The sequence below is a fragment of the Salmo salar genome, chromosome 28 (genome assembly GCF_965601325.2).
Source record: "Salmo salar chromosome 28, fSalSal1, whole genome shotgun sequence".
Lineage (NCBI taxonomy): Eukaryota > Metazoa > Chordata > Actinopteri > Salmoniformes > Salmonidae > Salmo > Salmo salar.
Window position 1 is genome coordinate 15,125,063 of NC_138318.1, and position 72,089 is coordinate 15,197,151.

At 42.2% G+C, this 72,089-nt stretch overlaps 2 protein-coding genes across 2 annotated transcripts; one reads left to right on the plus strand and one right to left on the minus strand.

The window, feature by feature from the left end:
• The first annotated feature begins 16,216 nt into the window (after window positions 1–16,216).
• gsg1l2b (gsg1-like 2b) lies at window positions 16,217–29,271 on the plus strand. Its single transcript, XM_014179557.3, has 5 exons — window positions 16,217–16,791; window positions 18,410–18,457; window positions 21,782–21,934; window positions 25,711–25,822; window positions 26,095–29,271. The coding sequence occupies exons 1-5, from the start codon at window positions 16,488–16,490 to the stop codon at window positions 26,435–26,437; spliced, it is 960 nt and encodes a 319-aa protein (XP_014035032.1). The 5' UTR covers window positions 16,217–16,487; the 3' UTR covers window positions 26,438–29,271.
• An 872-nt stretch (window positions 29,272–30,143) lies between these two features.
• hs3st3l (heparan sulfate (glucosamine) 3-O-sulfotransferase 3-like) lies at window positions 30,144–49,339 on the minus strand. The gene is made up of 3 exons (XM_014179558.3): window positions 48,363–49,339; window positions 39,431–39,660; window positions 30,144–39,206 (listed from the first exon to the last, which is right to left on the minus strand). Exons 1-3 carry the CDS (start codon window positions 48,818–48,820, stop codon window positions 38,818–38,820), a joined length of 1,077 nt encoding a protein of 358 aa, XP_014035033.1. The 5' UTR covers window positions 48,821–49,339; the 3' UTR covers window positions 30,144–38,817.
• Between the last annotated feature and the right edge of the window lie 22,750 nt (window positions 49,340–72,089).

Here is a 72,089-nt window from a genome sequence, read left to right on the forward strand (position 1 = left end):
TTACATTCCCCTGATTGTAGTCTAGGACAAATATCACCAATTCTTCTGGCCCCATTTCTCCAGGTCCATATTTGACATGGTTCTAGGGTCACAACTTGAGACTCCCCTTCCTCCAGAGTGATAACTATACCCCCTCTAGCCCTAACTATAACCCCCTTCATTATCCATATTACCCAGAACACCCATAACCCCCTCATTATTCTAGCCTGTCGCTAAATCCTGCTGTACTTGGTCTAGAGTTCTCTCTGGGACAGTATCTTTTGCACAGTGTGTTCTATGATACCACACGTCCTTCTTACGTGTGTTCACCCTTAGTGAGTGGCTTGATACCTCCTTCACCTGGAACGGTCCTTCCCACCTTGGTTCCGTCCACTTCCTGGAGTGCACCTTTACTCTCACCCAATCTCCCACCAGGATGTCTCTGTTCTCATCTGTGGTTCCAACGGCAAGAGTGCGGATCTCCACCACCTGTTTGGACAGTCTTTCGACAAGAGAAGTTAGCGCCTGCATGTAGTCTGTGTACTTGACTTTAGCAATGTCTAATCTAGGCAAACTCAAATTGTCTGCCGGCGGTCCTGGCATCCTACGTCCTGTCAACAGTTCGTGGGGTGTGAGATGTGTGTCTGAACCAGGTGAGTTTCTCATTGACATGAGGGCCAGAGGTAGCGCATCTATCCATTTCAACTTTGTCCCTGCTATAATCTTAGCCATTTTTTGTTTCAGAGATTGATTAGCCCTCTCTACCAAACCTTGCGATTGTGGGTGATACACTGACCCAAACTTGTGGGTGATCCCTAACGCCTGTTCTACTTCCCTCAGGTGCTCATTCTTGAAGTGGGTACCGTTGTCAGAACGGATCATTCGCGGGACTCCGAATCTTGGTATGAGGTCTCTTCTTAACCATTTGATGACTGCTTTAGCGTCTTCCCTTGCCGTAGGGATGGCTTCCACCCATCTGGTGAATCTGTCAACCATTACTAACAAGTATCTTTTTCCTTCCACTCGATTATCTTGCCTCATGTCTGTGAAATCGATACAAATGTCCTGAAATGGCGCATCAGGTATGGGAAAACTGCCTATCACTGCTCCCAGTGATATTTTGTTGTTGTAACTTCTGCAAACTTCACAGCTTTCCGATATTTCCCTAGCCATGTCCATCATGTTTGGGTGGTACCATGCCTTCTCGATTGCTTTTCCTACACTCTTCCAACCTCCATGCGCCTTCCCATGTTCCTCTCTAATAATTGACCTAAGGAGTTTGGCAGGCGCCACTGTTTTTCCTGTGTTAGCCCTCCATATTCCTTTATGATCCCTTCTTGCTCCATGTCTGCTCCACACATTCTGTTCATATACATCCGCCGCCTCCTGCAACTGTCTTACTGTATCTTCCGTTAGGTCCTCCTGGCTCTGGGTTGCCTGTTGCACCATCTGCTGAGCAGTGTAGCCTCCCGCTACCTTAGCTGCCAGGTCTGCTTGGTCATTTCCTTCTCTCACCCTTGTGCTCTCCTTGCTGTGTCCTCTACACTTCATAATTGCTACCCGTCCGGGCAACTTAATAGCCTCTATTAACTTCTGGACCTCCTGTTTGTGCTTAACCGGTTCATTTGAGCTGGTCAAAAACCCTCTTCTCATCCACTGTGGACCATCAATGTGGGCTATGCCATGGGCATATGCAGAGTCTGTGTAAATATTCACTTCTTTTCCCTGGCAGAGTTCCAGCGCTCTCCTTAGTGCTCTTAACTCAGCCAGCTGTGCCGAGGCTTCCGCTGCTCCCAGTTTCTCTGCTTCCAGCACTGTATAGTCACCGTTCTTGTCCTGTCTTACCACAGCATAGGCTGCTATATTTCCTTCTCCCGGGTCTTTTGACCTGTAGCAGCATCCATCCGTGAATAAACTCTCTTTTGCCCCTTCTAACGGGGTGTTTTCCAGATCCATTCGAATTTTTATTTGTTTTGCCGCTCTGACTTCGCAAACATGCGGTTCACCTTCACCCATTCCGTCAGTCATGTTGGTGTTCGTAGTGACATAGGTGATGTGTTTTGCTGTTATGGCTTTGGTGATATTAGATTTTCTTTTGCTGGAAAGAGTAAATAGTTTTGATCCAATGAACGCTGTTACCCCATGGTCAGTGTTGATTTCCAGTGGATGTCGCATCACGATGTGTGCAGTTTTTCCAATTGCTTTAGCCAGGGCAGCCAAATGCCTGGCACAGTCAGTTTGTCCTGTTTCCATGTTATCCAACTTCGCACTATAGTAGTGCAGTACTCTCCTCTCCCCCTTTTGTTTCTGATACAGGACTGAATGGACATACCCATCCTGTTCAGAAACATCTAAAGAAAACGGGACCGTATAGTCTGGCAGGGACAAAGCTTCAACTTGGGCCAGGGCCTGTTTCAGTTGGATGAATGCCGTTTCTGCTTCCGTAGTCCATTTCAGAACACCCGTGAGGTTCCTGTTACCTGCTTCTCTTAGAATGCTCCTTAGTGGTTCCACTTTTATACAGTACTCTGGAACATGCGTCCTACTATATCCCGTCAGACCCAGAAAAGACAACAGATGTTGAACGGTGGTAGGTTTAGGTGTGTTCCAGAATAGACATCCGTTGAGCCATTGAAACAGCCTGCCCTTTTCCAGATATCACCCTACCCAGAAACTGAACGGTTCTCCTGCAGCACTGCACTTTCTCCCTCTTGACTTTATATCCCTTTCTTGCCACAAGAGCTAGCAACGCTGCCGTTGCTTGTAAACAGGACTCTGCCGTAGGAGCCGCAAGTAGTAGGTCATCTACATATTGCAACAGCGTGACACCGTCTGGGAGGACTAGCTCCTCCAGGTGTTCCCTGAGGATGGAATTGAAGATTCCCGGAGAATCGCGGTAACCTTGTGGAATTCGAGAATAGGTGTACTGCTGCCCCCTGTAGGTGAACGCAAAAAGTGGCTGAGAGTCTTTATGCAAGGGTATGCAAAAAAATGCATTTGCCAAATCAACAACGGTAAACCAGTCTTGGTTAGGTGAAATATTCTGTAGTGCCAGATACGGGTCAGGAACTGGCCGAACATCTGGTAGGGTTACCTCGTTTATCGGTCTGAAGTCCTGCACCATCCTCCATTTACCCGTATCCCCTTTATTTACAGGCAAAATTGGCGTGTTCCATTGTGAGACAGTAGGGTAGATAACTGCATTTGTTACCAGTCCTTCCAGCGTAGGCTCAATACCCCTTTCCTTTTCTTCACTTAACGGATATTGAGACCTCCATACCGGAACCGTCAATCTGGTATCTTCTTTAACGGTGATAACTACAGGCTCGACATCCACCAGTCCCACATCCTCAGCACTGGTCGACCACAGGCTTCCAGGCAGATTGGCAAACATATTTGGGGTGTCGGGGTGGTCTGTCATCTCCCTCCCATGGTGCCTAGACCTTCTCACCACTTCAGGTTGTGATACATCATCCACATTTAGTTTCACTCTCCAGACTTTAACACCATCCATAGCAGCTCCCTCCATTCTGGGAATTGCTGTCTTTTCCCATTTCAGGTAGCTAGCCTTCCGTATCGCAGGTCCAAGCGACCTAGCCTCGTATCCAAACCCGACCATTAGGGTGACATGTGGGATTGATCCAGCCTGTGAACCTTCAGTGAGAGCAAACCAATTATCTTTAAGATCCACATCACCGTCCATTACCATACAGCTTGTAGCCACACCTTCCTTGAGTATGTACATGTGGTTGCTAAGCACCACTGGTCTTCTGTCCTCCATGTCAGTTTCCCATGCTTCGTCATATATTTCATCAAGCTCACTGGTATAATTCATGGTCACATGGGGTGGGTCTTCAGGTGGATAGTAGGCATTGAGCGTTTGTATCCATGGCTTCCATTGTTGGAATTCCCTACAGACCCTCGGTGAGTCCGGGTCTGGGCTGAGAAGCTTCAGCCAGTATACATAGGCCTGATCCTCCTCTTCATCCTCTTCGCATCTACCCATGTATAACATTCGTGTAGTTTGCTCAGCAAGGGTCTGTCCAAGTAATTCCATCGGAGGGTGGTTGCAAGCAAACCATCGGAGCTACAGTAGATGCTCCATCCTAATTTTGAAAGGAGATCTCTCCCCATCAGTCCAACTGAACACTCAGGGTTATGTAAAAATTGATGTGTGACTTCAAGGTTATCCCATACTACTTCTAGTGGCACCGTAAAATGCTTTCTCATTATAGCCCCGGAAACCCCGGAGAAAGCCTGTGTTTTGTTGGTAAGTTGATATGCTGCTTGCACAGAAGACCACCTGCATCCGGTGTCAATCAGCATATTCTGCACCTTTCCTCCTATCAGGCACTTCACCACCGGCTCCACATTCGGGGGAAAGGTGTAGATTCTAGTGGAGGGGAGTTTGAGAGTTTCCGGGCAGCTTCATTGTTCAGCATTATATTCTCCAGCCCATGCCATGTTGGGGACTAGTGTTTGGTTAGGTACGGGCTGATATGGCCCCTGGTCTTGTGCTGGCGATTGCTGGTACTGTTGTACCTGACCACCACGTCCTCGAGGAGCCCACTGTCCTCGTCCCCTAGGTTGGCTCACATATCCTCCTCCCCTAGTCTGGTATGGTTGTCTTGGCTGGTTGCAATTTCTAACCATGTGTCCGAATGCTCCACAGTTGAAGCACCCTTCGTTCCAATACCCGGATGTGTATGGTTGGTCTGGTTGGTTTAGAAAAGGCATGTACGCTGTTTGTTGATACCCAGGTCCTGAATATACTTGGGGAGCGGGGTTTGGACCAGTATAACCCATATTTACGGGTGGTGGCAGGGGTTGATACGGAGCGACAGGTGCCCGTTCCAGTGCCATCAGACCTGCCATAGCCTGAACTACCGCAGCTACTGTTGCCGCATCTGGAGTGGGTGTTAGAGGCCCAGTCACAGGTGTACTGGTCACAACCATTTGCTTACCGGGCTTCTCCTCTATCAGTTGTTTCTTCAGCACCTTCCTTTGTAGCTGTTTAATTTCATCTTCTTCCTTCCTTTTACCTTCTCGCCATCTCTCCACATGATGTTGGGCTATATCTGTGAATTCCAATACACTCTTTTCAGTGATGCCTACCACTTTCTCACATTCAACTCTCACGTGTTCTGGAAGCCCGTCCAGACAGCTAGCCAAAAATAAATATTTTGTCGTTTCCTTTCCTGGTTCCTCGTTCCAGGCCTTTCTCCACAGGCTCTTGGCCTTTTTCATATACACTGGCACACTTTCATCCACATCCAGTGTCAGAGTTTTCATCAATTGAGGTCTTGGTTGGGTCGGGTATTTGCATCTTATGGTCTCCCATACCTGTCCACGGTGCTGATCAAATCGAGTTGATGAAGCCACCTTTCCTCTCACTCCCCCTGTTCTAAAGATGTCCCGGCATTCTTGGTCGCCCATACATCTGTTCATCACTGTTGCCATGTCTCCTATTGTCAGTTCATCTGCAGCAGTTAAGCTTTCAAAAGCTTTGATCCATCTATCTCCAGATTCCTCCAGGGCAGGGAGAGCATCCACCAGGGCTTTAACGTCTCTATGGGCCCAGGGCTTATAAACAGCACCACCCCCTGGCGTGTCTCTCATCGGGTATTGGCCCCTGGATTCCTTTACCCGAGCTCTTGCCCGTGTGTGCATAGCAGGAGCATCGCAAAGCTCCCATACATGTCCTTGAAATGTTCCACATATTATCTTGGGCTCTTCCCCCATTGCCTCCTCACCTTCTTCCCCCATGTTTATATAGTGCCTGCTGGGAGGTGTGACAGGTCTGTGTATCGGTGATGGAGTGCTCGCTCTTCTTCTTCATTTCTTTTTCTCGCTCTGATCTCGCACAGTTTGTTCGAATTCCTGCAACTGTATCGCCCCTCGTTTTACTTCCTCTTCCATCTTTTTCACCTCCATTATCCTTTCTTCACGCTCCCTGTTCTCCACTTCTCTGTTCTCCTGCTCCATCGAGCTCCACTCCGAGTTCACCAGGCCCCCTCTTTCACTGTCACCGGTTAGCCTCATACCGTTTTCCTCTTCCTGCATTCTGGACATGTTAGTAACCCCTTCTCGTATTGTTCTAGCTGCTTCTAGCATTACCCTTACCTCCTGTCTCCGATCGCCCAGATCACTCACTTTCACCCACTTCTCCCCCTCTTCCTCATCTGACCTCTTGTGATATTGGACCTGTCCCGTAATATCCAGTGTTGGTGCCATCAGCTTTGGCGCTTCGTACGGGGGTGGGGCCGTAGGTAAAACTGGGTATAATCTGTGTTTTTCTTTCTTATTCTGCTTCTCCTCGTTACTTTGTTTTTCTTCCCATATTTTCTTACGTTTTTCCAACATCGCCAGTCCTATTCTCTCCTTTAGTCTGGCTTTCTCCATTGTTTCCTTGATTTTACCTTTTCTGGGTTCTCCTTCTTTCTTCCATTCCACCTCTGCCTTATGGGTTTTTCGTTTCAATGTTCCCAGTATTCGCCCTGGCTCGCCTCCTGTGGGAACCCCATCGGGGGATAGTACCAAACCATCCTCTACCCATTCCTTATAAAGTTTCTCTCCCCGTCTCTTCCATTCTTTCCCGTCGTTTCCTCCGTTGCTCTCGAGTGTGGATTTTAGAGCCTTTAATATTCTCTCCGCTTCTACACTGGAAGTCATGTTTTTGTTTTACTGTATTATCCCCGTGTATATTTTACGACCAATTTAATAATCAGTCCGTTATGTGAAGTATGTTAACCTATTTATTTAAACCCAATCGTTCCACTTTATTCAGTTAAAATCGACGTCTATTACAACCTAAATATTTAAAACCGGTCTTATTCAATATAAACAACCATTCAGCATTAAACTAAATAATAATCTAATACTATATTTAACCCCAATGTCCAAAACCGTGTTTCCTCACGTCAAACGGCAACCATCCAATAAAATGATAGTCTAAATTATTCCACCCTAATTAATTAAATCTGTGTTATACAATGTCAGACAGCAACCGTCACATCGAAAAATTATCTAAATTAGTCCAATCCATTTGTTTAAATTCAGATTATACAGCGTTCCTCATCAAACATCAAATCATTTAAACTCAGTGTTGTACAGTGTCCGTCAATAAAACATCAAATACAATCAAAATCAGTGTTATACAGTGTCCGTCAATAAAACATCAAATACAATCAACATCCAAGTCATTCCATCCCTATTAATTAATCTCGGTGTTTTACCGTGTCAATCACTAAACACAAAATTAATTGATAAATCAACCCGCTACTATGTTCGTACATTAGACAAACAACAAATATCAAATAAATTGAGAAATCAAGCCGTTCTTCACCGTTTAACATTTAAACATTAAAACAGCAAATGAATTGATAAACCAACCCGTTCTATCCCCCCTTATTCAAACATGGTGCTCATGCACCGTCAAACATTGAACATTTGAAACACCAATAAATTGATAAATCCCTAGCAGTGCCCACGCTTACCCATCAATGAAAACATATACTCTACAACCATAACCACACCCTTAGTATCTCAAAATCAGTATTATCTCTCCGTTAGCATCAACATTACCCCACCATTCAAAACATGTACGTTGCATTCCTCGGCACGCCCGCAGTACATTCCTTGCAAATAGGACGATAATTGTGGCTATCTAAAACATTCCTCCAGTCCTTTTATTACTTATTCGTTAATAATTTCAAACAGTAAAATCTCCCCTTTTATTCCACACCGAAATTCTGCATATTATATTATCCTTAAACTTCTATTATGCTATCCTTCCCTTGCCTTTAAATTCCTAATTTATTAGCCCCCTTTTATCCCGCCTACAATCCCACTACCATTCCCAAGAATTACTCTACCGAACCCAGTCGTATCCTTTATGTTACGAACCTTGCCGGGCACCCAGTATTCTTATCTAAAATTTCACGATCTTTGTCGTGGTAATTCCTCGAACCTAACCGCAGTGCTATATTTACGAATCATTGCCGATACCAATTACAAACCAAATTATTCCCTATATCATCGAACCTAATCGTAACCTCCCTTACGAATCTCGCCGATACCATTAAACCCTATATCATCGAACCTAATCGTAACCTCCCTTACGAATCTCACCGATACCATTAAACCCTATATCATCGAACCTAATCGTAACCTCCCTTACGAATCTCGCCGATACCATTAAACCCTATATCATCGAACCTAATCGTAACCTCCCTTACGAATCTCGCCGATACCATTAAACCCTATATCATCGAACCTAATCGTAACCTCCCTTACGAATCTCGCCGATTGATTTCAGTATTTTCCCTGAACCTAACCGCACCTTTCATATTTTACGGCTCTCGCCAGATGAATAATACTCCAGGGTACCATTGTAATAACCACACATTTACCACAGGTTTGCATGTCACAATAGTGACTTTTTCAAATTTCTTATCTACTCATTATAATTCATAAATTTGTTCACTTACATCGAACAGGTACTTCACAAAATTAATTTGGTTAAAGCCAATATGCAGATCTTTAGTTATTATAACAATAGGTGTCTGCTTACCTGGTTTTAGTTGTCCGGACACTTTGAAAAGTACACCGTTTCCCCGAAAGCGAAGTCCAATTGGCTGATCAATACTCAGCGAAAACGTTCTATATACCAGAACGTCGGGGTCACCATGTTAATGTTGCGACAGTTCTTTTCTGGTAACAGAACAAAATAGTCAGCACATAGTAACTTCTGATTTAGCTGTACTTTAACCTCTATGGGCTAGGTGGGACGCTAGCGTGCCACCCGTGGTGCACTCCATCAACAGCAGGTGCATTTCAAGAGCGGCAAATTTGAATCCAAATAAATGTCAAAATTCAAATTTTTCAAACATACAACTATTTTACACCCTTTGAAAGATAAACATCTCCTTAATCTAACCACGTTTTACGATTTCAAAAAGGTTTTACGGCGAAAGCATAAATTTAGAGTATGTTAGGACAGTACATTTACAAGAGTTGTGTGTAATGTTTTGTCAAGTTTGACAGGTTCACCAAAACCATAAAACCAGCTAAAATGATGCACTAACCTTTTACAATCTCCATCAGATGACACTCCTAGGACATTATGTTAGACAATGCATGCATTTTTAGTTCTATCAAGTTCATATTTATATCCAAAAACAGCGTTTTACTATGGCATTGATGTTGAGGAAACCGTTTCCCTCCAATAACCGGCAGTCAAGTCAGCGTCACAAATTAAATAATTAAAATTAGAAAACATTGGTAAAATATTATATTGTCATTTAAAGAATTATAGATTTACATCTCTTGAACGCAATCAACTTGCCAGATTTAAAAATAACCTTACTGGGAAATCACACTTTGCAATAATCTGAGCACTGCGCCCAGAAAAATACGCGTTGCGATACAGACTAGACGTCATGTTGGGGAGATCTAAAATCGAAAATACTATGTAAATAATCCATTACCTTTGATTCTCTTCATCAGATGTCACTTCCAGGTATCACAGGTCCATAACGAATGTAGTTTTGTTCAAAAAAGCTCATCATTTATGTCCAAAAATCTCCGTCTTGTTAGCACATGATCTAAGCCAGCCGGACTTCTCGTCATGAACGAGGGGAAAAAATATATTTACGTTCGTTCAAACATGTCAAACGTTGTATAGCATAAATCATTAGGGCCTTTTTTAACCAGAACATGAATAATATTCAAGGTGGACGAATGCATACTCTTTTATAACGTATTGGAACGAGGGTACCCAACATGAACTCGCGCGCCAGGTGTCTAATGGGACATCATCGTTCCATGGCTCTTGTTCGGTCAGATCTCCCTCCAGAAGACTCAAAACACTTTGTAAAGGCTGGTGACATCTAGTGGAAGCAATAGGAAGTGCCAAAATATTCCTCAGCCCCTGTGTTTTTCAATGGGATAGGTTTAAAGTCAATACAACACATCAGGTATCCACTTCCTGTCAGAAAATGTCTCAGGGTTTTGCCTGCCAAATGAGTTCTGTTATACTCACAGACACCATTCAAACAGTTTTAGAAAATTTAGGGTGTTTTCTATCCATATGTAATAAGTATATGCATATTCTAGTTACTGGGTAGGAGTGGTAACCAGATTAAATCGGGTATGTTTTTTTATCCAGCCGTGTCAATACTGCCCCCTAGCCCTAACAGGTTTTAATCAATGCAAACACGTGCGTGGTATATGTGTGGTTCGTATATATACGGTCTCGCTCTTTTGCCTCGCAGGGTAAAACAGAGAAGAGAACGACACATCCTATTGTTCTCGCTTTTATACTCTGACAGAGATAGTTCCTGCTCAATGCTGGCCTGTCAGAGGGAGGAGGAGCGTGGTTTAAACTTGCTCCTCCTATCGTTGGCGTGCAGGCTGGTCTCAGCCTAGTGACGCACTTCCTGTCGCCGGTTGTAGTTCTTCTTGTCTTCAACAGTTGATTTATCCGTAGTTCATATACTTAATATTGTAGCATAGCGTCCCCAGTATATTATATAATTTATGCATACAAATAGCCAGTTCAACCCTAACAAGATCTTATAGGCTACTTTGAAGCAAGGTAAAGACATGCCTCATAATATATATTAAAACGTTATGGTTTCAAACAATTAAGTATGTTTTCAAGATGCATATCCTACTGCCCACAGCTCATTGCAAAGTGGCATGTGATGTGCTGATGAAGCCTGCCTTCTGTTGCCATTTGAGATGCTGCAGCAGCAGCAGCTCTCACTGTGTCTGACCGATCTTCCGCTGAAAGGCTCTGTATGTATATACTGTATGGGTGTGATAAACAAGATACATAATGAATATACTGTAGCCTACACACGAGTCAATTTAATTCCAGTAAATTATGTAAATTAACCTATAGACCGATAAGCATGACCAGTAAAATATATTTATATCGACTGGTTTTACCGTCAATGAATAAGCTAAAAAGCATTGTTTCGCAATGGTTTTTGCAATTTTCTTCTTCTCCTGGACAATTGGCAGGTGCCAATTTGATTTATCAGCTTTTCTATATTTTTATAAGCCAAAAGTTAACGGAAACCCTGGTACAGAGTGACCTTGGATGGGGTTTTCTCTTTAGACAGACAGTGATTCAAACAGCCATCCAGCTCTATATATTCCATTGCTGCATATTGAGAATGCCAGTCAAACAGAGCCGAGCGATGTGCTCTCTGTGTGCTAGGATCAGATACAGTCATGACTAGGGCTGTTACGGAGACCGTATTAACGCCACACCGGAGGTCACGAGTCATGACAGCGGTCAAATTCCACGTGACCATTTAGTCACAGTAATCAGGCTTCTCCAAGCTCTGATAATGCTGATGGTAATTAGTAGCCTACCAAACTCCCTCTGATTACTCTGACAACAGTGCAAATGTAATCGAAAATATAAACACTTCATGAGAGCCCATGAGCTGATGTTGCACATCCTTTCTATAGGCTATGCATTTGCGTGACAAAACTGAGTGATCGCCTCTATTAAAAAGAGGAGGATCCCATCAACTTTCTATAGGTTAGGCCTACTGTCACACCCTTATCTGTTTCACCTGTCCTTGTGATTGTCTCCACCCCCCTCCGGGTGTCGCCCATCTTCTCCATTATCCCCTGTGTATTTATACTGGTGTTCTCTGCTTGTCTGTTGCCAGTTTGTCTTGTCTACTAGTGTTTTTCTCAGCTCCTGCTTTTCCCCAGTCTCTTTTTCTTGCCCTCCTGGTTTTGACGCTTGCCTGTCTGGACTCTGAGCCTGCCTGCCTGACCACTCTGCCTGCCCCTGACCCTGCCTGCCGTCCAGTACCTTTGCACCTACTCTGGATTACCGACCTCTGCCTGACCTGAACCGGAGCCTGCCTGCCGTCCTGTACCTTTGCCCCACCACTCTGGATTATCGACCCCTGCCTGCCTTGACCTGTCGTTTGCCTGCCCCTGTTGCTGTAATAAACATTGTTACTTCAACACAGTTTGCATTTGGGTCTTACCTGAAACGTTATACCTCCTATATTTATTTCTCAAATTTCCTAATATTAAGCACATTGCTTCTCTTTAGAAACTGGAGTATAGCCTACCTGGCTGGCATGAAAATGAACCACAGAAAAGTGTCCTCCATTCGCATTTAACTGCATAGATGACATGTATTTTTTCCGCTGCCCGTTTCAAAACAGGTGCATGATAATTGTCCATTCAAATAAATAAATAAAAAAAATCACACATATATTATTTAGTAAATGTAAAGACAGGATTAAATCAAGAATAGTGTGATGTGTAACGATATCAGACTATCACTTGTGAATGATATATTATCACTTGTGAATGATGCCCAGCTTAAGGCAAACAGCGCATGCTTTTTTTGGCGACTTTATCAAATCATAGTCGCACACCTCATGTAGCCTAGCCCAAAGGCCTATATGTTTTGAATCACAACTAAAGTGGCCATATAACATCTTAAAATGCAGCACATTAATCCGCTTTACAATGGGTGTAGAACCTAACTGGCATGCATAAGCAGCGAGTGAGTTTCAAGTTTGGGGAAGATCATTAGGGAATTATAATTATTATATTCAGCCAAGGGCACAACGGCCACTGGCCGCAAAAGGCATGGATTTATTTAGGGGGCATTATGGCCACACAAAGGGAATGAAGCCAGGCATTCAAGGCATTATCAAGTGCTTGTCAAATTGTGAATGAGACAATGATGAAGTGTGTACAGCCTGCTCAAAAAACAAAGCAGAGCTCATGCCTTTCATGCAACTTTCATCATTAGTGACATCATGCAGCCTTAAAATGTATTCAAAATCAAATCATATAGCCCAACATTTGATCACAACATAGTTACATAAATAACTCTAAATTAAGCATGTCGGAGTACCTGTCATAATCCACTCACACATACTTCTCCATCAGGCTTGGGGCTTGCTATCAACGTGAGATGCACCTTCCATTCCCACTCACACTCTCTGCCACGCCCTGACCAGGTAAAGAGGTCATTTGCCATAGTAAAATGGTCAGGGCGTGGCAGGGGGTTGTTTTGTGTGTTTATTATTTTTTTTCTATGTGAGAGTGTTCTAGTTTTCTATTTCTATGTGTTGTTTTTCCATGTTTGGCCGGGTATGGTTTCCAATCAGAGGCAGGTGTCTTTCGTTGTCTCTGATTGGAAGCCATACTTAGGCAGCCTGTTATCCTTTGGGGTTTGTGGGTAGTTGTTTTCCGTTTTAGTCATTGTACCTGACAGGACTGTTGTTGGTCATTTTTGTTGTTTTTTGGTTAAAGTGTCTTCATTAAAGATTAAGAATGAGCACTATCCACGCTGCCTCTTGGTCTCCATTCCACGACCCCTGTGACACTCTCTCTAAAAAAACTAATATATTCAAAGCTGATCAATCGCTTTCCATTTGAGGATCGATAATTATTTCGCATAAGTTGTCTTCAAAATACTTGATTGTGATTTTTTTTCCTGAAAGGGTCGTAAGGGAGATAAAAAACTGAACTTAAAAATAGTGTATTGTGGTTGATATGTACTTTTAAAACAGTATTACAATTTTTTTAAATCCAGAAAGATTGTGCTTTCGTGATCCGTATTAAGTTTTATAGAGTTTGAAACGGCAAAGCTGACAAATTGCACTCAGTGCTTTGAGCAGCGCTCTCCAAAGACAGACTTGGGAGAGCAGAGTGCCGATCACCCTACTAAAGCCAAGGGTAGCGGAGTAAAAGTTTGGATAAAACGCCACTCACCTTGATTCTTTCAGCGCTTGCCACAGTCTTCGCTGCTACCACTTCAGTCATGGTGATCTGCCACTGCTGTGGGAACTGTTCTGACATTCTCATATGCTTTGCTGATTCGAAGTTACTGTTGTCGACTTTCTCTTGTTTCCAAAAACATTTGAAAATTGTTTCGCACATTATTTTTGCTGGCAAATGAGATTGATTTCTATTCATTGTACTGCCTGTCAGCCATCAACAATCACCCATCATCTTCGCACGTGAAAACACAGACAGGCCAGGGGGGAAAAAAACGTTGTTGACGTGTGGTTAGATTGGCCCATTTTCCACAGTAACAGTGCAGTAATTGGTCAAAATTAGGAACCCGCATTCGATTGGACAATTTTATGCACTAAAAGTGAGGGGATTGATCAACATTGTGAGCTCTCGCATAATATGAACTGATTGGTTGATTTTGGTTGATTTTGCATTGTATTATGCGGTCGCAGAATCGCAGAATCCTGGAGGGACTGATTAACGGTCAATTACCGTGAGACCGGCAGCTATTTGCTTGACAATCACTGGCTGACAAAATTTCATGACCGCCACAGCCCTAGGACTCATGACCAAATTATTAGCACGATTGATAAAGATGAGCAAAAAAGACTATATCAAATAAATAATACAAATACTGAGCAACGAAAAAAATTGGTAACTTAAATTGTTTTATACTAATAAAATGGCTCAGAGAAAAATATTTTGTTTGAGAAGAAAAACATCTCAAAAAGATGGGGGTCAAAACTATTGTCACCCCCGTTTGTACCCTCCCCTTGCAAGGATAATGGCTTATGTGGAGCGATAGGTAACGATGCTTCGTGGGGGTCAGTTGTTGATGTGTGCAGAGGGTCCCTGGTTTAAGCCCAGGTTGGGGTGAGGAGAGGGATGGAAGCTATACTGTTACACTCAGTGCCGTTATCCTCGCAAGGGGAGGGTGCCGGAGTATTGAACACCGGGGTGCCAATCATTTTGAAAAGATGATTTGTTAAACAAAATCTCTTTCTCTGAGCAATTCGAGCAATTCGAATACATTTTTGGAGCATACAATATAGCTCAGTGTTTGTATTATTTATTTTATAACGTTTTTTTTGCTCATCTTTAGCAAGGGTGCCAATCATTTTGGTTGCGACTGGAGATCAAACTGGAGACAGAACCTGAAGACAGTCACGGGTTTCTTTATCTACATAGCCCAACCACAGGCTCAGGTTCACATATTTAATAGTTTCTACCTAGCCATATATACTGCAATGGACTGTTTTGACCCACATGCCCCGAGTTCATCTAACCACCTGTCCTCTGTACTTATTGAAGTATCAAATGGAATAGTAGTAGCTTTTTAAATCACATATCAAATTTGCAGACATTCCTCAATCCCTTACATTGGTTTCTGTCCAGCGCCTGAACAAGTTGGATGTGGGTATAGTATTTTTCCTTTCTCATTGATTATACCTGCTGTGCTGTAGGAGGTTAACTAACTAACTGACTCACCAGATTCAACCTGGCTGTGAGGCTGCTGGGGAAATAAGCATCAAAGATGTGTCAGATCCATAGACTGACTGACTGGAGCCTAATTATCTCAAAACCCCTGTAGAGATGAAGAGGAACTGGTAGGCTCCACATACACACCAGGCGGGAGGATTCTGTTATGTGTGGCAGTGAGAGTGTAGGCCACAGACCAGAGGTTACAAATGAGCGGAGAGAGAGTGAAGGAAAGATGGAGAGAGAAAGAGCGGTGGAGAGAGGCCAAATGGACACATTACTGTCATTATTTGAGGTAATGAATCTGGTTTTGATGTGACTGAGTGTGTAGGAGTGTGAGTGTGTGGAACCCCCCCCCCGCCCTGGTTTCTGCAAAACATCAAGTGGGACACAAGGTTTGAGTTGACATATAAATACTCTCCTAGAGTTATGCCCATTGGTTGAAAGAAAGGAAAGTGATTATTGCACTAGTTAATCAGCAAGCATGGTGGAATTTCCTTAGAGTGCCATGCTCATTGGCTGAAGTTAATAGGTGAATGACATTCCTCACACTTGCTAATAGTAAAGGAGGAGGAAAGACGTGATGCTACGCTGACGAGGTAACATTATAGACACTACCATAGACACCTGCTACGCTGACGAGGTTACATTATAGACACTACCATAGACACCTGCTACGCTGACGAGGTAACATTATAATCATTACCAAATAAATGCCTGCTACGCTAATGAGCTAACATTATAAATGCTACCCTATAAATACCGGCTATGCTGTTGAGGTAACGTTACTACCTTATACATGCCTGCTATGTTGATGAGTGAGATAGGAAGCGATGTGAATTATGTGTTGGCTCACTAGATGAATAAAAAGTGAAGAGCCAGTTAGACCAGCCTTCCTAATCGAACTTTGTAAACTACATTACACTCATTGACTGTCCTCTCGTGTGTGTGGTTGACTAGACAGACTGACTCAACTAGGATACAGACAGACGGGTAGGAGGAGAGAGAGAGAGACACTAGAAAGGAGGGAGAGGAGGGGTAGCTACAATGTGAGAGTATCAGACTCTCAAAAGAGCATATCTGAGGATTGGCTCCGCATGCAGGAGTCTCGCGCAGCTGGAATTGCCCGCGGATATATTATCGGAAAGCCGGATAACCTGAGGATCTGAGGAGAAGTCGCCAAACATTGTGTTGAACGTTGGGGTTAAGTGCGTCTCCCATTCCCGTTTGCCATTATGGGAGGGATAGATCGGCAGCGGAGGGTATCCCTGGCTCTTACCTTGAACTTCCTCGCGCTGATTCTAGCCGTGTCTGCGTTGACTACCAGCTACTGGTGCGAGGGGACACGGAAAGTTGCAAAACCTTTCTGTACCGGACCGGTCACCACGAAACAGTCGTTCTGTATCAGGTTCAACAGCTCGAACATTAACGACAGCAGACTGGTCCAGTACATCTGGGAGTCCGGCGAGGACAAGTACATTATGAGGAAGTTCCACACCGGGATCTGGTTTTCGTGCGAGGAGAACGTCAATATGACAGGTAAGAGAGAGAAAGATGGTGCTTTCACGACAACTGTAAACTCTGGGAAAAAACAAGGTCAAATCATAACGTCAGTGATCTTCACTTCCGGACGGAGTTTCCAACTTGGAATTCCGAGTTGGATGACCGGTCAAAATGTTGTTTTTATTTCGGGTGTATCTTGTTTTTTCCCCGCAAGTTTCCAGTTGTCTTGAACCAGGTAAGAGAAGATAACTTTTTCGCACGCCGCGCTGTGACCCACCTGCACGCATGTATAGACATGAAGGAAATAGCCTCGTTTTTAAATGGAAGGTTATAATTGGGTTCTCAGAATCATGGACGATGCAAATGTGTAGGCTATGCCTATGTATTTTTTATTGTCTTTTGGGAGAAATGAAATGTCCATAGTTGTTATGTGAGCTGTATTAGGTAATATGTTTTTCATTTTACTGTTTACTTTAAAGTTGAAATCTGAAATTCAAACAATAATAACGTTTTGTTAATTAAATAGCTGAGGGATGGGGTAGGGGAAATTTAACCACTCTCAAATTCATAGACAGGGCTATTATGGAAGCAAGGGCTTCATGATATTCATGATATCAACAACATGTTTCGAGGATGTTGTTTACATTTAAATTACACACGTTGGGGTAAATGAAATCTGTTTATAATGTGGGTTCTGATGGGATACGACAGTTAAACTAAACTCATGAGGCATGTTTAAATTATATTTTTTTCAAGAATCAATAGGTAGGCCTATATATCATTCATGAAAAAATTAAATAAAAAATTAAACAATCCCAGCTTGGTTAACTGTGACAAAGTTGCGTGCATTGCATGTGAAGGGTATTTGGAGCTATTGATAGAATTACAGTGTCCTTCTCTGAAATTACCCGTTCCTTCAAAAATATTGGATAGCCTAAGTGCAAGATTACATTCAACGAGAGCAAGAATGTCAAGCGTGAGAAATTACATCGACAGTTGTAACAATAGACCGAACAATATATTTTAGAACTGATAGCTGTTGCTGACCGGTCATCGGATTAAAAAATATATATATATATATATAATATTTAACTTTTATTTAACTAGGCAAGTCAGTTAAGAACAAAATCTTATTTACAATGACGACCTACACCGGCCACACCCGGACGACGCTGGGCCAATTGTGCGCCGCCCTATGGGACTCCCAGTCACGGCCGGTTGTGTTGCCTCGAATCGAAGGCATGGTGTCTGTAGTGATGCCTCTAGCGCCATTTGGGATTTATGGCAGAAATACCCATTATGGCAGAAATACTGATAAATTCTGAACAGAATGGATGAAATAGCCTACTGATTTTTACCGTCTCGTAATTGTGCCATAAAATAGTCTGCGCGACAGTGTGAGAATAGGATGGAAATTCAATATGTTTGGTCTAAATCTTGTGTCACTGGGGTGGCCAACACTCGTCTCGAAGAGCTGCTGGGTATGCTACGAATGCAGGCTTTTCACACCTGAAAAACGTCCTGCAGAGTAGTAGAATCAGGTGTGTTTCAACAGGGATGGTGCAAAAGACTACACGGCTTTAGCCACATTAGAAATATGATGACTGAGTGTTTGACTGTATTGTGTTTGATTTTGTGGGATATTCTATTTCAGGTGAAATCTGCAGAAGTTTCATTTATGTCACACCCTCACATGAAAGAGGTAGGTTTTGTGTAGTAACATGTTATTAGATTGTAATTGATGTGTTATTAACACAATTTGCTATGCATCTGTGAATGGCTAAATTTGTTTTATTTTTATCAAGATTCCAGTCATCTCTTATATCAGGAATTGCAAGTGCAGCTCAAAAGGTGAAAATTGAACCCAGTCCCTTAATAATCCTGGAGTAGGTTCACATGCAGGGCTCAACTGAGATTTAAGTTATCCTTAAGGATTATTTGGATGTGTCAATTGAAAAGTGCAAATCTAACAGCATTTAAGAAGAGTAGAAACACTGCGTTGTCCTGGGGAGCTACTGTGATTGCAGGCTTTTGTTCCTGCCCAGCATTAACACACCTGATTCTGCTGATCTAGGTCCTGAGAAGCAGTTGATCAGTATCATCTGGTGTGTTATCCATGCTGTAGTCACTCATTCAAATCCAGCAGAGTTTGGACTTCTATAGGGCTTCAAAGAGGATAGATAGAAAGAGAGAGGATGAATAGATAGCGTCTCACACTGCCAATCAGACATCCATCATTCACACACAAACATACAACCTGTCCGTGCCTAATTCAGTACCACACGAAAGACTGTTGAATAGCTTCCTAACAGGACAAGACCAGACACACGCACTGGCTGGAATTAAATCTTCCTGTGACACTGACAGAATGAGAATGACAGACACCCGAAACTGATTGTGGTTTGGTTGTACCTTCACCTGTTCTATTTACCTATTTACCTGAGAGATGTGATTAAACATGTCCAATTGTGAACTCAATTGAGTCCTATGTCACTGCCTCTGCCTCTCTGCCCAAAATGGGCATTATTATGACTTACTTCCATAGGGCCCTTGTTGGTTTTATGATTTGATTTCATCCAATAAGTCCATACCTTTCTGTGTGCTTTTGTGATGGGGGATATGTTGGTTAGGACATTGAAGTTATTGAAATAGCTAAAGGGATACTCTCAGCTAGACAAACAAAAAAAAACGAAATGTGAAAGAGACACATACGTTAGATTCATTTGCATAAATCACAGGCTACCTTCATCTTTTTAATATGCATCTTGATCCTGCCGTGAAATTTTAAATGAACACCTTTGATTAATCATTGAAATCCCATGACGACCCCAGGAAGAGTAGCTGCTGCTTTTGCGGCGGCTGATGGGGATCCTAATAAATACCAATACCATTGAAGAATTTGGTCGGAACAAGTAAAAAGGATTGCTCTATCACTAAGAGAGAAGAATAAATTAAATTATTAACCGAGTTCTAGGCCTACTTTTAACTTAAACATTGTAACTGTGGTTGGCAGCACTTAACATTCTACAGGTCTTATAGCAAAGTAGCTAACAGTGTTATAATCTATGTAATTACACTGTAATTGGTTAGTAATAACATGGATTTATTATTTATTATAAGTTGCCCCTTATTACTATATGACTACACAGTAATATAACTGTAGTAACAGCATAGTAACAGCATAGTAGTTACATAGGTATTGCTCAAATCAATCAAATCCAATTTTATTTGTCACATGCTTCGTAAACAACAGGTGTAGACTAACAGTGAAATGCTTACTTACGGGACCTTTTCACTTACGGATCTTTTTCCAACAATGCAGATTTAAATGGTAAAACATTTTGATGACCTATTTAGCAGTCTTGTATAGCAGTCTCATGGCTTGGGGGTAGCTGTTCAGGGTCCTGTTTGTTCCATACTTGGTGCACTGTTACCGCTTGCCGTGAAGTAGCAGAGAGAACAGTCTATGGCTTTTGTGGCTGGAATCTTTGACAATTTTTTGGGCCTTCCTCTGACACTGCCTGGTAAGGAGGTCCTGGATGGCAGGGAGCTCGGCCCAAGTGATGTACTGGGCCGTACTCAACACCCTCTGTAGCGCCTTGCAGTCGGGTGCCTTGCAGTGGCCGTACCACGTGGGCCCATTCCAAAACTTTTCAGCCTTCTGGGGTGGAAGAGGCGCTGTCGTGCCCTCTTCACAACTGTGTGGGTGTGTGTGGACCATGTTAATTCCTTAGTGATGTGGACAACCAGTAACTTGAAGCTCTAGATCCGCTCCACTACAGCCCCATCGATGTGGATGGGGGTGTGGTCGACCCTTTGTTTCCTGTAGTCCACGATCAGCTCCTTTGTCTTGCTGACGTTGAGGGAGAGGTTGTTGTCCTGGCACCACACTGCCAGGGCTATGACCTCCTCCCTATAGGTTGCCTCATTGCCATCTGTGATCAGTCCTACCCCCGTCGTGTCGTCAACTAAATAATGGTGTTGGAGTTATGCATGGCCATGCAGTCGTGGGTGAACAGGGAGTACAGGAGGGGACTTAACACACACCCCTGAGCGGCACCCGTGTTGGTGGTCAGCGTGGCGTATGTGTTGTTGCCATACTACCGCCTAGGCAGCCCGTCAGGAAGTCCAGGATCCAGTTGCAGAGGGAGGTGTTCAGTCCCACGGTCTTGAGCTTGGAGGGGACTATGGTGTTGAATGCTGAGCTGTAGTCAATGAACAGAATTCTTACATAGGTATTCCTTTAGTCCAGGTGGGTGATGGCAGTGTAGAGTGCAATAGCGATTGTGTCATCTGTGCATTTGTTGGGGCAGTATGCGAATTGGAGTAAATCGAGGGTGTCTGGGATGATGGTGTTGATTGGTGTTCTTGGGCAGAGTGGTCTGCTTGAAACAAGTTGGTATTACAGACCAGGTCAGGGATAGGTTGAAATTGTCAGTGAATGCTCTGAGTATGCGTCCTGGTATTCTGTCTGGCCCGGCGGCCTTACGAATGTTAACCTGTTTAAAGATCTTACTCACATCGGCTATAAAGAGCCAGATCACACAGTCGTCCGGAACAGCTGGGGCTCTCATGCATGGTTCAGTGTTGCTTGCCTCGAAGCAAGCATAGAAGGCATTTAGCTCATCTGGTAGGCTTGTGTCACTGGGCATAGTAATACCAATGTAACTACCGTTTAACTATTTTGTTACTACTGTGTAGTTACATAGTAATAGGGGCAACTTAATGTAAAGTTTTACCCTCCGTGGTCATTTCAAGGACCATTCACCCACCATCCATAGCCCATATCAAGGACCATTCACCCACCATCCATAGCCCAGGCAGCGAGTGTAGGTCAAGTGGTGTGTGTGTGTGGTGTGGTGTGCGGCGTGTGTGTCTGTCTTAGAGACAGATGCATCTTCTCTGTGACAGTGAAGGTTAATGATATGGGTGATGGGGTCACCTAACCTCCCCCACCCTCTTGCAATCCCCTCTCTCTCTCTATCTCTCTCTCGCTCTCTCTCTCTCTCTCTCTCTCTGTGTGTAGGAGTGCTGTGGCTGTGTATCGTTTCAGAATGTCTGTATATTCTCCTCCTGGCCACCGGAGGCATCCTCATGTCCATAGAGGCGTGTCACTTAGGAAACGTCATCGACGGCCTCAAACTCAACGCCTTTGCTGCCATATTCACTGTCCTGTCAGGTAACAACATACTTTACATGTTTTTTTTGTTTGCACGTATGCGTGTGCTTCTTGCTATTGAGTCAGTCCCTTTTCTCCTTTCCTCACTGTTTTCGGTTAGGGTTAGAACAATGGTTAGTTTGTGTCTCAACCTTTTGTTCCTGACTGGGACAATAGAAACCCTGCAGATCAACACGGTCTTCACACTGGCAGCTTTAGGCAGCTAAAACAGCTCACTGCTATCTATGGGGCTGCAGACTGGGCTACTCTTCCTATGTGGCTGTTTCCACCCAAGGAGCATTTGTCTTTTTCAGACGGCTGGTCTAGTTTTGTCTGGATTAGTATTGATCTGGTCCTAGTGGATGGATGTTGGTTATTAGAGGAGCACTTGCCTTCTGCAGACACAAGGCTTCAGTGTTCTGTTGGATAAGTGATGGTCTAGAGTAGACTCTGGAACCACGGAGCTGGTTTGCCTGCTCCTGGTCTATGCTCAAACACTCGTCAATCCAGGAGTAGGCTTAATCTGGATCCGGGAAACCAGACGATAATGTCTGAGTGGATGTTAGCTATCCTATCTGTCATCCAAACCTCAGTCTTGCATCCAAGTCATTTGCGATCGTTTGGTTTGCAGAAAAGGACCAAGAGGGAATAATGAAATGGCAAGAAACTCTTTATTTTATGTCCCCCTTTAATGGAATGGATGACCAAGCCACCTCAAATCAACCACTGATTTAACAGACATTTAAAAACCCAATTAAATTGTTTGCCAAAAAAAAAACAGTCTCATCTCAGGGGAGTTATCCTGTCCTGCTTACAAACAACAAATGTAATCAATAAAAGGGTTTACTGTTGTTCCTGTTTTTAATGTGTTAATATAGTTTATAGAGAGGCTTACACAGTTTACCTAGCTCAGCATCTTGTTGTAATGATTTCCAGAAGAATGCTAGAGGCCAGACAAACCATTATTCAACTTTTTTATAATGGGGGTGTATGGAGAAGGAAAGGGGGATACCTAGTCAGTTGTACAATTGAATGCATCTTCCGCATTTAGCCCAACCCCTCTGAATCAGAGAGGTGCGGGGGGCTGCTTTAATCAACATCATCGGCGCCCGGGGAACAGTGGGTTAACCGTCTGCCTCAACAGATTTTTACCTTGTTAGCTCAAAGATTCGATCCGGCAACCTTTCGGTTATTGACCTATTGCTCCTTCAGGCCAGGCTAGACTGGGAGAGAGGGAGTAAGGAGGGAAAGAGCGGGGGTGGCGTGGGGTGAAAGGAGATAGAGAGAGGGGGGTGTGGAGGGGAGAGAGAGAAAGAGAGAGGTTTTTGTCTTTGCACAAACAGCACATATGGGTGATTTAACTTTATACTTTACCATTATCAAGAAGAGAACAATTACTCCAAAATTTCAGCTTGGTTCACCCACCACTCTGGGAAATAAGCCTGGCTTAGTTTTAGGGAGGGAACATAAAGTTGTGTACTAGTAGAGGTGCTGCCTGAAGGAAGTTCTGAGTGTGATGGACGGAAGACGCAGTACGTTTACATGCACACTAATAATTAGATATTAAACGGATTATGGCAGTAGGCCTAGTATGCAATAGTCATGTAAACACTTCCCAGCTAGCACATTTGGTTCCTTGGAAGTTTTGAGAACATATGTTTTTGATTTCACATTGGTTGTGGGAACAAAGGCATAAGTTTCCTGACCGGTAAAACGGAACGTTTATTTAAACGTTCTGAGAACAAAAGTGCAAATTTCAATATGACTTTTAAAAACAATGCTATCTTATTTTGGATAAACTTTTTTTAATCATGCTAACACATTTACTTTTTACAGTGACACAGCGTCAGTGAGATTCAAACCTATGATCTTCTGTTCTCTATCCATGGAATGAATACACCAGAGACAGTGACAGAGAGAGAGTGACCCCAGGACGCACATTCCCTGGAGACCCATGGAGGGAGACAGTGGGTAATCCCAGGGAGAAGGATCACTCCAGCCCTGTGCCGCAGATATTAAAAGTTGTAGGCTATATTCTCCATGCCATTGGGGTCGACTGAGTGGGTGGATATCTGGAAAGAATCTTGATCTCTTGATTGGGTGACTGAGCTGTGCTTGGGAGAAAGAGATAAAGATTGGCAGAGAGGTGGTTGCCAGCTCATTTCCCGGCAGATTTTTCCCATTGGACCCAGGATTCGAACTGGCAACCCTTTGGTTGCTGGCTCGCCTCTCTAACCGTTAGGCTACCTGCCACCGTTTACTGGCAAGGATTTGCAGAGAGGGAAAGAGACTGGAGGTTTTGGCGGAGAGAGGGAAAGAGAGCAGAATTACAATTGTATGCAGCATGACTCCAAATTAGCCAACAGGCCAGTTAAGTGGTCATTCTGCCAATCCCATACACTGGCACAACTCTTCTCTGCTTAACCAAGTGCTCTAATCCAGTGGTTTCTAACTCTCATCTAGGAGAGCTGCTACAGGGGCAGTTAGGGTTTTGTTCCAGCCAAGCACTAACACACATGATTCAACTATCAACTCATCATCAAAGACTTTAGGATTAGGATTAGTGTCGCTGAATCTGGTGTGTTTGTGCTGGGATGGAAGAAATGTCTGCACACTGTAGCGCTCAAGGACTACGGTCGGTTCCATTATAGCTCAACATTGTCTCCCAGTGGTGAAGAATGGAACTTCACACACTTCTCTGTAATGCTCTGTTCTACAGCGCTAGACTAGTTTACAGTTTTCCCAATGGTGTTCACGATATTTTGGGATCTGCGCTGAAATGTATCTATAGCAAAACAGCAATGATCAAATGCTTAAATACATTTACATAACTTCTGATAATGTTCTTGCCTTTTTACCTTGCTCGCACATCTTAGACCATCTTTTGCTAATCTTTAAATACAAATGTCAGCAGTAAATACAGTGTTCGCCGAATATTTTCACATTGTTTTCATCAGAAGAGAAATGTGTGCAATTGTTTTCACTATTTCCGGCAATCAGTAAATACTACTACACACAATTCTAAATCATCCCATCAGTTTCATTCATTTAAATATTGCAGACATGCAGATATTCAGAGAATAGGAGTAACTTTGGGTTACTCCTAAATCGTCATCTCCAATGTTGTGACCTTCCATTTTAGAGCTTTGCTTTGGTGTGGATTGAGGCCTATACTGTACATTCATATCAGTTGTGTTCCTCCATTTGTATTCACCTTTCCTTATTTCTATTGTGGATTGTGTTTCTGTGCGCCAATGAAAAGTCTACAAAACTGTGAGGAAACCAGCGTATGTATTGAATACATGAATTTGGATTGTGGTGATACAGATGAACGAATCCTGCACAGTGTGCTTTTTATTTATTTTTATCTGGAATAATATTTGATTTGATGTGTATGAAATTGTTTGGTGAAATATGGATAAAAGGAGAGTAATTGCCCATAATTCTGCACCATTGGATAGATGTACTTTCAATTTTGATCATCATGATTTAGTGACAGCAAAGAATATGTATTGATCTACTGGAACTTTCTGTTTTGTCTGCCTGGACTCGAGAGAGAAGTATGGTTGCGTTAATCTTTTTGCAGACAGTCGTGTTCTTTTTATCAATATATTAGCAATTTTTACATTATAATCTAGTTTAGATGAATGTATTTATGTTTTGAGAAGGCAACTCCATTTTGAAAACGCATTTACAGAGTTCTGTGTCTTGTGGACTCTGTTTAGCAAATCGACAACGTTGTTCCAAGAAATGCATGTACGTGACTGAGATGTTTTTTTTTTTACTTGACTTTCCAGGTCTACTCGGCATGGTGGCCCACATGATGTTCACTACAGCCTTCCAGCTGACAGTCAGTGTGGGGCCAGAGGACTGGAAGCCTCAGACATGGGACTACAGCTGGTCATACATGTAAGCACACACACACACACACACACACACACACACACACACACACACACACACACACACACACACACACACACACAGAGAGAAAGGTTTTTAAATCGCTTGAAAAAAATTCATTTTGAGTTTTTTTTATTTAATCTCCCTCTCTACCAGTCCACTTCTATGCACCTGCCAATAAAGATTGGACTTTGACGTGTAAATGTTTCTGTTCATCTCCTTATTATTATTATTCATTCTCTCTATCTATCTATCTCTCTATCTATCTATCTATCTAGCCTGGCGTGGAGCTCGTTCACAGCCTGCATGGCCTCCTCGGTAACCATCATCAACCGCTACACCAAGACCATCCTGGAGTTCAAACACAAGCGCAGGAACATCGAGAAGAACCTGAAGATCAAGCAGAAGCTTCTGGAGCTGGAGTCTGGACCAGGGGTTGGGGTGGGACAAGTTGGACATGTGGAACAGGTGTGGGACATGTACATCAGCTCAGTACCCAGCTCAGGCTGCACAGCAGAGGAATTGCTGGACTTGTCCAGTAATGGAAGGAAGCTGTCCAATGCTTCAGTGTTTCTGGACCTGAATGACCTGCCGGATCCGCAAAGAGAGGAGTACTGCTGAGGAGGGAACTAGGGGACTGATCAAGGCACGCACAAGTACGCATATACACACAAACAAAAACACATAGAAACAAATGATTTTCGTCATGCATTGCCACCCAATTTACAAACCAAATAGCATTAGCAACTGTGACTTCATGTTAGAGGAAATCCAACTCCAAGTTTCCCTGACGTTCCAAGCTGAGGTAGAGATGGGTTGAGGATGAGAGAAATGAATAGCAGAGGATGCAGTAATACATGGTAGAAATGGAAAGGCAGAGAGGAGAAATGGATAGAGGAGAGATGGATAAAGGATGATTTCAGGAAAAAAAGTGTGTGTGTGTGTGTGTGTGTGTGTGTGTGTATACACACACCGTGCCTTCAGAAAGTATTCATACCCCTTGACTTTTTGTGTTACAGCCGGAATAAATATTTTTCAACCATCTACATACAATACCCAATTATGACAAAGTGAAAACATGCATTAAGAAATGTTTACAAATGTATTGAAAATGAAATACAGAAATATCTCATTTACATAAGTATTTATACCCCTGAGTCAATATTTTGTAGGATCACCTTTGGCAGCGATTACAGCTGTGAGTCTTTTTGGGTAGGACTCTAAGAGCTTTCAATACCTGGATTGGGAAAAATGTTCCAATTATTATTTTTTAAATTCTTCAAGCTCTGTCAAATTGGTTGTTGAGCATTGCTATACAACCATTTTCATGTCTTGACATAGAGTTTCAAGTAGATTTAAGTCAAAACTGTAACTCGGCCACTCAGGAACATTCACTGTACTCTTGGTAAGCAACTCCAGTGTAGATTTGGCCACGTGTTTAGGTTATTGTCTTGCTGAAAGGTGAATTCATCTCCCAGTATCTGGAGGAAAGCAGACTGAACCAGCTTTTCCTCTAGGATTTTGCATGTGCTTAGCTCCAGTCAGTTTCTTTTTTTATACAGAAAAACTCCCTAGTCCTTAACGATTACAAGCATGCCCATAACATGAAGCAGCCACCGCTATGCTTGAAAATAATGGAGAGTGGTACTCAGTAATGTGTTGTATTGGATTTGCCACAAACATACCACTTTGTATTCAGGACAAAAAGTTAATTGCTTTAGTGCCTTGTTGCAAACAGGATGCATGTTTTGGAATGTTTGTATTCTGTACAGACTTCCTTCTTTTCACTCTGTCAATTAGGTTAGTATTGTGGAGTAACTACAATGTTGTTGATCCATGCTAAGTTTTCTCCTATCACAGCCATTAAACTCTGTAACTGTTTGAAAGTCATTGGCCTCATGGTGAAATCCCTGAGCGGTTTCCTTCCTCTCCGGAAACTGAGTTAGGAAGGATACCTGTATCTTTGTAGTGACTGGTTGTACTGATGCACCATCAAAAGTGTAATTAATAACTTCACCATGCTCAAAGGGATATTCAATTTTACCCATCTACCAATAGGTGACCTTCTTTGCCAGGCATTGGAAAACCTCCCTGGTCTTTGTGGTTGAATCTGTGTTTGAAATTCACTGCCCGACTCAGGGACCTTTAAATATAATGAATTGTGTGTGTGGGGTACAGAGATGTGGTAGTCATTCAAAAAATATGGTAAACACTATTACTGCACGCAGTGAGTCCATGCAACTTATTATGTGACTTGTTTAGCAAATTTTTACTCCTGACTTATTTAGGCTTTCCATAACAAAAGGGTTGAATATTTATTGACTCAAGACATTTCAGCTTTTCATTTTGTATTAATTGGTAAAAATGGTGAAAAACATAATTCCACTTTGACATTATGGGGTATTGTGTGTAGACCAGTGACAAAAATCCAAATAGTTTAAAATTCAGCTGTAACAGTCAATGGGTGTGAATACTTTCTGAAGGCACTGTGTATGTGTATATATATTATGTGGATAGAGATATATGGGATGATAAAGAGGAGAAATAGAGAAAGGATGAGGGTAGAGAGAATTCCCAGGCCATGCTGAGTGCCTTTGATTCCAGCTCCTGTCTTGTGATCAACTTCAAACAGCATGCAGAGCACTGAGTGGGAGACTGTTACAAAGTTACAAAGGCCAACTTCTATTCCTATTGTTCTCGCTCTAATGAGACACAGGAGATTCCATTATGTAGATCGTATATGTGCAAACAGCCAAAACTCAGCCATTATTATTTCCTGCTCTTTCTTTCCGTGTGCAGATAGATGTATTGCTTTTTTGATGATTTCTCGGAAATGAAAAGGTGTACTTGACAATTGTAGTGAAATACCGAAGGCAACAGATAGAAATGCCCCATCAATGTACACATTATAGACTTGAAGTTGAATAAACCAGCATCAAATAATTGTATTTCAAAACGGTATTGAAGATAATTATGATTTATACTTTAATAGTTAGTATAACTTACCTACAGTGACTTAAAGTTCATTTGATCATTTATTTCTGTATATAATGTGTATTACGTTTTCTTATTTATTTATTAACATTCAAATACATTTGTTTAATTTAACTGTTGAACTAAGTTACTCTTAAAGATATTTTACATTTTCCTGCCAAGTTAAATTTGTTCTTCCTTGTTCTCAAGGCAGAGATGGTTATGCTCCTTTTGTGTGTGTTGGTGTCATATTTGTAACATATTTGTGTAAAGTGCTATTTTGGTAACTTCATGTGTGTGATTTAACTGCAATGATTCATTTAAATTATAGGAATTCTATGTTAAGATGTACAGAAAATGATACATTTATATCAAAGATATAAGGGCAAATTATGAAGCATTAAATAAAGTAACTTGTTTATTGCCAAATGTAATTGTTTATATTGTTACGTACTAATAAGGTTCATCGTTGATAACAGAAATAAAATGATACATTTTCATACTAAATCTGTAAGCCTACCTTTTGTTTAATTGACTGATAACTTTAGCGTAGAAGTCAGACAAAATATTCATTTTTATTTGTTTCTTTTAGAGTGTATTTTTCTGAACTCAGAAGTGTGTACAGTTAAATTGGCAAAGGAATGGTCTGACAAATTATGTGAGAAGGACCCTACAGTGTTGGGGATTTGATGATTGGTGAAAGATGGCGCAGTTCCTCTAATATCCATTGCAGGTCAGTGGTTAATCATTTCTGTCGCTATGGCGGTCTGCCTTATTGCCGACTGAGCTCAATGGGTCCCACCAGCTTGTAGTCCTCAAAACCGGGAATGAGTTACCGCTGGTCAGTTCCAACATTCCTATGGGGGAAATGAATGGCAAAAGAAAGGAATTTGAATAAGGTCTGAGGCTTAGAAGATCTTCTATGTTTTGTTCTATGAGATATCAGTCAATTAACATGACCTTTATGAATTATGAAACCTTTTATATGCTTTCTGTGCTTGTTTTGATTACATAAATGCTTCCAAATTCACAAAAGTAACATTAGCTGATGAAGATTATCTCATAGAACGAAACATATAAGATCTGCTAAGCCTGTGTTTACCACAGACCTTATTTTCGTTTTTATCCCCCCCCCCCCCAAAAAAACGGTTTATTTCCCCAAAGGCTTTGGCAAATGAGCCATGGCGGGGTTAGTGCCTACAAAAAGACGCAATTACTAATGCTCTCTATTCAGCTCAATTTATGAAGCTTTGTTCCTCTCTCACCCTCTCCCTCTCTCACTCTTCATTTTATACACACAACCACCGCATCTATTACAGTACAATAGTGTTGACAAAAGTACGAAGATACAATGTGACATTTGCTTCAAAATAAGTTTTATTGTCATTTTATGTTTTCAAACAAGTGCAAATACATGCAAATAGGAGACGGGTCCTACAGCAGCCCATAGGACCCAAAAAGCTTCTGTTGAAGAAAACACCAAATGAAACCAAAATATTGGTTTAAAGGTAGACTCAGCGATATGACGTAGATGCAGAAAGTAAACAGCATAGTGGGTCGATTTCTGCAACAACTAAGAGCGTTGAAGCCAAGCCTCAGGGTCAGTAGCTTCAGCCCAACATCACACACACACACACACACACACACACACACACACACACACACACACACACACACACACACACACACACACACACACACACACACATAAACACACATGTATTTATTTTCTCTCCATATTATGTCTATCTCCAATAAGCTACTAGGGAAAGGGCTAACAATAGCCCATATTAATATACAATGCATTCGGAACGCATTCAGACCCCTTGACTTCCACATTTTGTTACGTTACATCATTACATCGTTTTTTGCCCTCATCTACACACAATACCGCATAATGACCAAGCAAAAACAAGGTTTAAGAAAGAAAAAAAAAATAAACTATCACATTTACATAAGTATTCAGACCCTTTATTCAGTACTTTGCACCTTTGGCAGCGATTACAGCCTCGAGTCTTCTTGGGTATGATGCTACAAGCTTGGCACACCTGTATTTGGGGAGTTTCTCCCATTCTTTTCTGCAGAACCTCTCAAGCTGTGTCAGGTTGGATGGGGAACGTCGCTGCACAGCTATTTTCAGGTCTCTCCAGAGATGTTTGATCGGGTTCAAGTCCCAGCTCTGGCTGGGCCACTCAAGGGCATTCAAAGACTTGTCCTAAAGCTACTCCTACGCTGTCTTGGCTGTGTGCTTAAGGTCGTTGTCCTGTTGTAAGGTGAACCTTCACCCCAGTCTGAAGTCCTGAGCGCTCTGGAGCAGGGTTTCATCAAGGATCTCTCTGTACTTTGCTCCATCCATCTTTCCCTCAATCTTGACTAGTGTCCTAGTCTCTGCCTCTGAAAAACATCCCCACAGCATGATGCTGCCACCACCATGCTTCACCGTAGGAATGGTGGCAGGTTTCCTCCAGACGTGACGCTTGGCATTCAGGCCAAAAAGTTCCATCTTAGATTCATCAGACCAGAGAAACTTGTTTCTCATTGTTCGAGAGACATTTATGTGCTTTTTGGCAAACTCCAAGTGGGCTGTCATGTGCCTTTTACTGAGGAGTGGCTTCCGTCTGCCCACTCTACCATAACGGCCTGATTGGTGGAGTGCTGCAGAGATGGTTGTCCTTCTGGAAGGTTCTCCCATCTCCACAGAGGAACTCTGGAGCTCTGTCAGAGTGACCATCGGGTTCGTGGTCACCTCCCTAACCAACGCACTTCTCCCCCGATTGCTCAGTTTGGCCGACCGGCCAACTCTAGGAAGAGTCTTGGTGGTTCAAAGCTTCTTCTATATAAGAATGATGGAGGCCACCGGGTTCTTGGGGACATTCAATGCTGCAGACATTTTTTGGTACCCTTTCCCAGATCTCTGCCTTGACACAATCCCGTCTCGGAGCTCTACGGACAATTCCTTTGACCTCATGGCTTGGTTTTGCTCTGACATGCACTGTCAACTGTGGGACCTTATATACTAGATAGGTGTGTGCCTTTCCAAATCATATCCAATCAATTGAATATACCATAGGTGGTCTCCAATCAAGTTGTAAAAACATCTCAAGGATGATCAATGGAAACAGGATGCACCTGAGGTCAATATCAAGTCTCGTTGCAAAGGGTCTGAATACTTATGTAAATAAGGTCATTCTGTTTTTTATTTGAATACATTTGCAAAAATGTCTAAAAACCTGTTTCGCTTTGTCATTATGAGTTATTGTGTGTAGATTGATGAAGAAAAACAAATATTGAATCAATTTTAGAATAAAGCTGTAAGTCAAGGGGTCTGAATACTTTCTGAATGCACTGTATGCCGTTTTAGAAATAAGGCTAATGAAATCAATAAATCGGATAACATTCATATTCTGGCCATCTCTGAAACTCACTTAGATAATTCCTTTGATGATTCAGCAATAGCAATACAGGGATATAACATCTACAGAAAAGACAGGAATGGCAATGGGAGAGGTGTTGCTGTATATGTTCAGAGCCATATTTCTGTAAAGCTTAGAGAGGATCTCATGACAAATGTTGCTGAAGTGTTGTAGTTGCAAGTTCACCTGCCTCATCTAAAGTCTCTTCTTTAAGGGTGCTACTATTGGCCACCAAGTGCTAACAGTCAATATTTGATAATATGTCCAATGCTTGATAGTGTGTGTAATGTTAGAGGTCTGTTTTCTGGGTGACCTGAACATTGACTGGTTAGTAACTAGCTGTCCTCTCAAGAGGAAGCCTCTAACTGTGACTAATGCCTGTAATATGACCTAGCTTATCACTCAACCATCTAGAGTGCATACCAATAGTGTTGGATCTGTGACATCCCCTTGTATTGATCATATCTTCACTAATGCTGCAGAGCTTTGCTAAAAAGCAATATCAGTTCCCATTGGCTGTAGTGACCAAAATATTGGAGCAATAACAAGGAAAGCCAAAATGCCAAAGGTTGGGCCTAAAGTAATTTATAAGAGATCATACAAAATGTTTTCCCAGGACTCTTTCGTGGAAGATGTAAAAAATGTATGTTGTCTTATGTGTATGAGGAAGTGAATCGAGATGCAGCACTGGACGTATTTGTACAGTTATTTATGCCAATTGTTGACAAGCATGCACCTGTTAAGAATCCCCCTGGATTGATGATGAATTGAACAATTGTATGGTTCAAATAAATTATGCAAAAGAGGTGACAAACAGCAGGCTGTTTGGCTGATTGGCTGTTTGGCTGATTGGTTGACATACTGTAAATTGAGAAATGTGAATAAACTTAACCAAAAGAAGAATACAAAATACTACCAAACAAAGATAATTGACATACTTTGGCGTACCTTCAATGATATCATGGGCAGAAAACCCAATTAATCTCCATTGTTTATTGAAGTTAATGGGTAATTTATAACAAAACCTTTCGATATTGCCAATCATTTAAATTACTATTTCACTAGTAAAGTGGAAAAACCCAGAAGTGAAATAACAACATTGAACAGTGAACCATCATAATTTTGTATAAATGATCTAACAATTAAAGAGAAGGCTTGATGTTTGGAATTTGGTCAAGTTAGTGTGGGAGAGGTGGAAAAACTGTTGTTATCCATCAATAATGATAGGCCAGCAGGTATAGACAAACCTGATGGGAAACTATTGAGAATAGTAGCAAACTGTATTACCATCCCTATGTGCTATACATTTAACCAAAGCCTAAAGGAGTGGGTCCACAGGCATGGAAGGAAGCTAAAGTAATTCCACTACCTAAAAATAGTAAAGCACCCTTTGCTGGCTCCAACACCCATCCAATCAGTTTGCTGCCAGTTCTTAGTAAACTGATGGAGAGGATTGTGTTTGACCAAATACAATGCTATTTGTCATTGAGCAAGTTAACTACTGACTTTTAGCGTGCATATAGAGAAGGGCACTCAACTTGTCCTGCACTGACTCAGATGACTGATGATTGGTTAAAATGGATAATAAGATGATAGTTGTATTGGTAGATTTCAGTGCAGCCTTTGATGTTATTGATCATAAATTGTAATCACCTGCCATCGCATGGTTGGAGAGTTATTTATCCAATAGAACCCAGAGAGTGTTCTTCAATGGATTCTTCTCTAACAAAAGATATGCACAGTGCGGTGTCCCTTAGGGTAGTTGACGTTACTTTTCTCTACTTTTACAAATGATTTGCCACTGGTCTTACACAAAGCTAGAATGACTATGTATGCGGATGATTCCACACTCTACATGTTAGCACCTAAAGTCAGTGAGCTCACTGAAATGATAAATAGGGATTTACAGTTCAATCAGAATGGGTGATTAATAATAAACTGATCTTAAACACATCTACAACTAAAAGCATTGTATTTGGTTCAAAACTTTCTCTAAGACCTAAACCTCAACTGGAGTTGTGTATAAAGGGTGTGACCGTTGAGGAAGATAAACTCCTAGGTATAACAATGGCTGGTCAATTATCATGGGCAAGTCATATTGACAAAGCTGTTGTGGTGATGGTGAGGAGTACGGCTGTTATAAAAGCATGTGGACTAGTTGTTCAGGATCTGGTCTTGTCCCATCTTGATTACTGTCCAGTAACATGGTCAAGTGCAGCAAAGGAATACCTAGCAAAGCTGTGATGGCTCAAAACAGAGCAGCACGCCTTGCCCTTAACTGCACATACAGAACTAACATCAACAACATGCATGCCAGTCTTTCCTGGTTGAGGGTTGATGAGAAATGAACCGCCTCTATTCTAGTTTTTATGATGAATATTACTGTGATGAAAAATTCCAGATTGTCTGCATATTAAATAACATTCAACTCATACATACCCCACAAAACAAACCACCAGCGGTTTCCTCACAGTCCTCAAGTCCAAAAGGAATTCACGGCAACACACCATTTTGTACAGAGCCACTATCGCATGAAACTCTGTTCCATCTCCAATTACTCAAGCAAACGGCAAAATTACCTTTAAAAAAACGGATTAAATAACAACTCATGGAAAGGCGGGGACTCGGAGGGGACACACACAGACACACGCACACACAGACACACTAACATTTTAACATTTTTTTGTTGTTGTTTTGTTAGTATAATTTTTGTTGTTCCTATGTGGATTTTGTTGGGTCGCCCAAAAAGTTACATATTGCAGCTTTCAATTTGTGTGGCTGTCCTTGTCAAACAGTGTGTCAGTGTTTTGTTACTTGTCATGATTTGTGTTTTTTCTGGACCCCAGGAAGAATAGCTGCTGCTTCTGTAAAAGCTAATGGGGATCCAAATAGACAAACAAACGAGGCGTGAGGTTCAACTTCTCCGCTGTTTTGGTGCCCTGGCTACCACACTGTGAACAGTGTAAAGCAAACCCATGCACATGCATGGGCTCCCGAGTGACGCAGCGGTCTAAGGCACTGCACCTCAGTGCTAGAGGCGTCACTACAGACCCTGGTTCGATTCCAGGCTGTATCACAACCAGCCGTGATTGGGAGTCCCATAGGGTGGCGCACAACTGGCTCAGCGTCGTCTGGGTCTGGGTTAGGGTTTGGCCTGGGTAGGTCATCATTGTAAATAAGAACTTGTTCTTAACTGACTTGCCTAGTTAAATAAAGGTTCAATAAAAAATGTAATAAATAAATAAACATGCGCAGATACTGTGTGTGTGTGTGTGTGTGAGAGCGAAGTCTTGCATGTTGCTCATCTCAATATCTGCGGTGCTGCTTGTGGCAACGTCATTTCACTGAGTGTATCTTTAAGATGTCGTATTCACCCATGGTTATATTTTGGTTGTTCTCCTCTGGTGGGCTATCCAGGTTAGGATGAAGACGCCCATAGGCGCTGATCTAAGGTCAGTTTAGTGTTTCCTCCTCTTACGGTTGAGGTTAGGATTTAGGGAGTGTAAACTGATCCTAGATCCGTGCCTATGGGCAACCTCTACTTGGAAAGGGCAGATACATTTGAGTTCCTCCTAATCCACTTATGCACATTCATTATTCAACAATACAAAAACCACTCAGTCAAATCTGAGCACTTATAAAGATGCTACTCATACTTCCCCTCAATGCTTTCTAAATGAAAGACTCATCCTCCTGCTCCTGTTTTCCGTAATACTTGGGGATGATATTCGATATGTACTGACTGCCTACAACTCTTTTATTTCGTGACCTAAGTACTGAGTAGCTAAGATGTATTAAAAAAAGGAAGAGGAAGGTCATTCCCCATGAGGCATGGTAAGACATCCGTTTTGTTTTGTTTAGTGTTTCACTACTTTGCAGAAGCACCCACAGGACGTTGTTACTACTTACTCTACAGCACACATCAGGCCTACACTGCAGACTACACATCTCATGGCCATGTTCTTCACTCCTGGTGGGACACAGTGGGGTCGGGAGTTAAGCAGGAGCACTATCTAAGACATGAACGCCAGGTGTTTTCAAACACAGCTTAAACTTAGAATCCTTAATTGAAACAATAACAAGGTGGTCACCCAGCCTGTGTTTAGGTAAAAAGCTGAGGGATGGGTCTGGAGAAATGTAACCACTCTCAAATTCATAGACAGAGCTACAGTATGCTGCCCTACAAAGTCAAAACACATTAACTACGCCAACAATGAAGATGAGAAAAATGGCTTTAAAGTTTTTTGTTAGCCAGCCAAATATGATAAGCAGGGATTCTTTTGAGACGGATCCTATTTTCACTGTTTGCAATGTAAGAACTCTAAAAAAGTGGACTAGTTGTCCAAAAAAGTTATCAGTGTTAATTTGACTTGCCTCCTTTGTAATTGTCCTGCCCCCTAATAAAGGTCATGTGGAAATGTGCCTGATATTGTAAGAGTTGATTTGTTTTGGGCAAGCCCGGGGTTATGGTTTGCACAACATTGTACCCTAGCAACAGACCAATGCTGTTGCTGTGGTGAGAGAGAGAGAAGCGCACTTGAATCTCTCACATAACTAGAGTGAGATTCACTGGAATGAAATATTCTGAATACTACACCAGGAGAAGGCCTATACTTTAGCCACAGTAAAACAAGAGAGCGAGAGGCTTTTGGCACGAGCGCATCGGCCATCACCGGTGAGTGAGCTGCACATCATTGGCTGAGTCAGTGAAACTGGAAAACTTTTTTAGGAATATCATTTCCTCCTGATATTGTACAATATGTGTGTCTCCACACACCTAGGCCTAGGCTACTGATGGATTCAAGACATTGTTGTTTTTATTGATCTCAGATTCTCTGTTTGTCAGTGTCAAAGCAGCTTGTCATTTCAATCCTTTGTGCGGTTTTACAAAAGATTCCGTCATGTAAAATGATGTAGAATGTGTTTATAAAAGGCCACATGTTTCCCAGAGCCTAGGCTACAGAAAAAAAATCCCCATGTGTGCAACTTCTACAAGCGCCTCTACTGCTCTATGCCACTAAGCAAAAGCAATGATAATGCATGCAATGCTTTATTATAAAGGTGATTTTATTTCATGTGTTGCTGTACTTCAGAGTCCTCCAGGTCACCACCCTCTTGTGCTAACTTTTTGTTTCCGGCACCTCCCGATTTACAAACTAAGCACTGTAGATAAGTGATAATGCACTGACGTATCATCTTATTACGTAGTGATTTTTATGCATATCAACCATGACCACTGACTTGACCTATGACCCCTAAAATGCTGATACTGCACTCTGCCTTTGTATGACCTTAAACAACTAATGCAAAGGCAAAGTGAATTATCTACAATCTAAATGTCTTTATCCAACTTTCTTGTTTTTCTGTTTGATGGAAACAGTTTGAGATTGAGTTGTAACTACATTCTAACTGTATTTAATGGTGTAATGTAGTTATGTTTTCATGTTTTGTATGTTCTATTGTGATAACCCTTAAGGTAAGGACTATTTCCACTCGCAGAATGGTGATACTTCCAAAACATGCTTGACTTTGTGCAGTATATACAATCTGAAGGTATTTATCCAACTCATTGTTTTTCTGTTTGACTTTGTGCAGTATATACAATCTGAATGTGTTCATCCAACTCGTTGTTTTTCTGTTTGACTTTGTAGAGTCATTTATTTGAGTTAGGGGTCACAAATCAGTGGTCATGGTTGTAATGCATAAAAAATGACTTCATAATAAGATAATGCATTATCACTTGTCTACCTACAACATATTTGGCTGGACAGCAAATAAACTTTAAAGCCATTTTTCTCAGTTTCACTGTTTGCATAGTTAATGCTCTTTGCCTTTGTATGGCAGAGCAGGTAACTGCAGTCAAAATATAGTGGAACAAAGCCAAAGTGCAGTAAATTCGGTTTTCCTGGGTTTTTACTTGGATTTTGCAGTTACTGCAAATGTCTCACTCCCATTTTCTCTAAATATTGAACATAATTGAACCAGGACACAATATCAAACAGATACTACAAAGCCTGATTTCAGTCTTAACTCAATTTTGACCAAATATGTACTTGCTGCGTTTTGCCTTTGTAGGCAAATTATAGTTTTAACCATGTTTTGAGGCTATGCAGTGTTTCTTTACATTTACATAGTTTACAAACATTGGAGTAAAACAAGCTTGTATTTTGGGTTCTGATAGGATATGACAGTTGAACTAAGCTCATGAGGCATTTATATGTTTTATTCTTCAAGACTCAATGGGTACTCTATCATGAATGAATAACTCCAAAAATGTATGTATTAACTAAAGATTCCAGCTTTAAGTGCCACTTTCTTGTTGTTGAACATCTATTAGATGCTGAAAGGGAACTAGCATAGAGATGGTCTTTCTGCACTGTCACCAATATTCAATCTCTGATATTTGTTTCCCTCGCTTCCCAGAGGTCTATCAACATTGGATTTAGTTCCTAGCACGGAGCCACTTCTATATCAACAGTATGAGCCTATGTCATTACTCTTTGCCCCAAGTCACAGTAACAGGTACAGAGTGCAAACTGAAGCCGACGGACAAACACCCCTCGGTGTCTTTGTTGCCATGGAATCATGTTTCACCTCGTTAACTCTACTGAGTCCTCATTGCCATCCAAAGTCCTGGCCAGCCATCTGGTAGAACCGCTGGTTGTGCGGCCTGTAGAACTCCCTCAGTCTCCAGATCACTTCAGGGTCGATGGGGGCGTGTGTTCGGCCTTTAGTCTTCCCCAGGCAGTGGGGCTTGCTGCTTCCCTCCGGTTTCTTCAGGCAGGGGAAACCTTTAGTCTTATTGAAGTAGAAGTGCTTGTCCGTCACAATCCTCTGGAGGCCCAGGAAGTCCTGGACCTTTCCTAGTTCTCCTGCCGGGTCGGAGATGAGGCCCTCCCCACTGACCAGGTGGATCTGGGCCCGGGGGAACCAGGCCAGCCAGCGCTCCAGGTGTTGGGCGTACAGTCCGATCCACAGAGGGCTCCATAGAGAGTCAATCTCACCTGGGATCAAGAAAAGACACCGTTACCTGTTTTAGACTTTGAAAGAGGGGACTGAAGACAGGACTAAAGAATATAGTCTTTGTGTGGGTACTGAATTAGGAAAAACTATGTTTTTGTGTCCTTGATTAATCCATCCAACCATGCTATCATTCATTCATTCATTCATTAATTCATTCATTCATTCATAGGTCTATACAATAAAAATGCATCATTATGATTCTGACCATTGGTGCGGTTCTTAAAGGCGAGGGTCTCGAAGGCAGGGATGTGGGGGGTCTTGGAGATGATCTGAGTGTAGTCAGAGATGGCCCGAGTCACAGGGTCTCGGACCACCACAATCAGCTTCACATCACGCGACATGGAGTGTACACGCCCTGGGGTCTCCACGGTAACAAAGTAGCGCGGTGTCTTCTCCATGACAACCTGGCCGTCCAAGGCCTTGGGCATCATACTCCTGGGGGATGGAGGGAGAGAAAGGGAGAAATGAAAGAAGAAAGGGAGAAAGGAAAAAGAAAGAGCGAGATATGTTTAGTGTTTAAATGGTGTAACTATGAGGATTCAAACCATCTGGAAAATGATTCTGATTGGGCTAAACAACCATGGAAAAGGCTTTACTTGTCTCTTACTGGCTACAGTCCGGCCTCAAGGCCGTTCTTATATGCATCAGTAATGGAGGCTGTCATTACACATGTACAGGCTACATCAATCATAGAGGGGTACTGAGATGCACACACACACACACACACACACACACACACACACACACACACACACACACACACACACACACACACACACACACACACACACACACACACACACACACACACACACACACACACACACACACACACACACAGGGCTATACAGGGCCTTCAGAAAATATTGACACCCCTTGACTTTCTTCCACATTTTATTGTGCTAAAGCCTGGATTTAAAATGGATTTAATTGAAATGTGTCATTGGCCTACACAAAATACCCCATGATGTCAAAGTGAAATTATGTTTTTTGACATTTTTTACAAATTAATAACAAATGAAAAGCTGAAAAGTCTTGAGTCAATAAGTATTCAACCCCTTTGTTATGGCAAGCCTAAATAAGTTCAGGAGTATAACATTTGCTTAACAACTCGCATAATAAGTTGCATGCTCACTCTGTGTGCAATAATATTTTAAAACGATTATTGAATGACTATGTCATCTCTGTGCCCCACACATACAATCATATGTAAGGTTCCTCAGTCCAGCAGTGAATTTCAAAAACAGATTCAACCACAAAGACAAGGGAGGTTTTCCAATGCCTCATAAAGAAGGGCATCTATTGGTAGATAAATACACAGACCAAGAATATCCCTTTGAGCATGGTGAAGTTATTAATTACACGTTGGCAGGTGTATCAATACACCCAGTCACTACAATGATACAGGCGTCATTCCGAACTCAGTTGCTGGAGAGGATGGAAACTGCTCAGAGACTTCACGAGCCCAATGGTGACTTTAAAACGGTTGCAGAGTTCAATGGCTGTGATAGGAGAAAACTGAGGATGGATCAACAACATTGTAGTTACTCCACAATACTAACCTAAATAAGAGAGTGAAGAAGGAATCCTGTACAGAATAAAATCTATCTCCTATATATAAGACAAATACTTCAAAACCTTGTTTCTTATGATTAATTTGACTGTCTTTTTTTACATTTATGAATGTGTTATTCCATGTGCTTCTCTGGGTTATAGTAGTAAAGGCCAAATTCAATATGTTATCAAATAATTGTCTTATACATATTTTTTTATACCTAAAGGGGTCCTAAAATTCTAAATCAAACAGCTAAATGAGCCATGGGATGACCATCTTAAAACAATTCAGGACGGTTTGGGGACAGAGTTGGAGTGAGGGATGGAGTGATGGAGATATGGAGGGATGGAGGGAAGAGAGAGAACAGAGAGAGAACAGGATGCTCAGAGTGTCCTCTGGTATGAGCATGGATCAGGTTTCAGCTCTGAACACCCCCCCCCCCCCCCTCCCTCCCTGAAATACGAACTTCTATCTATACATCAATATCCCAACCTGGCTCTATCACACACACACACAGAGAGACGGACGCAGACGCACACACACTATAGTCTTCATGGGAGGTGAGAGTAGTACTTAGCCTGAAGACTTCCCTGTTTACCCGAGCCATCAGGAGACACACAGTCCATCACACACACACAAACACACATTATTCAGTAATTATTCAACCATGTGCTATTGTTCTTCTGTCCTCAGACCCCTATCTCTCACACCCCTCCTCACACACACACCATGTGTGTGTGTGTGTGTGTGTGTGTGTGTGTGTGTGTGTGTGTGTGTGTGTGTGTGTGTGTGTGTGTGTGTGTGTGTGTGTGTGTGTGTGTGTGTGTGTGTGTGTGTGTGTGTGTATGCATCCATGCCTGCCAGTGCATGTGCATCTAGTGCAGCTAAAGGGATAGAAAGCCCATGCATGAAAGGAGTAGATGAGTCAGTCATAAAGGAGTGATGGAGTGATGGGTACAAAGGTACTTCCATTAGGCTGCTCTCATAGAGAAGCCTTGAAGCCAGTACCATTGAGTCAGCATGAAACAGAACTCCATTACCTTACCATTAAGATAGATGCAATTATCACAGAGCCCTGAGAGCATATTCTCTGTATTCTCCATACTGTTCTCATAGAGCCTACCCAGTCGCCCATGTGTATTGAGTGTTAAGGTGATCATGTCATCCATCTGTAGATGCCACGCAGCAGGAACAGACACCTTCTGGATGAAAAGAGATATTTTTACAATCTCTCTCCTGTTTGTCATCCACTTCCCTCTCTCCATCTCTCTGTGGAGTGTCATACCCCCACTCCTAGGCCAAGGGGACTAGCCCAAGAAGACCCTGTGCCGTGCAGAGCCATAGGTATTGATTCTGTAGGAGTGGGGGATAAAGTGTGTGTGTATGTGTGTGGGAGGAGGGGGTAGGGTAGGCCTGGGTCTCATCTGGGCTGAGGGTGGCAGGTGGGGTTTGGGGGAGCCTCTGGAGTCCCATCAGCACCGTGCTGTGTGTGTGTGTGTGTGTGTGTGTGTGTGTGTGTGTGTGTGTGTGTGTGTGTGTGTGTGTGTGTGTGTGTGTGTGTGTGTGTGTGTGTGTGTGTGTGTGTGTGATAACAGATGTGAGGCAATTACAGTGTCTATCACACACACACACACTCTGGGGTCAAAGACCATCATATGACAACGGAGGGAGGAGAGATGAGAGGGTAGATTAAAACTACATAAATGTTCATAGATTTGATAGAATAAACTGGCATCAACTGCTATGGATCGCCAAATCTATTTAGTCTACATACATTATAAGGATGCAATGTTTCAATGACAATAGCCATCATTTCAATGAAAAACAATGAAATTGTTCTCTTTTTGATGTCCACACGGAGTGTGCATTCATGTGTGTGTATATGTATGTGTATATGTGACTGAGAGTCCATTCATCCATTTCTCTGCGCTGGGGACCATTAATGCTCTAGTCCATTGTAGCGTTGCCCTGTCCACTTCCAGCAGACATCCATCATAGTGGGGCCCAGACCCCCCCTGCCTCCCCTCTCCAACCCCCCAGAGAGTGCCTTAATGAGGGCTAGATCACCCCGGCTGTCTGGGCCTTATGGAGATCACACACATTACAGTACTGGATGGGTGGATGGGCCCCGATTTAATATAGAGATATTATAATACAGAGAAATATAAATGTGTGGGAACGCAAACACACATACGCACAAACGCATGCACAAATTCACACACATAAACAAGAAACACTAGTGTATTTCCCCTTTCTAACACAAATAATATGTAATAACAGAATTCAGATTCCCCTACACTTAGCCTATTCAAAAACCATGATTAAAAAGAATCCACAAGATTCCCTTTGATGTCAGACATGATCTCCTCTAACATAGCCATGCTGAAGATCACATGTTTTGGCAGCCATTCTTTAGCCATTTGCATGGCAATTATATTCCTGTGTAAAAACACAGGCACACATGCAACGTCAAGCCCAAACAAAGCATGGGATCCATGGGTATGAATTGATATGCTGCTTTTAACGAGTTCATCTGAATTGCAAATTAACCACAGCCATGAGAGAACATCTGACTCTGTAAAGACCACTAAATTGGAATCTGTCATTTGAGTTCTGATGGGGAATGCGTTCTTCTCCAGATCAAAACGGAACACTTAGCCAAGCCTCAGAATGGCTACCATATTGAATTATTAGTAAACATCTCAAATTGATTGCAACACAGTCATCGTCTATACGTGATATTGCACTTAGTTAAATAAAGGTTCAATTAAAAATTAAAATTACACTATATGATTGGTAAAGACAGATGTATATACAGCATGTGAAACAAAATCACTATAACAAGAAAATGAGACGAACTCTACACTCCATTATAGGCTCCCCAGCTCTAGCAGTACCTCATGGTCAGTACTACATCAATACATCTCACTGCTACAGGAGAGAACGTTACCCTACAGCCTCACAGGAACACACTGAGGCAGCACTGAAGAACAAGCATCCAACATCCTGCTCTGGGAGTATAGAGTATAGCTCCTATGACATTCCTTTGGGTTGAGGAAAAGGTCAGTGGAGATGTGTGTGGTTGTGGTAACACAGAGTTCACCCTTTCACCTCTAATCTCTGCTTTTCATCTGCACAGTCACACCATCCTATCCTCAATATTATTTCTCTCTTCTTTCATTCGCACACAATTCATCATCATGTGCTATAGGAAGTGAATGCACAGCCCGGAGAGAGAGAGGGAGAGAGAGAGAGAGAAAGAGAGAGAGAAAGAGAGAGAGAGAGAGAGGGGGGGAGGATACAGACACAGACGGACAGACAGAGATTGAGTGAGACAGACAGACAGACAGACAGACAGACAGACAGACAGACAGACAGACAGACAGACAGACAGACAGACAGACAGACAGACAGACAGACAGACAGACAGACAGACAGACAGACAGACAGACAGACAGACAGACAGACAGACAGACAGACAGACAGACAGAGAAAAAGAGAGATCCAGTCAGTCAGCGCTAGTGACTGAAACCTGACCTCTGCATACGTGAGAGGATTATTCCAATGCAGGATAAGACTTCCTGCTAACTGTAACTGAATCCTGTACTGACCAGAGATAACACACACACACACCAACCTGGTCTCAAAGCATTTCGTATTATTCTGTACGTAAATCCAGGACACTCCATTTAGTATGTTACGTTTCATATGGTATGTATTAATTTGTGGATGTCCATCAACCATTTCGTATGATATGTTACGAATTACAATTCGAAACAAATTTGAAAAGCGTACAATATGTTACGAATTTGCTAAATGTATTATATGTTAGGATTTTTCAAAACGTACAATTAGTTACGAATTTGCAAAACGTATGTTACGAATTTGAAAATGTACAGTGGCTTGCGAAAGGATTCACCCCCCTTGGCATCGTCCTATTTTGTTGCCTTACAACCTGGAATTAAAATTGATTTTTTGGGGAGTTCGTATCATTTGATTTAAACAACATGCCTACCACTTTGAAGATGCAAAATAATTTTTGGGGTGAAACAAACAAAGAATAAGACAAAAAAACTGAAAACTTGGGCGTGCATAACTATTCACCCCCCAAAGTCAATACTTTGTAGAGGACACCTAATGCAGCAATTACAGCTGCAAGTCTCTTGGGGTATGTCTCTATAAGCTTGGCACATCTAGCCACTGGGATTTTTGCCCATTCTTCAGGGCAAAACTTATCCAGCTCCTTCAAGTTGGATGGGTTCCGCTCGTGTACTGCAATCTTTAAGTCATACCACAGATTCTCAATTGGATTGAGGTCTGGGCTTTGACTAGGCCATTTCAAGACATTTAAATGTTTCCCCTTAAACCATTTGAGTGTTGCTTTAGCAGTAGACTTAGGGTCATTGTCCTGCTGGAAGGTGAACCTCCGTCCCAGTCTCAAATCTTTGGAAGACTGAACAGCTTTCCCTCAAGAATTTCCCTGTATTTAGCGCCATCATTCCTTCAATTCTGACCAGTTTCCCAGTCCCTGCCGATGAAAATCATCCCCACAGCATGATGCTGCCACCAACATGCTTCACTGTGGAGATGGTGTTCTCAGGGTGATGAGAGGTATTGGGTTTGCACCAGACATAGCGTTTTCCTTGATGGCCAAAAGCTAAATTTTTGTCTCATTTGACCAGAGTACATTCTTCCATATGTTTGGGGAATCTCCTTCATGCCTTTTTGTCGAACACCAAACATGTTTGCTTATTTTTTTCTTTAAGCAATGGCTTTTTTCTAGCAACTCTTCCGTAAACCCAGCTCTGTGGAGTGTACGGCTTAAAGTGGTTCTATGGACAGATAATCCAATCTCCGCTGTGGAGCTTTGCAGCTCCTTCAGGGTTATCTTTGGTCTCTTTGTTTCTTCTCTGATTAATGCCCTCCTTGCCTGGTCCGTTAGTTTTGGTGGGCGGCCCTCTCTTGGCAAGTTTGTTGTGGTGCCATTATACTTAAATTTTTTTTATAAATGGATTTAATGGTGCTCCATGGGATGTTCAAAGTTTCAGATATTTTTTTATAACCCAACCCTGATCTGTACTTCTCCACAACTTTGTCCCTGACCTGTTTGGAGAGCTCCTTGGTCTTCATGGTGCCGCTTGCTTAGTGGTGTTGCAGACTCTGGGGCCTTTCAGAACAGGTGTATATATACTGAGATCTTGTGACACTTAGATTGCACACAGGTGGACTTTATTTAACGAATTATGTGACTTCTGAAGGTAATTCATTGCACCAGATCTTGTTTAGGGGCTTCATAGCAAAGGGGGTGAATACATATGCATGCACCACTTTTCTGTTTTTAATTTTTTGTAATTTTTTTAAACAAGTTATTTATTTGAACTATTTTGTGTATGTCCATTACATGAAATCCAAATAAAAATCCATTTAAATTACAGGTTGTAATGCAACAAAATAGGAAAAACGCCAAGGGGAATGAATACTTTTCCAAGGCACTGTCTGATATTTTACGAAGTCTAGCTAGGTGGCTAATGTTTGCTAGCTCGCTAACGTTAGCTAGGCTAGGGGGTTAGGGTTAAGGTTAGGGTTACGTTTAGGAGTTAGGTTAAAGGGTTAAGGTTAGGGGAAGGATTAAATAAAAGGGTTAAGGTTAGGGTTAGGTGAAGGGTTATCTAAAAAGGTTAAGGTTAGGGTTAGCTAACATGTTAAGTAGTTGAAAAGTTGCTAATTAGCTAAAACTATAAAGTTGTCCATGATGAGAGTCGAACTCGCAACCTTTGGGTTGCTAGACATTCGCTTTATTCGCCAACTCAACCACCCCTAAGTAGCCATCTATCTTATGTAACCATACCAAATATAACATATCATACTAAATGGAGTGTCTCATATTTACGTACAGAATAATACAAAATGCTCTGAGACCAGGCTGCACACACACACACACACACACACACACACACACACACACACACACACACACACACACACACACACCACACACACACACACACACTGATCGGGACTAATAGCTTTAGCGCTCATGGCAAGCCAAGGTCTTGGGAGAGAAGTGAAGCCATTGATTTGAGAAACAGTGTAAGGATAAAACCTCTGCTCCATCTCAGTCCAGCCCTGTCCTGTCCTCTTTCAGATATGATCTATCTCAGGTCTGCCTGCCTGGTTGAGAGTGGTTCCTGTCAGTGATAGAGATCTGAAGTGTCCTTATGAAGCAGATGAGAGCAGGGTGTACAGACAAAAAGGAAACATGTATTTCTTTTTTAATCTAAATGCATGTTTGAAAGTTAAAAATATATATACTTTTTGTGCACCTGACCATGCTCTTATCTACTGTACTTGCAATGTTTTTCGCAGACAGTTTTTTTTTCAAGCACCACATCCTAGTGGGCACAGCCGGTCTACACACACCATACACTGAGCTCTTCCTAACTTGACTTGTACCCAATGATATACCCCACTGTGTAATGAAGTGGTGTGACTGGGAGCGCATCATTATCTGTGAGGGTAAACTGACCTGGGGTCAGGATCAAGCTGACAGGCCTGACAGTGATATCAAGTGGCATGACAGTCAAGAAGCCCCATCTGGTCCTGGGGAGAGGGCAATCTTGTCACTCTGGGACATCATTGAGACATACACACACAAACGCACACACAGTGGAGATGTGGCACACCCTGGCACACCCTGGCATAATTTGTGTGTGTGCGTGTGTTTGTGTGTGTGTCAATAAGAGAGAGAGAGAGAGAGAGAGAGAGAGAGAGAGAGAGAGAGAGAGAGAGAGAGAGAGAGAGTGTGTGTGTGTGCGTGGGTGTGTGTGTGGGTGTGTGGGTGTGTGTGTGCGCGTGGGTGTGTGTGCGTGTGTGTGTGTGTGTGTGTGTGTGTGTGTGTGTGTGTGTGTGTGTGTGTGTGTGTGTGTGTGTGTGTGTGTGTGTGTGTGTGTGTGTGTGTGTGTGCGTGGGTGTGTGTGTGTGTGTGTGTGTGTGTGTGTGTGCGTGGGTGTGTGTGTGTGTGTGTGCGCGTGGTGTTTGTGTGTGTGGGTGGGTGTGTGTCTGTGGACCTCTAGGATGAGACCAGACCCAGCTGACTAAGGTAACATCTGGCCTCAGCTGCAGAGATGATTGCACTGTGAGAACTCATCCAGACCCTCCCTGCACATAAACACACAAACATGTACACACACACAAACACACAAACATGTACACACACACAAACAGACACACACACAAACAGACACACACACAAACAGACACACACACAAACAGATTGGCATAGCCAGATGGCTCTCTCTGTGCCTGTCACCTAATCCACTATATGCTGGCCATGGGTATGTTTGAGTATTCCAAAAACAAACAAGCATTATTCCTAGATCTATGTTTAGGCTGCGACACAGTGGATGCGCATTCAAATTGTTCTGTAAAATTCATTACCAACCAAGTCCACCATTCATCGGATCAAATGGAACAATACTTTCTGATACAGGTGCACGGAGTCAAAAGCATTTCTCAAACAAACAACATTCATTGGATAGCAATGCCCTTTGGAGAAATGTACACGTGCACGCATGATATGTACCTGTACCAGTGCAAGCCTCGTGCGTAATGCCGGTCAAAGAAGTGCGGCTCAGAGCCCAGCGCGCGGATGTCCGGGTGCAGCCTGAGAAACTCCAGTAAAGCCCTCGTGCCACCCTTCTTCACTCCTATAATAAGGGCTTGGGGTAACCGCCGGGTCGCCTTCCAATCTTTACCCGTGTTATCAGTCTCCAAACCGGGCGTCAGTGTGCTCCCCTCCCCGGTCCCTGGGTATCCATCTTCATCCTGTACTGTTACAACGTCCTTATAAAACGTCCCGTTTCTGTCATCGCTGGCGGGTCTGTCCGAGACTGAGTTTTCCGTTAGGTCCGACTCGCAGCATCCCGTGAAGAAGTAGAAGAGAGAGACACAGATGATTCCTAAAGATAGAATGATTATAAGTTTTTGGAGGACTCTCCTGATGTCTCTATCCGTTGGGTTGCTGTGGTGAAAAGTTGCCATCGCCTTCCCTCAGAGTCCCATCCGAGGAGGGCCATTCTACTGCAAACTCAGCTCACATAACTTCATCTCTGTGAAGACACGAAGGCTTTCTGAGCCGCTCAGATAGAATAAAGTCTCCACAGTGCCGCTGCGTCGATTCCACAAAACCCCAATAAAGTCGCCGGCGTGCCCGTGTCCCATCTTTCCCTTTGGCGGTTCATTCTGCGCGTATGAAATCCATTGAGTTGGCTGCTATCCTCAACGTGACCTCGCTTCTCCGGAGTCCCAAACGCAGCTCAGCCACCCAATCAAGAGATCAATACCTGTGTTCTGTCCAGACATCCACCCACTCATTCGACCCCACCGGCATGGAGAATATAGCCTACAGCTGTTAATATCAGCCGCGCAGGGCTGGAGTGGTCCGTTACCCTGGGATTACCCACTGTCTCCCTCCATGGGTCTCCAGGGACTGCGTGTCATGGGGTCCCGCTCTCTCTTTCTCTCTCTCTCCCAATTCTTTCTTATCATTCATTTGTTCATGAAAGTGTGCGCTGCGCTCCGAATTAAATTGTCTTTGATTGGAGGGTCATGGCCGAAGGCGGGTCTAATCCCAACGGATTTTATTGGGAAAACGGAGATGAATTTGATGCGCATGCACGCAGAAGAGAAGAGAGAACAGTTATGTTGTGCATATACGACAGAGCATGACCCCTTCTTGATGTAATACGTCAACATTTATCCAGTGATTGTATCTGTTGGCATTTAGTGTTTTATGTAGGGCTATTTTACTGTTTCTTCACAGCCAGTTGTGCAACATATTTTCATACCAGCCTATAAAGTTAACTACATTGTCACTTTGGAGAGCCAATTTACTATTTCAACTTGCAGAAAACAAAATGTTGTATTCACAAAAACACACAAAACCGCATTAGCCAATATGGCATATAGGGCAAATTTCCAACAGGGTTAGCTGGTCAACCATTATGTCTGACAGAGTTGATCACACCCTGATGGTGGTTAGTCCCTGTAAATCAGGAGGTGGCTGAGCACATAATTGGTTTACTGGTTAGTATTAGTCCAGTAACTGTGACTGAATGGCCAAAGCCTCCCGATCCTGATACTCTTTTGGTCTGTCTATCTGATGTCCAGGCATGACACTCCCAAGTCTCATGAGAATAACCTTAAAGAATAAAGGTTCCATTTAAAAAATCAATCAACAAGCATAGGATACGGGAGGAGACTGGTGTAAATGAACATAAATACTCTCTCATATCACGTTTAACTACACGTTATTTCAGTCCCACTCACCCACGAGGTTGGGGCTATTGTAGTAAAACAATATCAATCACAAGACAAAGATATCATTCAAAAATGTATTGTGAAATAACAGTGGACGTTAGTATGAAGCCAAGTGATTTATTTTATATCCTGTTTAAGCAGCTCTTTGTAACAGTGTTGATATTACAACAGGTTAGGGAGGAGCTACGGGGCATCGCGTTTTATGGTAGTAGAATAAAGGCAACTGGACTGAAGGTATGGTTAAGAGCTCATTGGAGAGTCGTTAAGGCTGACACACACACACACACTTTACGTTCCACATGGTTTATCCCAGTCATCAGCCCACAGCAGATGTGACCCAAGTCATTAGGTCAGAGGTCAGACCTGTCTTGAACAGTAAAAGTGTATAATAACCAATAACCATTGCAATATACATTTGTAGATGCGGTATTAAAAGATATGCACAGAATACATTCCCTTGAGTTGTATTATTTCTGTAAGAGGGTCCCAGCCAGGAAGACAACACAGATACGCAAACATTGATACATCAACAGATCAAATCTACTTGTTCTTTTTGGTGGAGGATTTGATTTCTTATTCCATAACTGAGTGATTCCTCAAGAAACCCAGACAGAAAGACCATGATTTTGGGGATTTTCACGAAATGTAATCCATAGAATAACTCAGAGTTATGATCCAATAAACCTTGCCAACATATTGAATGTGAATTTTATTTTATTTTTATGTTCGCCCTCTGTTGGTAATTTGCAGGATGTGCAATACATTGTTTACTATGCTAATTTCTCTGTGTAAAATGGGCCAGAATTTTTGTTTTGTTTTATTATCACATACGCTATAGCGGATAGGTTTCGGTGAAATGTGTTGTTTTACACTGTCATCCATAGTAGTGTGGCGCCCCTGGAACAAGTTAGGGTTAAGTGCCTTGCTCAAGGGCACATCGTCAGATTTTTTCACCTTGTCAGCTCGGGTATTCAAACCAGCAACTTTTTGGTTACTGCCCCAACCCTCTAACCGCTAGGCTACCTGCCACAGAACAAGCAGAGATCCCACTCTGAAACTTTGATAGGCACATAGAGTATATTATTTTCAACAATTAATGTTTATATTTTTCAATATCATAAATTCATGTAAAAAAAAAGATTTCCATTTTTATATTACTCGTATTACAGAGCAAACGGTAAAGCTTCATATGACACCAATGTCTGCTTTGTAGCATCTACAGATGAAACATTATTGAGTCTTAAAGGAGGCCGGGGTAAGGCCAAAATGTCATAAATATGGCAACTTTGATCAATTATTTCTCAACTATGCTTTTAGATACAAATGTAAAATATGTCAACAATTCTTCCTCCAGTATTATTCTATGGATGACATTTTGTGTCCCCAAAATCATGGTCTTTTTTTGACTGGGTTTCGTGAGGAATCACTCAACTGGATCATTTAGGGTTATGATAAGATTTGATTGGATCATGACAGAGTGACAGAATTTAGCCTAGCCTGTCAATATCCTATTTCCTGTTCTTATTAAGGCTTTATTGACAAGTCTCCATCATGTCCCCCATAACCAACAGACATTCATCATTTCTGGAGACAACACAGAGGGCCAGACTTACCTGACTGATAGCTTTTTCAATTTTTCCCCCTTAGCAGGGAATGAAAAACAAAACCAATCTATATATAAAATTGTACCTTTCTTAAAACTGTATTGTTCCACCTTTCATTCTGCCTTTTATGTTTGATCCCCTTTATGAATATTAAATACAATATCTTCTTTGTTAATTTGGCTATCAGAATATGGAGTAGAAAGACAGACACTCCTGACGACTGCACAGCAAATTAGCCGGTGTTACCTAGAGTTGATTTTTTTTGTGTAACATTTCTAGTGTTGATTCAAGAGTAAAATTAACTCTTTAAGAGTGAAATTAACACTCAGTTGTGTAAAAGAACCACAGTGTTGGTGTTAATAACCAGTGCCAAAATGTATCATATTTCCCAGCATGCTCAACTGCAGCTAGATTTTTTTGAGGATTGTTTTTAATACCTGTGATTTTGCATGTACATTGATTGATTGATTAATCTTATGCTACACAAAGCTAAAAAATATATTTTTTTCTAAACTAATCCAATCAGTTAGTTCGATTTATTGTATCCATTACTGAAATGGTTGTTGCAGTTTAAATGGTTTAGGTAGTTTTGTTTGTTTGAACTCCTAACCTATCACATCCTGACCATAGAGAGCTCATATTTTTCAATGGTATAGTAGGTCAGGGTGTGACTGGGGGGTTTTGTCTAGTTTACATTTTCTATGTTGTGTTCTAGTTTCTTTTTTCTATGTTGGGTTTTTTGTATGATTCCCAATTAGAGGCAGCTGGTCATCGTTGTCTCTAATTGGGGATCATATTTAAGTAGTTGTTTTCCCCCACTTGGGTTTGTGGGAGATTATTTTGAGTTAGTGCATGTTGCACCTCTTCGTCACGGTTTGTTGTTTTGTTTATAGTTTATTGTATGTCCTGCATAGTTATACAAATAAATAAAGATGTGGAGCGATACCCACGCTGCGCCTTGGTCTCCTTCATATGACGATCGTGACATAACCCTGACAACCATTCTGAATGCAGGTTGCAGTTGAATACAAATGCCAAATTTGGATGGATATTGATGGGCATAACACATCACCTTGCAAGCTAGCATAATGTCACTTGCAGGCCTGATGTGGGTGAAACTTGGCCATCAAAGTAAGGCCTTATGATATAAAACTCAGCAAAAAAAGAAACTACCCTGTCTTTCAAAGATAATTCAGAAAAGTCTAAATAACTTTACAGATCTTCATTGTCAAGGGTTTAAACACTGTTTCCCATGCTTGTTCAATGAACCATAAACAATTAATGAACATGCCCCTGTGGAACGGTCGTTAAGATACTAACAGATTACAGACGTTATGAAAACTTAGGACACTAAAGAGGCCTTTCAACTGACTCTGAAAAACACCAAAAGAAAGATGCCCAGGGTCCCTGCTCATCTGCGTGAACATGCCTTAGGCATGCTGCAAGGAGGCATGAGGACTGCAGATGTGGCCAGGGAAATAAATTGCAATGTCCGTACTGTGAGACACCTAAGACAGCGCTACAGGGAGACAGGAAGGACAGTTGATCGTCCTCGCAGTGGCAGACCACGTGTAACAACACCTGCACAGGATCGGTACATCCGAACATAACACCTGCGGGACAGGTACAGGATGGCAACAACAACTGCCAGAATTACACCAGGAACGCACAATCCCTCCATCAGTGCTCAGACTGTCCGCAATAGGCTGAGAGAGGCTGGACTGAGGGCTTGTAGGCCTGTTGTAAGGCAGGTCCTCACCAGACATCACCGGAAACAACGTCGCCTATGGGCACAAACCCATCGTCGCTGGACCAGACAGGACTGGAAGAAAGTGCTCTTCACTGACGAGTCGCAGTTTGGTCTTACCAGGGCTGATGGTCGGATTCACGTTTATCGTCGAAGAACTGACCATTACACCGAGGACTGTACTCTGGAGCAGGATCGATTTGGAGGTGGAGGGTCCGTCATGGTCTGGGGCGGTGTGTCAGAGCATCATCAGACTGAGCTTGTTGTCATTGCAGGCAATCTCAACGCTGTGCGTTACAGGGTAGACATCCTCCTCCCTCATGTGGTACCCTTCCTGCAGGCTCATCCTGACATGACCCTCAAGCATGACAATGCCACCAGCCATACTGCTCGTTCTCTGCGTGATTTCCTGCAAGACAGGAATGTCAGTGTTCTGCCATGGTCCGCAAAGAGCCCGGATCTCAATCCCATTGAGCACGTCTGGGACCTGTTGGATCGGAGGGCTAGGGCCATTCCCCCCAGAAATGTTCGGGAACTTGCAGGTGCCTTGGTGGAAGAGTGGGGTAACATCTCACAGAAACAACTGGCAAATCTTGTGCAGTCCATGGGGAGGAGATGCACTGCAGTACTTAATGCAGCTGGTGTCCACACCAGATATTGACTGTTACTTTTGATTTTGACCACCCCTTTGTTCAGGGACACATTATTCAATTTCTGTTAGTCACATGTCTGTGAAACTTGTTCAGTTTATGTCTCAGTTGTTGAATCTTGTTATGTTCATACAAATATTTACACATTAAGATAAACGCAGTTGACAGTGAGAGGTCGTTTCTTTTTTTGATGAGTTTATGTATTGTCATAAACAGTTTCATTTTGATGATAACATTCACCTAAAGTAGGAACTCACATGGTGAGATCCACAGAAATAAATTAACACATTCAATAAGCATGTCTCTGTCACTAACAAATAGGGTCATGGGTGGTAACTCTACAATTCACTTGAAAAGGCAAGACACACTGGGAAATGATATTGGAGGCGTGGCCTAGTGGGGGCGTGGCTTTCAAATCGTTATTTTTGGCCACCCGTTAGTGGGGGCATTGTCCCAGTTTAAATGGTCTACGGTTATCATAATTAAAGTCTGAGCATGTCTGCTGCCAATTTTTAAGTCTGTATAAATACTTATATAAATGTATGCGGTGATGGTCATTAGAGCCGGCTGGTTCGGCACAGCTCACCAAAAAGAGCCGCTGCTTTTGGCTCTTTTGTATTTTTTCAAGTCAAACAGGTTGTGATAGTTTGACTATGTTTGGTGTTAAAACAATTCTAATTAAATTATTAATTGAAATCATACTCTACCTTAACCACAATGTATTTAAAAATGCATTGGTTTGTTATGAAAAAGAATGCTATTAAACATTTGCATTTAAAGTATAACTTTTTTAATGTATATAAACAAAGTGCATATAAATGTAACCATTCAAAACAAATACAATTTCAACAACATAATAGAATATTGCTACATATCAAAGAAAAATAATTCAGAAATGCAAGCTGCCTCACTTTCGAGGGGCTGATGCGGTTTCTGCTCTCAGTAATTATTTGTCACGTTTTCGAGAAGACCTTCTCAGAGGGAACGGATGTGGCCACTATGCAGAGTCTCCCTGTCATGACTTTAGTAAGCCGTGGGTAGACAGAGGCCTTGTTCTTCCACCAGTTCAGAGGATCTGCAGATCCTCCAAATAGGATCGGAGCTCCATTATGGCATCTGCTGAGGGATTCCTTCGTGCTGCATCCCCAGTTGCTCTCTCGTCAAACAGCATCCAAACAGCAGACGTTTGTGGCACTACTGCTGGTGCTTCTGCTCCATCTGCTCCCTCTTCTTCCTGTTGCCCTGGTGCCTGAGCCAGCTGACTGCTGGGGCTGTCCCTCCCTGCTGCTGAGGTTATTCTTTGAAGAGCCTCAATCACTCTGGCATCACTGAAGGCTAACTTCTTCAACCTGGGGTCAAGTGCAGTGGTTTCTGATAGCACGTGATAATATTCCATTCTGTGGAACTTTCTGTCCATTGATGAACATAGGGTGTCCATCAACTCTGTCACATGTCCTGTGGTTACATTTGCTTCTCTCTGGCGGCTGGCTGTGATTCGCTGCAGACCCTTACACAAGAGTATCATTTTTGAGGCTGTCACATAGCTGAAAAGAGAGAACAGTAACTTATTAGTTCAGGTTCATGTTTTGTCTACTGATATTACATTGTCATCTACTGCTCATATACATATATAATACTGGATTAAATAATGATGTAGTAATAACTGCTTACCTGTACCTCTCTCCACTGATCTTGGGCTTGCTCCTACCTATCTTTCCGATTTGGTCCTGCCGTACATACCTACACGTACGCTACGGTCACAAGACGCAGGCCTCCTAATTGTCCCTAGAATTTCTAAGCAAACGGCTGGAGGTAGGGCTTTCTCCTATAGAGCTCCATTTTTATGGAATGGTCTGCCTACCAATGTGAGAGACGCAGACTCAGTCTCAACCTTTAAGTCTTTACTGAAGACTTATCTCTTCAGTAGGTCCTATGATTAAGTATAGTCTGGCCCAGGAGTGTGAAGGTGAACGGAAAGGCTGGAGCAACGAACCGCCCTTGCTGTCTCTGCCTTGCCGGTTCCCCTCTTTCCACTGGGATTCTCTGCCTCTAACCCTTTTACAGGGGCTGAGTCACTGGCTTACTGGTGTTCTTCCATGCCGTCCATGGGAGGGGTGCGTCACTTGAGTGGGTTGAGTCACTGACGTGGTCTTCCTGTCTGGGTTGGCGCCCCCCCTTGGGTTGTGCCATGGCAGAGATCGTTGTGGGCTATACTCGGCCTTGTCTTAGGACGGTAAGTTGGTGGTTGGAGACATCCCTCTAGTGGTGTGGGGGCTGTGCTTTGGCAAAGTGGGTGGGGTTATATCCTGCCTGTTTGGCCCTGTCCGGGGGTATCATCGGATGGGGCCACAGTGTCTTCTGATCCCTCCTGTCTCAGCCTCCAGTATTTATGCTGCAGTAGTTTATGTGTCGGGGGGCTAGGGTCAGTCTGTTACATCTGGAGTATTTCTCTTGTCTTATCCGGTGTCCTGTGTGAATTTAAATATGCTCTCTCTAATTCTCTCTTTCTCTCTTTCTGTCTTTCTCTCGGAGGACCTGAGCCCTAGGACCATGCCTCAGGACTACCTGGTATGATGACTCCTTGCTGTTCCCAGTCCACCTGGCCGTGCTGCTGCTCCAGTTTCAACTGTTCTGCCTGCGGCTATGGAACCCTGACCTGTTCACCGGACGTGCTTGTTGCACCCTCGACAACTACTATGATTATTATTATTTGACCATGCTGGTCATTTATGAACATTTTAACATTTTAACATCTTGACCATGTTCTGTTATAATATCCACCCTGCACAGCCAGAAGAGGACTGGCCACCCCTCATAGCCTGGTTCCTCTCTAGGTTTCTTCCTAGGTTTTTGGCCTTTCTAGGGAGTTTTTCCTAGGGAGTTTTTCCTAGCCACCGTGCTTCTTTCACATGCTTTGCTTGCTGTTTGGGGTTTTAGGCTGGGTTTCTGTACAGCACTTTGAGATATCAGCTGATGTACGAAGGGCTATATAAAAATACCTTTGATTGATTGATTGATTGATCTCCAGAGTGACCTGCTCAAAGGGTTCCAGGACTCTGCACACCTCCTCCACCACCTCCCATTCCTCTTGGGTCAGAGCATCAACAGGTGCATTGACAATGGCCAGGGTAGAGATGATGGCATCCTTTGACTCAAGAAACCGCTTCAACATATAAAATGTTGAATTCCACCTTGTAGTGCAGTCTTGTTTAGGCCTCAGCTCAGGCATCCCCATCTGGCGTTGTGTAGACTTTAGTTTTTCAGCACCTACTGTGCTCCTGTGGAAGTATTTCACTTTGTACAGAGTGGGCTTTATCACCTTCAGAGCATCTCTTATAATCAGGTAGATTGTGTGGGCAAGACATGGATGATGGGTCCATTTTAACATTTTCATGGCTTTGGTTATGTTAGCTGCATTGTCGCTAGCACAACAGACCACTTTTCCATCTGCTTGCCATTCTCTGGCCACTCTCAACAGTTCCTCTGCCAAGTTCTCTGAGGTGTGTCTGTCCCTGAACTCAAAGCAGTCCAGAAGACAGCTAGACATCGACAAAATCTTCAATGAAGTGATATGTAACTGACATGTAAGAAGTGGTTACCCTTGATGTCCAGCAGTCAGTGGTAGCAGTCAGTAGCAGTCAGTACTGCAGAAGCTTTTTGGACTCTTTCCCGCGTTGAAGCCTGTGCTCTCGTACAGTTGTGGAATAAGGGATTTTGAAAGGGTTTTCCTGCTTGGAATTGTGTACATTGGATTTAGACTATTGCTATAAAACCTCTGTCCTCCATGATCGAAAATGGCTGGAAATCGGTGGCAATCATTTTAGCCAATGCAATATCAATTTGGCCTTGTTTTGGGACAGACATAGACTTTGGCATAAACTGGTCCATAGAAGACTCCATGTGTGGAGGTGCTGGCTCCACCACTATCACTAGCAGCCCGCTAGTTTCTCGAAGCTCCGCTACAGCTAGCTTCACAGTTGGGTGCACAGTTCGCATACGCCAGTGTAGGTTGTGTGCAAAACTGGCTTTATATAAGATTTTGTTTTGGCAAATTCTACACCGTGCTCTAACATTGTCTACATTATTAAAATGCATCCAAATGCTACTGTGCTTCCAACTCATTTTCCAGCTGTTGTTTTCACAGCTGTCCTTCCTCTCTCTCCTCGGCTGCTAAGTGTGTGACTGTGAGTGAATTGGCTCGGCCCTCCCTCACGCATCTTTGGTTCATTGGTTGAAACTGCGTGTCTGATTGACAGGAACAACAGGCGAGGCTGTTAGTCTGAGCAGACAATCAGAACGAATGTGTGTGCGCTTGAGCATTTAGGCCCATTTATTTTATTTATTTTTTAGTTCATTGAATTAGTTAATTCTATTCATTTGAATCTTTTGGTTATTCATATCTTTATTTTTTTATTTTTTAATAAATAGATTTGGCTCTTCTGATATGCGAGCCGGTTCCCAACGTTCACCTACAAGAGCCAGCTCTTAGAGCCGACTCGTTCGCGAACGACCCATCACTATGTGGTAATAAAGACTAGACTTGTAAATATTATTGTAATGTCCTGTCAAGAGATACGGACCTCTTGTTGTAATGGTTAAAATAATGCAAACTATATACACTTCCTAATGTTAAACATAATATGTATGGTATTAGGGAATTAACACTTTCAGTGTTATGCAATAGCACTGACAAAATGTGACAGCATCAGCACTATGCTCAGTGTTAATTTCAAAAGTGCGGACCCATATAGACACTGGCCCAGTGTTAAATGTAACACTGTTGATTTAACACTGGAAAATTTGCTGTGTGTTCTGATCATGTATGATGATGTCACAGGAATGCAGGCAGTCATGTAGCAAGCCAGAAAAGCTCTTAACAACGCTCAACTGACCCTGAAATAAGACCGTAATCGCCAGTCAGATATTTCAATATCAACATCATCATATCCCCTTATCACTGCAACCTTTCAGTTGATTGACACACCATCGCTGAAACCAAAAAGATTATAGACAGATTACGGTCACAGATCAAATTGATTGAGATATGGTCAGTTTCCCTGTTGATGTGTTTATCCTGCTTCCATGGATGAGAGACCAAGGTCAGATCAGAGCAGGCATCCTGGGTGGGAGGATCAGGTTGGATGTCTTTTGTCTGCAGTCCTATGTGGAGCAGATTGTTCCGTTATGAAGTGTTCATCTGTAAAAGCGTGACCCTGAGGTCAGGGTTGGGTTACGACACAGTGATTTATGATCATACAGAGAGTAGAGCACAGAGAGAGGAGCCAGTTTCATCCACACGCTGATGAAGACATGATGGAACAGACATGGAACCATCAGGAGTTCTGAGTTCCATGACGGAGTGAGAAAGAGAAAGACTGTATGTCTATTTGTATGAGATCTAACCTGAAACCCGGATGTAGTTCTTATGCGACTCGAGATGAACTACGAAATGCTGTCATGTAGTTCTGGATTGGAATTATGAAATTCTTTAGGGTAGAACACTCCAAATTTTGCACAGTAGGCTGAACATAACCAAATGGTTATCAATCCCAATGTTTAAACATTAACTTATTCCAGGCATACAGTATATTTCTAGAACAACACAAGACGAGTAGGCTACAATACAGATGCCACTTGTCACTGTTTCAAACACCAATCGGTTAGATTTAGTTTTACCCCCCCCCCTCTCCCCCCAGCCCCCTGAGTGACAGCCTAATAAGACCTGAAGTAATGGTGTATGTAATCAAGTCTAAATTACAGCCATAACTCACCCAGCACAGAAGAGCAGAGCCCTATAGGCCTGCCTGGAGGCCAACCAATCAGACCGGAGAACTAATCACAGCCTCTATAGCAATACGGACCTAGAGCTAATGAACTTTGGTCTCTAGCTGATGACCTCACCGGACTGGTAATTTACATCAACCAGGAAATGTTATTAACTTCTCTTGGTGATCAGGCTGGAGGTGTGTGAGGGGGGGCAGTCTCCCATTTATTTCCATCGATAGGAGGCTGAGGCTGTTCCATCCAGTGATTGCTGCCAGAGAGACACACCCTAGAGCAGTCAGAGTGTCAGTGGGGGGAGGCTGCAAGCTGCACCTCACCTTAATTAGTCTCTGAGATTCACAGAGGCTTAGTGGAGAGTGTGTGCCAAAGAGTGTGTACTGTGTGCATGGAGTGTGTGTGTGTGTGTGTGTGTGTGTGTGTGTGTGTGTGTGTGTGTGTGTGTGTGTGTGTGTGTGTGTGTGTGTGTGTGTGTGTGTGTGTGTGTGTGTGTGTGTGCGTGTGCGTGTGTTTGTGTGCGTGCGTGCATGCCAGATGACCCTGGTGTGAAATGGAGAGATAAGAGACGCAAAGCAGATCAGGCCAGACACTTAAGGAAAGGAAAAGCTCTTCTTATACCACTGTGGGGGGGAGTGTGTGTGTACTTTTAGCCATAAGCATGTCCTTGGTGACCCTGTAGGTCCTGTCATCCACATCCTGTTTGTTTATGGTTGGGGTTTATAATGAGGGAGGTGGTCCTCTCTGACCCATTCATACTGCGATCCGCTGTTATGGTCTTATTGTGCTGTAGTGAAATACAGGTCATGGTCCAATGATCAATTAGGACGTTTCTGTTTGAACAAAGCTAAGGGTCATTCCTTATTTGTTGGGATGATAAATGAATGAATTTCACCACATAATCACAAGTCGTTCGTTACTATGGGCTGAACCCTAACTTGAGTTAGCATTTAGCCCTTATGGAACTACATCATCTAGTTCCTCACATCCTTCTTTATATCCTTCCTTCCATCCATCCTTCACTAGATCCTTCCTTCTTTCCATCATCCGTTACATCTCTCCCTTCCTACATCCTTGCTGAGTATATATATATCTTTTGTTTTGTTTTATTTAACCTTTATTTAACTAGGGTTGTCAGTTAAGAACAAATTCTTATTTACAATGACGGCCTAGGTAAATATGCCATTCTCCCGGACCTTAAAAAGCATTCCCAGCAACTCTACAAGTAGATGACCATTCTCAGAAGCCCGGTGGATCCATGACTCTTAGCCCATCTCCTCCAGCTCTCAAAGACAGACTGAAGGCTAATTGGCTAGGCTGACCTTTATTGGCCCGCTGCCAGGTGTCAGGCTATCATGGCTGCATCTCTAGGCTGCAGTAGGGCTGAGCTCCACTCGTCAACTTATCTGATCAGCGTTTCTGTGACGAGGTCCAGAGCCTTGAAGCATCAGAGCATGTAGAGTGTCAGATTCTGGATGGATCACACTGGAGTTTGTTCTACTCCTGAGGACAGATAAGGTTAGGAGCACCGCTCTCCTTTAGGTGGACTACTAGAACAGAATAGAATCATGATCTATTCAACATACACACTCCCTATCTCACTGTACGCACGCACGCGCATACATACACACACACACTCGTACCAGTAATAACTCAGCCTCCACCCCTGCTGTGTGTCAGTGGGACCCCATGCCGCCCTTGTGGAAAGCAGGTTCATGTCTCTGCCCGGCCCAGGGCTCAGAGCTCACTGCTCTCTGTTAAGAGCTCAATTAGAGGAGGATTACTACCTGCTGAAATGTCTGCCCTCATTTCCTGGGATTCCTAACACATCAGCTAGCATTGTTTAATGTTACTCTCCTGTTCAGAGAGGGGATTACAGGGAGCTCTGGGAGGGGGAGATTATGTAAGGACAAGACTGTTATCCCAGATACATCTGTTATCCTCCCTGCATTTGTTTAGGAAACTCACTAAATGGGATTAGTTTAGATTAGGGAGTGTGGCGATATGGGTGGAAAACTCTGGGTGTCCTCCTCTGGACTCACCTTTGATATCTCTCTCTCTCTCACACACACACACACACACACACACACACACACACACACACACACACACACACACACACACACACACACACACACACACACACACACACACACCTTTCCTCCCCTTTGTCTCTCTTTGAGCTCAGTGTCAGTGGGTGTATCAGCAGGACAGAATATTAAGATTACATACTCATCTCTTGGATTTAAAATGTTAAAAGTTATTTTTGTCTGTCTCTTTTCGCTTATAATATCCTCATAATTTTGTCTCATGATTTCAAATCCAGCAGATTAACACTTTTCCAACAAAGATTTTTGGTTCATTCATTTCCATTCCCAACCCCCACAGCCCAGCCCAGTACCCTATACTACACCCAGCCTCACTCATTCCACACCTCAGTTTCCATTTATCCCCATCCCGTTCTATACCCCCAGCCCCAACACCCACAGCCAATAACCCACCACCCAGCCCAACTAGGTCATCCGCGGTGGGGGGCTGTTTCATTGCTGCCCCCCTACCTCTCCACCCACCCACCCATCCCATCTCCTCCCCTCCCATCCTCAGTCCCTGACAGCAGCAAGTATCAGAGACTGATGACCCTGTTCATTTAGCCAGGCCCCGGGGACCTCCCCTCATTGTCCCTAATAGGATACGCAAGCACACACACACACACACACACACACACACACACACACACACACATACACACACACACACACATACACACACACACACACACACATCACACACACACACACACACACACACACACACACACACACACCACACACACACACACACACACACACCACACACACACACACACACACACACAGTGTTCCTAATAGGATGTGATCAACATCAGGCCACACTACAGGGGAGACCCCCAGCTCATTCTCTTAGGTTTCTCTTCATAATGACCCCCCACTAAACAAAGGCAGACACCCTCCTGTTCCTCCCCTGTCAAAATGCCAATTTTCCAGATTATGATATGTACTAATGTACTGTACAGTAGACAGGGTTTGGTTGTATTGTTTTGTCAGTTCTAGTATTGATAAGGTAATATATACTAATTGTGCAGCCAATGATTCACAATATTGCAACATCTATCAACCACATGCACACTTGACAGGAAAACACGCAAGGCAATTGGTCATATTTTGTATGAATCTATGATGAAGTACACACCCTCGCCAGTTACCGTGTCCAACCAACCATCCCTAATCATACAGTTGGACTATTCCCTGCTTGTTAAAGGTCCAATGCAGATGTTTTTATCTCAATATCAAATCATTAATGGATAAAAATGATGTACCTTACTTGGATTGTTTTCAATTAAAATGGTCAAAAATAAACAAAACTAGCTTCTTAGCAAAGAGCAATTTCTCAGGCAAGAATTTAGCTAGGACTGTCTTGGAGTGGTCTAATTTATCGTCTGGTGATGTCACCAGGCAGGCCAATACTCCATCCCACCAAAACATGCTGAAATTTCAATTTCAAACAGCTCTTACACTAAAAGGGCATTACCATCATTTTCACAATTTCACAGTATTATTCCAACCTCATATTATGGAAATATATTTATTTGCCTTCAGAAAGTATTCACACCCCTTGACTTTTTCCACATTTTTTTGTGTTACAGCTGTAATTTTAAATTGATTAAATTGAGATTTTCTATCACTGGCCCACACACAATATCCCATAATGTCAATGTGGAATTATGTTTTTAGAATTTTTTATGAATTAATACAAAATGAAAGACTTAAATGTCTTGAGTCAATAAGTATTCAACCCCTTTGTTAGTGCAGCCTAAATAAGATCAGGAGTAAAAATGTGCTTAACAAGTCACATAATAAGTTGCATGAACTCACTCTGTGTGCAATAATAGTGTTTAACATGATTTTTGAATGACTACCTCATCTCTGTAACTCACACATACAATTATCTGTAAGGTCTCTTAGTCGAGCAGTGAATTTCCAACACAGATTCGACCACAAAGACAAGGAGGATTTTCAATTCCTTGCATTGAAAGGCACACCTATTGGTAGATGGGTAAAAAACAAAAAAGCAGAAATGGAATATTCCTTTGAGTATGGTAACGTTATTAATACAATTTTCGATGGCGTATCAATACACATAGTCGAGGGTGCTGCACTGAAAAATCAGAATGAAAATAAATATATTAATAACAAAATAAAATGTCAAAAGTAGTGCACTGGGCCTTTGTCCTGTACTAGAAGACCGATATAGCCATCTGTAGTGCAGGCAAAAAAATTCTCAGCCCCCCCCCACCACTCTCGGTGAAAAAAATCACAACACCACCAACCCCAAATATCTTCCAGAGGCTATGCGGAGAATCACCTTGCAGTTATCTTTCCAAGAAAATTTACTTCATTATGATTAAGCTATAGTGTACTACATTGTGTGTAAATAAATATTGATAATGGAAAGAAGTGGAGGAACAATTCTTGGATAGCTTTTCAGAATTTGCCAATAAATTGGTCCACATGTAAAAAAAAATATATAAACGATTGGAATCAAGAATTAAAAAGAACTGATGTTGGCACAAGATGTAGGGAAAGTTGGAGCATAACTAACAAAATTAACGAAAATGTACACAGTATAAACCAATGTATATAATTAATTATACAAGAGACAAAATTCACAAATGTTACAGCACAATGGCAGAGTCATGTGTAAAACTAATAATGGCTCAATAAACCATGCTTTCTGGGAATGCTAAAGTACAGAAGTTATGGGTGGATCTAGAAAGTTGGTTTACAATGTAAACTACTATAAATCCATCTGTCTGCATGTTGCAACCTGGTCTCAGAACATTTGGCATTATTCTTTATGTAAATCTGAGACATTCCATTTAGTATGATATGTTACACTTGGTATGGTTACATTAGAAAGATGGTTACTTAAGGCAAAAACAAAAGTAAGGTGGTTGGTCGGGGGGGATGGGCGAGCATATAACGCGAATGTCTAGCAACCCAAAGTTGCGAGTTAGAATCTCATCACGGACTTCTCTCTTCGATGAGAGCCCAAGCACTTCCCCAGTGTTTCCCCAGATCAAGTATGCAGACATTTGTGCATCTCCAGTCAGAACAGAGCCTGCTCAAACTTTTTCCACCTGGTAGATTTTCCGGCTGGCGCCCACATTGCCTTCATTGTAGTTTTCCTTACTAATAATAACTTTGGACACGTGTGGACACATGTGCGTTTCTATCAAAGTAAATGTCTTATTACGTTATAATTATAGTTTTTGTATATCATGCTGTTGTTTGTACTGTAGCACACCGTACATATTTATAATGTATGTACTGTGTTATTCACATATTTTCAAGTACTGGTGTCAAATCATGCATTCTGATTCTTGCATATATTACAATGGACACATATGATGTGTGTAAAATACTTTTTGTAACGATGTACTGATTATGATGAGCTAATGCGAAGCTAAATGTCAGCTATGTGTGGTGCCATGTTTGTTGACATCATACAATGCATTCTGGTTGTTACATAAACGTCTGTCAGACCAAATATGGTTAACTCGACTGACTTAGATTGTAACTATCCTTACTCAGGGTTGCCAGGTCAGACCCCTTTTTCCAAGGGTTTTATTTGTATTTACCTTATAAACTTCTCATGTGTTTGCCCCCCATTTATTGATTAATCCCACATTATAGTAATATTTCTTGACACCACACCCCCCCATGATACCATCCCCCGTTTCTACAACCTATGGACTTGAAATCCCCCGCAAATTAAATGAACAAATACATCGACTATTTCAAAAATGCTGAAAAGTGGCCAAACTAAGTTTATATTTTTCGTGCAATGGGCGCAGCCATCTTTGACCTTGTTTATTTGCATCTTATAGTGAATGGAATTCTGGGATTAGGGAGTTTTCACTTGTCCAACATAAACAAACATAGCTGCCGTCATAAAGAATTTAGCTGCAGTTAGCGTAGCTGCCACAAATTTATGGAATTAGTTTGGCTGGAGTTGGCATTTATTTTGACAACAAAAGGTGAAATGAAGGAATAAAGATGTGAAAACCTTTATTTCCCATCAACAACATTGTTTAGATGCTTTTCAGACAACAATGCTATTTAGACACGTTTGTTGCCTCATATGTTCTGTTGCTACTGTTCCAATCACATATTTGCAATGGTACACTACAGAGATCACTCAACAATGATCAAAAATATGTGATAATACAGTTAACCTAACTCCTAAACTTAACTCTTGTTACGCGACACAGGGGAACCCAAGAGCAGACTCAGATGAGGAAACAGGAATGAATGAACCAAAATATTTATTGTTACACAGGGAGATATGGAGTACAGATCTGGGGAAGCTCAGATGAGTTGCAGAAAAAACAGATGTGGAGACTGAGGTTGGAGTTATGAGTAGAACAGGGTAAACAGGTCCTGAGTGGAATCCAAGGTAGTGGTGGTGAGTAAAATCCAGAGCAAGGTAGGAGACAGAGCGGTAACTGCAATGAGAGGATAAACAGTGTCAGGCAGGGAAACAAGCACAGCAGAGTAACAGGATCTTGAATAATCATAAATGGCTAGAATCATGACTGACTGAGCAGAGATTACAATCTGGCAGAGTGGAAGTGGCAGGACTGAGTATTTGTAGAGGTCTTTATTATGGAACGAGTTGCAGCTGGTAGGGATCTGCTCTGACTCAGCACACCTGTCTCCAACCACACAATCACACAGAGAGGGAGAGGGAGAGAGAGTGAGAGAGTGTGTACAGGGGGAGTAATTGCAGGTCAAGAAGACACGGGATGAACACCAGAGGGCAGGAGCAGATGTGACAACCCTAACCTTAACCCTAACCCCTAGCCTAGATAACGTTAGCGTGCTAGCTTTGTAATATATCATAAGTTTTGCGAATTCGTAACATATAACACGTTTTTCAAATTCGTAACATATAACATGTTTTGCAAATTCGTAATGTATCATACAAATTGTAATTCGTAACATATCGTATGAAATGGTTGATGGACCGCCACAAATTAATACATACCATATACAAAACATAACATATCACACTAAATGGAGTTTCTCGGATTTACGTACAGAATAATACGAAATGCTCTGAGACCAGGTTGGCATATTTCAAGACCTGGCATGTGGGTGTGTCCTGACATACACAATGGTCTGGACGATTCTATTATTATCACGTATCTTGAAAAATATTGAAATAAAATGGGCGACCTAGAAAAACAAATTGGTACAATTTAAGGCAAAGTGGCAAACAATAATGCAGGCACTAGGGATGGGGATGTTTGCCACTTTGGCCAGATTAAATATAGTCATTGTTTGTGTGTGTCTGTAACTTGTTGTTCCTATGTGTACGTTTGTTTTTGGAGTGTGGGGGGAAAAAACAATATATATATATATATATATATATATATATATATATATATATATATTAAAATACAAAAAAAAAGAAGTGTAGGGAGATACCTAGTCAGTTGTACAACTGAATTTGTCTTCCGCATTTAACCCAACCCCTCTAAATCAGAGAGGTGCGGGGGCTGCCTTAACATCTTCGGCACCCGGGAGTTAACTGCCTTGCTCAGTGGAAAAACAACTGGTTTTTACCTTGTCAGCACGGGGATTCGAGCCAGCAACCTTTTAGTCACCGGCCCAACACTCTAACCACTAGGCTACCTGCCTCCCCGATGGCCACTCAACCAACGTGAGTTGAGATGCAAACCAAAAATGTGATCATCATTGAAAAGGAAACAGCGCAATGCATACATACCTTTTCATTTTCAATAAATACTGATTAGCCATTTATTTGTCTCTGCCTGCAAATCGTCCCGCTCCTAAAAGGTAGGCTATATCCTATATGCAAAACGTAGCTCAAGAGCAAGTGTCCGCTCTCATCATTCTTGCTGCTTCAAGTTCAGTAGCCATCCCTGTAAGATCAAGTGCGTGTGTCGTCTCAATTAAATGAGTAGGCCTAGGCTATACTAATATATGCCATTTAGCTGACGCTTTCATCCAAAGCGACTTACAGTCGTGGGCATACATTTTACATATGGGGGGTCCCGGGAAACAAGCGCCATGCTCTACCAACTGAGCTACTGTACAAAGGACCACACTACAGCCTATACATGGACGGAGAAGCATGGGACAGTTATCTTTCCAATGGAAATTAAATTAAATATGATTAGGCTATTGTTTAATACATTGCCTACAAATAAATATTGATCACCCATATTTGTCTCCGTATGAAAATTGTCCCGCTCCTAAAAGGTAGGCTATAAAAAGTAGCTCAAGAGAAAGTGCAAGTGTCTATTCTCTCTCCAACTCTACTCTCTTCAAACTATGTCTAGCTTATTGGCTGATACAACCCAGTAATACCGATAGCCTAATATATTGGGCCATGTGAAAATCTCTTTTAATATAACAAAGCACTAATGCAATACTGTAAAAAAAATGTGGCAAAGCAATTCACGTTTTATCCTGAATACAAAGTGTTATGTTTGGGGCAAATCCAACACAACACATCACGAGTACATCTCTTCATATTTTCAAGCATGGTGGTGGCTGCATCATGTTATGGGTATGCTTGTCATCGACAAGGACTATGGAGAAACAGAATAGAGCTAAACACAGGCAAAACCGTAGTGGAAAACCTGGTTCAGTCTGCTTTCCAAAAGACACTGGGAGACAGATTCACCTTTCAGCAGGACAATAACGTAAAACACAGGGCCAAATATACACTGGAGTTGCTTACCAAGACAACATTGAATGTCCCTGAGTGGCCGAGTTACAGCTTTAACTTAAATCAGATTGAAGGCTTGAAAATGGTTGTCTAGCAATGATCAACAACCAACTTGACAGAGCTTAAAGAATAATCGCTGCCAAAGGTGATTTTAACATGCATTGACTCAGGGGTGTGAATACTTACGTAAATTAAATATGTATTTCATTTTCAATAATTCATCAACATTTTCTAAAAATGAGAAAAAAATATATTTAATCAATTTTTAATTCAGGATGTAACACAACAAATGTGGAATAAGTCAAGGGGTAGGAATACTTTTTGAAGGCACTGAAAAAATGCAAGAAAATCTCGTTTTTGACTGCACTGGGCTTTTAAGATTTTAAGAGCGAAGAGCATGCGTGTGTCTGTGTTTGTTTTCCCCTATGGAGGCCAGCTGTACGTAGTATATCCCCTGTGGGACTGACACGCATCTGACTGAGCTGTAGCATATGTCACTCGCCTCTAATGGACAGACACACACATGTACACACACACACACACACTCACACACACACACATATTAGGGAGGAGAATGGCTATTTAATCCTCCCTGTCTGTGTTTGCTGTTTTACGTGTCATCCTTCTGAAGCCTCCATGTTAGTGATAAACTGATAAAGGCTGATGAAGGAATGTTTGCAGAGCTTGACCCTATTGTGTCTTCAACACTGTTAGGATACTTAGTGACTGATTTACTGAGCATTTGCAACAATATGATGTGTTTTCTTACTTCTTCATTTTTTTTCTTGTTTATATGAAAGGCCAGCATTGAAAAACAAGCTCTAGTATCCAGCTAACGAAATTACTTATTGATGACATTGTGTGTTTACTAGGTATCAACACATGTACAAACACAAAGGCTGCATCTCGCTGCCTACTGACAGTTAAAGACGGGTCACACAGCCTGTGTAGCATAGCGTCCCCTCTATTCAGACACCCAGAATAACCCTTCCTGCTTACAGCATCATCAGGAGCTGACCGGCCAATCACACGCCAGGGTTTCTGACAGTGGAAACATGACCGTTACCCCATGCTTTTTTCATAACCAGTGGTCTGAGACCTGTTAGTGGCGGCATAAAGAGAGAGCGACACACACTCACGCAGAGACACACACACACACACACCACAGGACATGTTAGCTGTTGCATAAAGACAACCGCTAACAGTACATGGAGCAAGATCACAAAACCCCACACTAACAATCAGGTCCGCTTCTCCCACCTCCAGTCCCTAACTCCTGCCTACCTGGCTGGTACTCTGCACAAGGCCAGTTACCTCTTTTGAGCCTGTACAGCAGGGTTCCCAGTCTTTTTTGGCCCGCGACCCCATTTTGATATGGCAAAATTTGCACGAACAAACAATGTAAAAAAATAAGTAATCAACGGCCAATGTTTACTTTTTTATTTGGGCCTATGGCACTCTATTACAAATCAGTTTGACAGTACTTTTGACAGTATTTCAATCTGAAGGAAGTGACTGAAGTGCATCAGAAAGGTGTTGGGAAATTCAGAAGATCATCAGGCAATAAATAATGTTGTATGATCTTCTGTATTAGAAAAGAACATCATCATTGATGATGTCCTTTCCCCCAGTCTAATTTAGTGCCTGGTATTGTCCATTCTGTTCCGTGTGCAGATTGATGGTATTGTAGAGGGAAAAAGCAGACACATATGTGTTCCTGAAAGTTTTATCTTGCAGTGATGGGGTCATAACATTTTGTAGCTTAAACCGTTCAAAAGATGGAGCACATTTGTAGGAAGAAAACAGAAACCGCTCTGTTTATTACAACCACATCTAGCGGGTACCGACCAAGCGCAAGTTTCTCTTGCGACCTCATTTTCAAATCAGGCGACCCCACATGGGGTCATGAATCCTATCTTGGGAGATGCTGCTGTACACTTAATGGGCCATTTGTACAGACTTTTCACTGGGTGAGGGTAAGCTGATCCTAGATCTGTGCCGTTGGGCAACTTCTATGCTGAACGGGAGGTAGATGTGTTATGACAGGCCAAGCCGGCGACTGTCAAATGTACTTTGAGTCTCACCACGTCCTGCGCTACTGAATCAAAACATAGTCTTAAAGACTGCAACAGAGCAAGACCAGAGCAGACATTTACACATGCCTCAGTAGGAGTTCAGTAGGAGATTCTTTTTTTTTTACCAACTTTTTATTTGTTTTGTCATTTTTTAGTTGGGGTAGTTACAGATACATTATCCATTTCAATTTGTAAGTTTATATACCCGTAGGCTGCCACTCAAAATAAAAATAAAATTAAGAAATACATATAGATTAAGTAATAATAAATTCTGTATAAACATGAAAATAAAAAGTGGGCCTCCACCCCCACCCAGCCAACATGTCCCGCACCCACTCCAGAAAACCATGTGTCCCACCCCTTCCCACCCCCACTAGCAAGTACGGTTGCTCGTCAGTCACCCCCCCAGACCACCCACCCCCCCCCCTCCCAGCGACCAGAGAAAACCCTCCCCATACCACCCCTTCCTCATGGGCCTGAAAGCAAAGAAAGTAAAAAAGATTCAAATAGGTATCAGAAAGTATTCATACACCTTTACTTTTTCCACAATTTGTTGTGTTACAAAGTGGGATTAAAATTGATTGAATTGTAATTTTTGTCAATGATCTACACAAAATACTTTCTAATGTTAGGGGAAGAAAAAAAACATGTATGGGAAATAAAATACTAATACAGTGTATCTTGATTAAATAAGTATTCAAACCCCTGAGTCAATACATGTTAGAATCACCGATGGTGAAACGCATAGATTAGGGATTAATGAATTTATTTAAATGAACAGATTTCCTTATATGAACTGTAACTCTGTAAAATCTTTGAAATTGTCTCATGTTGCGTTTATATTTTTGCTCAGTGTATTTTTGTTCAGTATACAGTATCAGTCAAAAGTTTGGACATACCTACTCATTCAAGGGTTTATCTTTATTTGTACTATTTTCTACATTGTAGAATAATAGTGAAAACATCAATACTATGAAATAACACATATGGAATCATGTAGTCACCAAAAAAATGTTATTATATATTCTATTTTTGAGATTGGCCAGAAACAAAGAACTTCTTCTGAAACTCATCAGTCTATTCTTGTTCTGAGAAATGAAGGCTATTCCATGCGAGAAATTGCCAAGAAACTGAAGATCTCGTACAACGCTGTGTACTACTCCCTTCACAGAACAGCACAAACTGTCTCTCTAACTAGAATAGAAAGAGGAGTGGGTGACCCCAAACTTTTGAACGGTAGTGTCTATATTTTTAAAATATATTTTCCCCTAAACCTACCATCCCTCCCCTAATTGGAGTAAACTAATGGACAACAACATTTAGGCTTCTACATCCAGC

Excerpts from the sequence above, each read along its gene's own strand:
- gsg1l2b (XM_014179557.3), top strand. The coding sequence starts at position 16,488 with ATGGGAGGGATAGATCGGCAGCGGAGGGTATCCCTGGCTCTTACCTTG. Across the intron at positions 16,792-18,409 it reads GGAGAACGTCAATATGACAG|GTGAAATCTGCAGAAGTTTC; the intron begins GTAAGAGAGAGA and ends ATTCTATTTCAG. Across the intron at positions 21,935-25,710 it reads CATATTCACTGTCCTGTCAG|GTCTACTCGGCATGGTGGCC; the intron begins GTAACAACATAC and ends TTGACTTTCCAG.
- hs3st3l (XM_014179558.3), bottom strand. The coding sequence starts at position 48,820 with ATGGCAACTTTTCACCACAGCAACCCAACGGATAGAGACATCAGGAGA. Across the intron at positions 39,661-48,362 it reads CGAGGCTTGCACTGGTACAG|GAGTATGATGCCCAAGGCCT; the intron begins GTACATATCATG and ends TCCATCCCCCAG. Across the intron at positions 39,207-39,430 it reads CTTTAAGAACCGCACCAATG|GTGAGATTGACTCTCTATGG; the intron begins GTCAGAATCATA and ends TCTTGATCCCAG.